Here is a 72089-nt window from a genome sequence, read left to right on the forward strand (position 1 = left end):
GGGACTTTTTACTATTTTACTCAATGTCACTGGGAGGGAACCCCACAGAGATGAAAGGATTTGTATGTTAATGTATTTATCCACAGCACCTTAAAGGGGTGTGGGGTAAAAGTAGCGTCAGTTTAGCTCAGGTGGGTAGCCCACTAATACAATTTGATATCTGGGTAACATCTAGCTCCCATCTTCGTGTGTTTCTAAGTATCACTATTCTTATTCTTGGTGGTTTTCTATTCCATTTGAATTTGGACAGAAGTTTTTAAATCGCTCTCAACTCTAAATAAGGCACCCACACTGCCAATATTTGAATATAATAGAGGAGTTTGTGCGATCATGCAATGATCTGCCTAGCCACAAGATTATCATCCACATTAATTTCTGAATTTAGCCCAGAAAATGTTCTCAATATAGCATGAGGATGTAGTGAAAACTGACAATTATTTAATTTGTTTTGCTTGCCATTTAAAATGAAGTTGAGTTGTAAGGTCTTAAATGTCCCCGGGAGTCACATTTAACAGCATGTCTGCTGATTTAGAGAAATGTTTTTTATATACTGCTATATAAATTCATCATTATATATAGATTTGGAAGGGATATTACAGGTTGCAGAGCGTCAACAAGACATCATCTGCAAAATGAGTTATTTTACTTTCCAGATTGTCACACCCTGAATATCCTAGGAAGTGTATTGTCAGGGAGACCGGACTATGCCAGCTCCCTGATGTGGTAACTCATCCTTCAGTCACACAATATATCACCTCTATTTTGTCAGGAAAACTCTCCTACCTTTAACTGTCACAAACCGTACTCTGTGCCCTCGTGAATGGAAATCTACTGTAAGGGGACACACAGGATTCCAGTCTCAATCTTGCTCTCATCTATCTCTTAAGCTACATATTTAACTATTCCCTTCCCCAAAACAGGCACACACTTCCACACCTCTACCCAACTGCCACCATCTACGTATAAGGCACGTAGAATGCCAATGACTTAATTATCCAATTGTTCACACTCTGCGCTCCGATAACTGAAAGAGTTAACACTTCCCACACTGGTATTTAAAGGGTTAACGCAGCCAAGCAATGAACCTCTTCTAAACGGGCAGTAAAATTGTTTAGAGCAATGAAGACAGCACTTATTAAATGTTTAATTTAATATACAAAATGTACAATGTATACAGATTATGGAACTAATTAATAAAGATGTCAAAATATACAGCAAAACAGATTAAAATAAAAATAACAAAATTTCAGAGTGTAAACTTACATACGAATTGTATAATCTGCTCCAAGGGAAATTGATTTGGAAGATGGACAGTTTATCAATATTGATTGACAAAGGGCTGACAATATCTTATTTGTGGTCTTCTCTTTTAAAGACTCCTTTTCTACCTTGCCACAATTTCCATCTTTACAGTCTAATACCCATGCTAAAATGTAACATATCTTTTTTGGGGAGTGTTACACTACCCAATTTTAGCATTAATAAATCCAATACAAATTTACAAATCTACAGATACCAAACAGAGGTAGGTCAAGTGTATTAGCTGAGCTGATACTCATCTCCTCTCATTCCCTTTGTGAAAGACAACTTTATTTGATGTATGGGCTGTACTTCATCCTTTTATGCATATCTGTTTGATCACTAACTATATTGATTGCAAGTGAATTTTGGAAATAGAATTATATTTGCCTATATAAAATATAGCAAGCTATCATGTTGTCATATAACCCATGTCTCTTTGTGTAAGACCTCCTGCTAGGAACTGCTTACTAATGTCTCTTTTAGTGTTAAAAACCACTCCTATACCAGTACATAGCTTACCCCATGAGGTATTTGAAGCTGTTCAGTTTCCCCTAAAGGTGACAATGTTATTTTGTATTTCTGGTCTCACATTTTACACCTGGAGCTGGGTCATTAACCCTATGAGAGCGGGCTGTGCTTTAAAGTCATTTGCATTACCATCTAGCATACTAAATTGATTCATTTATATACAGTATTTGCAATGTGCAGTCCCTTATGATTATGCTTTATTGACCACAGTTATGTTATTGGTTAATCTTTATAACTGATTCCTCCCTTTTCACTACACTTATAGTTCTGCTAAAGGCTCTATTACAACCCTTTCGAGTTCAATTTCTAATAAATGGATCCAGTGGAGTGTCATTGACAATTACTTTAACTGCTGGCTGTGAATGTAAGGCTTGGATACCAGTAAGGGAATCTCCCTTCATGCCAAATAATATAAATGTTTAGAGCATAACAATGTAGGATCAAAATGTCTGCACATAGTTTATAATAAGCTCCTGAAATGACATCTAGTCCTCTGGCTTTGCCCAACTATTCCCCCTTGATGACATGAGCAATCTTTTTTTTTTGTAACGTAATCACAAAGTTGTTCAGATAACTTCCAGGATAATTTTTGAAGATTACGGTCCAAGAAACTTGGTCAAAGTTGCTATGTCCCCTTTCTGAATACAAAAAATACATGTATTCTATCAGATATGCACATAGAAAAAAAATAGAAAGAAACAATTTATGGTCAGACTGTGAAACCAGGTCCCCATACTGACATACTGTAAGCACTCCACAAATCTGTGCCTGAAAAAGGGTCACTTTGGAAGCCATGGATAATAGCTGTACCAATCATTGTGGCTGGATCACTTATTCTATAAATTTATTTTAATTAGTGGTGCAGTGCGCCAATGTATAGCATTGCAAATGTACTGATTTTTGTATTAGTAATATATTGATTTCTGATGTATTATGACAGATTAGAGGAAAATTGTTTTGCTGAAGGCAGGAAATGCTAATCCCTTGCTAATTAAGTATTTTCATTTGTGAGTGACCAAGATCTCTTTTAGCCTGAATGCACAGGAGGGGCTCATTAGGCTTTCATTATGTGCCTTAGAGAGATAGGAAACTTAACAGCAAGTAATTTAGGAATCCATAGATTGATGGATTTAAATGCAATTTAAACTAAAATTTACAAGTTTTCTTTCTCAGACTTTGTTGTGCCAGATAGGAAAGGGGGCTGGTTTACCCCTGCCAACATGTGGGTCAATAACTGTATTAAAAAAGAGCACTGTTAGAATAATACAATACATGGTCAATCTGTAATTTCTGGATGATCAACGAACTGTCCTTTATAAAGACTTCTTGAGCCAATAAACATCACTGTTTAGGATCCTGCTTTTGACGCCTACTTACCTACTGTAATTCCTGTAACCTACAGATTAGACCAATCTAATCCGTCATCTGGCTGTTCGGAGGTTGGGACCCAGTGTCTCGTACCAACACTCTGCCCACTACCCTGCAGCTCTGGCCAGGGGGAACCAACCACAGCAACCCTAATCTGAAGGAAGAGGTCAGAGGTACCAGGCAAGGTGCCTAGCAAGGGGGTACACTAGCAGTGAGTTACCCAGAAGGAAGCGGTTCTAGGTGCCAGTGAATGAGCCAAGTGGTGGCAGCAGCAAGCCCCTCTTACTGCGTTTAGAGAGGCACAATTGGGATAAAGAAAAGACTGCGGCAAGGCAAGCCCAGTCGGTCCATAGCAACATGACATGGTGGCATAGGAGGTCCATCCTGTCACAGCCATGTTGGAAGATTCTTTGGTAATTTATATTGTCCATTCTAATGTTTAAGATATGCAAATTCTTAAACAGGCAATCTTTTTCTGTGATGTTGGCTTTTTAATCATAGTATTGATTTATTCTATAGCATTCCTAGTCTGTGTCCCTGTAATAGGAAAGGTAAAAGGTTACTATAAATCATACTTATCGTGAACAATATTATGACTGTACCTGAAACTCCATGAAACCTTACTATTAATGTTTTTCATGCTGAGTAATTTACATGTATAATGAAAGAGTTTAAATTTTAATCTTGCACTATTGCCTTGATCTAGCAAAGGCTAAAAACCATGCTAAGCATAGGGTTATTTATTTACATACTACTGTAGCAACCAATCTCAATTAGTTGTTAGCCTAGTGCAAGTTAGTCAATGAAGGTAAATGTCTGAGCGATTCTTATGGTTTTAGAGCAGATCTGCACATTTGCACAATGTTAGTTATAAAGCTTCAGTGTTCATCTGCTCCTTGTGCTTTCTGACCGATTGTTAGTTGAGTGTAATTAGTAGTAAAAATAAGCGCACAATGCAGCGGTTAGAAAATAGTACAAATTTGTTTCCATGTGGTTGGTCAGAGCATGCACCCATATATCAGATGAAGATCGGCCCAAAATAAGTTTGATTCACTGAATCTTCACTATGGTCACTGACTGTGCTACTGGGCCAGAGGAATAACAGTGAATACATTTAGGAGTCAGCAAACAAAGTAAATAGAAAATGCATCATTTGGAAAAGTGAAGTGGTTGCATTTATATTATTAACATAGTACATTTTGATTTTTTAGTTTAAGCCCTATTTGAAAACTTAATTTTTAACATGGAAGTGTACAAATGTCAGATCATGTTTTAGGCCAAATTAATTCAAGTATACAGTTAGTTCAAAAGGGTTCACAACTTGCTTTATCCACTTTAGAACCTGTAAAAATGCAATTAAAACATTACAGGGACAGCTAATAAACCTTTGTATCCTATAATTATATTCACACATGCTAAGATGCATTTTGAGGTATACACCATGGTTCCATGTAAACTTTATAATTGGGTGCAACATTTCTCATTTGGTCTGCATAATGGGTTGCTGCAATGATGGCCATGGTCTATCGAATGATCTCTAGCTACATAATCATTGCGACGTGTAACACTATAACAGTGGTTTTGCCTCTAGAGGGCAGTGTTCGGCAAAGTTTTTTCATGGATCATCCAGAATTTTTAGACACCACTGACCTTTAACACCGGGTGTTAAAAAATATATTGTTACACTGAAATTAAATAAAACACGACAATGACCTTTCACTGAACATGTCTTTTATTACATGATCATGAGATACAATAAAAAATTAAATAATTGCACTTGTTCGGCAGAATTCAAGCTTGTATTTGAGATTATTTTCAATTACAATAGTATCCAATGTTCACAATGTAAAATAAAAAAACGTGTTTTCTTTCACATATCTGTATAAAGAACTGCACAACGGAGACATAAAAATAAATTATTAAAAAGAGAAAAAACATGATAATGACCGTCTATCCTGCATAAGGTGCAGCCTGTGTGTATAGCGCCAACTCTGAATGTAAAATGAACAACCTTAAAAGAAAGCGGAATACTGCTGAATTATTTAGCTGTTTGATATGGAGGGATTAGTCATATTATATATTTATAGAATGTTTATTTTTTTCCCCTGGCAGGTATGTGAGGTGATACCAGATATATTGTAGGGTTAGAGATAAGATTAATGGTTTGATTAAGTTTATGGTGAGGTTTGGTATAGGGTTTGTACTACTATGGCCAATGTTAGTTCTCAGGTTAAGACCTCATACAATTTTTTTCACGAAAAAGAGATAGCTCTTGTTTTTCCTAAATTTCCTTTGATTGGAGGATGACAGACTCTTTCTAGCCACCTCTCATAAAAGGAAACATTTTATATGGCTGTACAAAGAGCAGTCAATGTGCAAAGTGACTTATTTCTGAATTGGTGACCTGCGAACAGTGCTAAAATGTCTCAAGGGCTTCAAAATAGATTTTGCAAGAATTGTCACAAAAGTAGTCATGCCATTAATATGATGTATGATTTAAAAGAAGCACTGAAAGTCTCATAGCAACAAAAACATTTTAAAGCAGGTGGTATTCGCAAACCAGATATAATTGCGAAGCATATTTAGCACACTTGCGCAGCTTCTAAACTTATTGTTGCTAAATTTCGCTAGCTTTTTCGCTGCCTTATATAAGCCTGCATATGTCTTCATTGCTACTATGTCGAATGATGGGCCTCCTATCTGTGCCAGTCTGGGCAAATATTTTCTTTGCCCATTTATGAAAATTGCTCTGTCACATAATATTCAAAATGTCCCCAAGACATTTTTAATATGAGTTATTCAGCTTACTATGAAGACAGACACTTATGTTGTAATAAGCATTGGCCTTGGCTGTACTTTCGAAATTGTGGGATAGGCAGACTAAATTCAAGGTGGATAAAACAACAGGAAACTGCATTGGTATAATCTATGTTTCCTGTTCCTGAAATAAAACATTATGTTCTGATGCCCTGTTAATGCAGAGCCGAAACATCTTCATAGAAAAGCCAGAAAAATCACTATACATTTATTTTGTTCTCTGTAAATAATCAATTGAATCATATTACCCTGCAAAAAGTTCTAACAATATTTTTTTATTAAAAAAAAAACCCCAAAAAAACCCGTCTTTAACTTATCGGTGTACTTGCCGGTTTGTAGATCAAATAAATTAGGCCTGGATAACCGTTCAAATGTTTCGGAGCAAATTAAGTTATACATTTGCAGGCTAGAGAAGCCAGGGCATCTTCAGACATTAGTGGACATATGAGAGAGTTTATTGTAGTGGGCCCCATGCCCCTTGTAGAGCCATGGGTTCATTTGCAAATATATACCACAGTTATCATGTTTTCCAAGAAAACATTTGCTTTTTTTTCTAGAATTTAGGAAAGTTAGATCAGAGGTTTGTCTTGTACCTATTAAGCTTGACTTACGATTATGACTTGGGCTTGAATTATGGTTTAGAAAATTAATAGGACTAGGTGTAAACCTTGGTGTAGGTTCACATAGGCTAATGTACTAATAATGTCTAATGATGTGTTAGAATCAAGACCAGCAGGTTAAGCTTGGTAATTACTACTTGCCATACTTTTATAAAAAAAATTTAACTTGATCCATAAGATGGCTTTGGTCAAGCAACTCACTTGAAACAAGGGGTTTCATATCTTTCAAGGGCACCATGTGGCTGAGATAGTAGCATTTGATAGGCCCTCATTCTTGCAATTTCCCCTTTTGCCAGTGTATGATAACTGCCCTCAGAGAACCCTGCTCAGATGAACAGCAACTGAAGTTCAGCATGTTTGCATCAACAAGACTCAATGTAAAGGACATTTCACAGTACAGTAAAGACCCATAAATGAAATTTAAGGCATGTTGTGGAGTGCCTACTGCTCGCAGATGAATCTCATGCTAAACTTCTGAGTTTTCCACAAGGGTCATACAACTCACGATGAATGAAAAAAGTGTTTTTTGCTTTTTTTCTTATTTCAACTTTGTAACTTTTTTGATCCAAGGAGTGAACCTGTTTACCTTGGTATACACTCCAGGATAGCCTTTTCGCCCACACCCATAACCCCAAGAAGTTATCCCTACAATAACCCATTGACCACTTGAGTTTTGGCACATGAGAGGGCCTCCACTGTCTCCCTGGCAGCTGTCCACACGATTGTCTTCAGACAGATTCCCAGCACAAATCATGCGGCTTGTAAATTTCCCTTTGTAGCGCAGAACACAGGTCTCCTTAGGAAGAATTGGAACTGTACCCTGAAGAAGTGTCTTGGAATAGGAAGTTCCTATGACAACAAAATTATATTACGGTTACATTTTACTCATTTGACACTCATTTGTTCATTTCTTAATATCTTTACATTTTAGTCTTAAAGCACACAAGTAAACATAAATGAACATTTTCTGGATGTAAAACGATATTACCTTGTTCAGAAGCAGCTACATTTTAGTTATTTTATTCTTTTTTTTTACTCTTTGTCTCCCCTTTTTTGTTCGAACATTTAATTGCCGGGCTGCACAATTTAAAATATTTACCATTGGAAAAATGCTATATTTAAATAATAAAACATTTTTTTCAATTCATAATCTTCTGCTATGCTGAAATGGCGATAGTGAAAGGAGGATTGCAGCGGCCCATGTAACGTCACAGTCCTAGTTATAGGCTTTCCCATGCTTTGCATGGGGATGTTTTCACTGGAGACATACAGTAAATCTCTTCATTGGTGGCGACTACTGTTGATACATAGTGAGGAGCCCAAAAACATTTTCGCTGGAGAGGGCTTTATTCCCGTTGATAAAGAGTTGCCTGTGTGTCCTGTCTGTTTACCATGGGTCTCTCTCCTCTGTAGTTCCCTACTTGTACCCTATGTGTCTCTCCTATATCTCCTAGTTTGTGCGTGTTGGGTGTCTTTCTGCTTGTCCATCCTGTCTAATAAGCATAATACAGTATATGTGCTATCAGATTTTGCTAAACAATGGATTCCACTTTAACCTTTATCCTTTTATCTATTTGTCATAGTTAACTGTTAAGAAAATGACCTTTTTTAAGTAATGTTATATTATGCATCTATATTTTTTAGATAGTGTTAAAATATTTTAATATGCTACATCAGTCTTACATTGGGTGTTAAGCTGACTGCGTTGAAAAAATTTGCAGAAAATATCGCACATGCAGGCTGACAGGAGACCTACCGCATTTTCCAGCACGTCCAATAATAATTCAATAGCTTTAGACTGAACTGTTATTGGGTATTATGCTTGTTTTAGGGCCACACATGGTGTTATATTGGACCAACTGCCCAATATCACTGGCGATATTACGCTGTCTGTGGCCAGCATTAAAGTAGAGGTCTGAATCCTTTTTATGTGTTTTACTTTAAAAGGTGGCTCTGAAGGAGGTTATGAGTAAGATAGTGCAGACATGGCCCATATCTGGGTCCCACCCCGGGCATAGAGGTGGACATATACGAAGACGAGTATCACCGTCAAAATAAAGTCCAACGCCATTTCAATAAAATTCACATTTCAGTTTTTCTCCCTTCATCAACTCGTGCACCTTGGCAGAAATCAGCAAACATTTGTGCTTCGTAAATTACCTGCTTTGTGTGCACTGAGCCATTTATTCAGAGGGGGGAGGGGGGGGGGGGTCGCATATAACTTCATCCGAAGACACAAAGTTACATAGTGTTTGTAGACTGTAATTTCCAATGAGCGACAGAAGAATGTTTTTTTGCACCTGGTTAAGGAAGTTGATCAATATATGAGCATAGCCCACAATGAAAATAATTCTGCATTGATTTGTCTGCACTGTTCACGGATGTCAATCCCCACTTAAAAGGAACTTTCCCAAATTACTGTTGCTTAACTGCTCAAATGATTTTAATATTGTGACTAAACAACTTAGAGGAGTGATGGGAAAAGGGGGTTGTGCGAATCATACATCTGCCTATTTTTGTGCCCCTCGAGCCAGGATCTGGCCTAAAAACCCAACCTGATTGTGTTCAGACAAAGCTCTGCAATTCCTCACAACCACAGAGCCTTTTCCCAGTTGACTCTCTTGTTTACTTTGTGAATTCAGGTTTACAAAGTGCTCATTTTTGTTGTGACTTTGCTCTGCATCAGGAGCATATATTGCCCCTAACCGTTAATGATTATGGCCCATCTCAAGCTATCTAGTCTCCAGTTTAGTGTGGCCCACAAAGCCACCAATTTTTTTGCAAACAACTGGGTGCAATAGCTTACAGGTACCATGACATGACCAACACACTTTGGTCCTACCCTGCAAGTGTACATTGTAAATGGCCACCACAATTGTGACCATCGCATAAGATTTTACAACACCTTCACCGTGTTTGGCATTCTAGTATATTCAAGGGATTGACCAATCTGAGGCATCATGTATATATTAGACAGCAATCATACATGGCAAAAATATGATTAGAAATACCTGTGTCTCCCCATCCAGAAATAAAGCATGGTTTCTGGTACACCGACTTCTCCCTTCTCTCTGGGAGACAAATGGGCAGGACATGGTTAGTGAATGCCAAGCAATGGTCATCCTTTCCTTGCACTCTGACTAGTGCAATGTCATTGTCGTTGCTGCTAGAGTAGTACTTCTTGTGTACAACAATCTTCTGCACTGGAAGCTCACGCTCAAAATCATCCTCTACACCAGTGTGGTAATCGCCTACTCGGAGAGAATATCTGTGTGCTTTCTCTCCAAACCTGAGGGGTTAAAGATATTGCTGAATCATTACCTGAAAATTAATGTATGCCTTGGGTGATATATTTAGGATCACCGATGAAGCTATTGAAGTCTTGCAGTATCAGCTCTGTCACAACCTGATGATAATACCAAAGTTTCACCATGATTTTCAGTAGCTATGTGTGGAGCAGGTGTAATTACAGGTAATTTAAAGTCTCTCATCATGTATCTAATCCACTAGCCTGAAGTAATGTGCAGAAAGAGCATTTCCCTCCTCCATCCACTAACTTACCTAGTAAGTATAGGTAATTACAGTGCATTTAAATATTACAGTATAAACAGATTTTAAAACATTAAGACCAAAACCTCCAGTCAAGTCCTAGGTGATGGTTTATGTGGCCAAATGTATTTTCAGAGTTTACTTTAATTGTAATATACAAAGTTCTGGGATGTTTAACATCACATTAAATCTTAAAAAGGTACTGTAGACAAAAATTCTGTCTACACGATTTCACAGTTCAGTCCAAGAAATCTTTAAAGAAAGGAGAGTATTCATTGCCATAAGGCTGGCATCTGATTGGCTGGGGGGCTCATAACCAACCTCCTCTCATCTCCTACCAAAGGACTCTCAGCTAAAATATGTAAAATTAGAGGTCACTTAATGTTGCTTATATCTACAGTTTCTCTACACCCAATTTTGAATAGACAAAAAAAAAAAAAACAATTGTGAATCATGCCTTAGCCCTCTTAAAATCATTACTTCAATACTTGCAAGGTGTTGTAGACAAGAAAACTGAAAACTGTTGAAATCCACAAGTCATGAGCAACTGGCCACAAACCTCTGCTCATTTAGACTTAGCAAATCCAGGTAAAGAGTACATACACATTTGTACTTAGATTTGCATCAAAACATGTTTTGTCCCTTTTTTTTAGTCAGGGAAAATAGTGGCTGCTTTTACATGTAGCACACAAAATAAATAGCTTTTTACACTAACTTACATTTGAGCTAGAATGTGCTCTCCTCTCAACTCCTAATGGGTATATTTACTAAACTGCAGGTTTTAAAAGTGGAGATATTGTCTATAGCAACCAATCAGATTCTAGTTATTATTTTAGTACATTCTACAAAATGACAGCTACAATCTGATTGGCTGCTATAGGCAACAGCTCCCCTTTTTCAAACCCACAATTTAGTAAATATACCCCTAAATATTTTTGCACATTTTAATTTACCCCTCCCCCACAGCACAAGATGGTTTTTGCCAAGATGCAAAACTGCACCTTCAAGCTGGATTTATTCCTAACTGTAAATAAGGCTCTATTGTTATGATCAGTGGCAGAAGCCACTGCGCTCATGGCCGTTGTATACGAATGATTGTCACCATCTTTCAGCCAGTAAAGAGACAGCAACCAGCATCACTGACACAGATGTTTATGATCCTCTACTAGTCTCTTAACAACAGGCCATAGTCTATTCACAGGTGCTGCTGATTCTTAGGTTAAGAGGCACATTCCTTAGGTGGGTCATGTGATCAGGAGGCTTGTCTTCCAGACCTCACCTCATTGGCTCTCCAGGCATTTAGTAGGCTTCCTCTTCGATACACCTGTGCTGGTGATAGTCTGTTCTGTACGGAAATTGTGCTTAGTGCACGCGGCTCTGCTGTGATCCGAACTGTGAATTGGCCCTTGCTTCTCTCTTAGGCCCCTGACCCCGGATTGTTAACTGAACTTCTGTATGTTGTCTGCCCCTGCCATCACTTCTTAAAAATACCATTTCATCAGGTATCTGCTCTGGTTTTCCTATTGTCTTAAACCATGTTCTATCCAACTTTAAACCGCTCAATAACCCAGGATAATAACTACTACGAGTGACGTACTGTAGGCAACAGAGTATTCACAAGCATATCACGCTCAACACCTGCTATAAGTGAAAACCTCAAAGCATTTCTAGCTATCTGTCAGGTATTATTCTAACATGTATTATTATCATCATATAAATGTACGGGTATAAGTTTATCATGTCTGTGTACACCACCATTAAAATTCAGCAGCAATTTTCTCTCCCATATGTCTGTACATTTGTGTATGTGTGTTTGTATATATTAATTGTTAAACATTTATTCAATGAAAGCTGTTAACCTGTGTGAATGTCTGTCACATCTGACTAACCTCTTAAAACAGTGAGCTGCTGTTAGAGCCCAGCAGCTGCTAATCAATGTTGCTCCACATAGTAGGCGCGTTTCTTTGTTAAGTCCCTTTAGCCTCAGAGAGGCCTGCCATGGCCAGCCACCCCTACGGGAAGAAATCACAGCATGTAAAACACATTGTCCTTCACCTCTGTTCTATTTATCCCATAATAAAGTTAAATGAGAGCAGATTGGTCCAGTGCTCTATCAGGACTTAAAACTCAAGGTTATATATAAGGCCAATACAAAAATCTTCATTATTTATAGCGACAGATGCATGGATGTAGTCCCTTGTATTTAGACTACTACAGAACATTGGAAGAATACATTCTTATGCATAACTCCATATTACTGCTGCAGCTCCCATAGGAAACAGAGCAACAGCAAGAGTCTGGACACAGAGTTTTGGCACATTGCTTTTTTTTTTTTTTTGAAAAACAGCATATAATGCTCGAAGAAAAATACTGAACAATTATGTCACCACTGTCGCTGTTTAATTTCCTGTTAAAGTGGTGCTTTACAAAATGTGCTATTTAATATTTTGTAAGCCTAACATAAATAAATAAAAAAGCCTGCCAAGTAATTAGGAAAAGTATCCTTAAACCACAACATGGCCCAGCTATTCAGTATGTCTTATTTTACCATGTTTGGTGTGAATCCAAAGCTATTTATTTCACAAGCACAAATGTATAAATATTACATAAACATGTACAGTTGTTTTAAATTAGTGAAAAGGGCAAGAGGAGCAAAACATAAATATAAAGAATTCTTATAAGAAAGCACCTACTCAACAAAGTAGTTGCATTTAATACCTTACTGATTTGGTCCCACCAACAATTCTCTTCTTTCGCCGAAGCATTAGACTAACACCACACTTAGCAGATGCCCCACCTAACAAAGAGAAATATCATTAATTAGCCGATACATAAATCTCATTGTCCCATTATAGATGCCTTTGACTAGGCTCAGAGCACCTATTATATTAATTCTTCAATGGAGATTAAGTGGGTGGGGCTAGAACCACCTATAACCAATAATATTATGGTATGTTAACAGCAGCACAGAATATTGTAGCTCAGCCAACACCTGTCCATGTAAAAGCTTGTTTGAAGGAGAGACTGTGCCAACATGTAGCCTTGCTGAGAACCTAAACAATAAAAACAGCACAGAGTAGCAATGCAAGGCTTCTGTCACACTGTTGCAGGAAGATTATAGTGCCAAATACACCAGGGCTGGCACATTTAAGATTCAACTGCTAGTTAGTCTGGATTTTCTGGTATACCCTCCTTTCATCACCAAATGACACAACAGTGTTTAATCTGGGATATCCAGAACATATGGCCTGTTGGTACAGCTGTAGCACGGTTCCCCCAGTACTTATCATCCATTATTAAATCCTTTCTGACATAATATATTAATAATTAGTATGTTGTCTGTTATGATAGAATGTGGGTTGTCCAAATATTGTCACTTCCCGACAATTGCTCAGGGACTCACAAATCGAGTGGAAGTTCCTTCTCTAAGCAGGTGGAATTGGATGGGATCTGGGAACAGACAATAGCTGACCTCAGATCTCAGTCACTTTGTTGCTGCAGATGTTGTCATAGTTACACAGTTGTCAAAAGGAAAATCCACCCTAGTCTCATCTTATCCATTCCTATTTCCACCCCGACTAGCAGAATGGTGGGCGTCACAGCAAAGGGTCATCACTGCCTGGGCAATTCAATGTTTACACACGTTGCATCTTAGGAATGGTTGGGACCCTAGAATAGCATCCCCCCCCTTTCTAGTAGTTAGGGGCTGGGAAGTATGGGAGGGAGGGTTAGAGGAAGCAGTTATATAAAATATACAGGCTATCTAGCAGTTTAGAAAATTTTCTTAAAACTGTTGAAAAATTGTGTAAAACTTGAGAGATATGGTGAAAAAACACAAACATATAGCGGTTAATCACTTTCTAGATTTTGGAGTATTTTACTTTTTTTTCCTCCAATATATAGAATTTCATAAATTATTCTAAACTGCTATCTGGTTTCAATAGACTATACACAATACTGGACATATGGTTATGTAAAGCTGGAAACAATGTGTTCCAAAGTCAAGTCTGCTTACATTTGTTGCACTAGGGTTAAAATGGATGTAATTAAACACCAGAGAGTATGAGACCTTAAGCATGGACACTGCTGCTTTTAAAGATACTCTATTGATATGCATTAGACATAAGTTTACGTAAATATATGTAATCAACCTACATGCATTTAAGTGTTTAAACGCTCTTGCTGCAAGACATGAGAGCACAACCAGTATCTCTATGAACAGATCTTCAAGAGGGTTGTTCATGCAGCTTTCCCAAGGAGCTCTCCTAAACAGACCACACTTTTTAGTGGCTCTCCTGTCTGCCCATGGTGTCCAGAACACAAATCACACTTTGCATCTCTTCTACTTCTAATATAATTTTATCTATTTTACAAATACAGCCAATTGTACAAAGAGCTTGGTTATTACGGATTTTGAATATCAATTTATTTTAGTATTAGGTTCCCCAGCAGACCCTAAGAACCTTTGGGTGACAATATCTCTATTCTGATAGCCACTCCTCTCCTCAGACGCTGTCTGTTCCTTGCCGTCTATGGTGTGGGGAAGTAAGAACAGTGTGGTTCAGCTCTGCGACGTCAACTAAATGCTTTACTGGTGTCCACATTAAAACATTAAAAGAGAATGCCTATAAGATCTACTACTCTTGGTGGATGTTTAGTCCCCTCTAGCTTACACTGCTTTTATCCCTCTACTTTCAGTCTGTGCTGGAGGCACTGGGGCCACGAAAGCCCATTTAAAAATATATGATGAGACTGTCCTAAGATACTGGTTAAATGGCAAGGGACAGATTTTTACTATAACAGGCATTCACATACCTGACTACGCTGATATTTCGTTTTTTCTCCCAATCCTCAAATTACCAAAATATGTAAAAAAAATTAAGACATATGTTTAGCGGCCTGTTGCTTGATTGTGTCCAAATGAAAGGGCCCTGTTCCCCACGCCAAGCTTACTGTGGTACTCAGTGGGGTGTGGCTAACATTCAATGGAATATATATTTATTATTATTTGCAACACCAACAAATCCTTTACTTGAATTTGCCTCCTTTTCATTAGCCCTGTCTAACTTTAATTTTGATTGCATCTTACTTTGCGGATGCCCGCGGCCTTGAGCCATTCCACCCCCTCACCTATCCCAATCTCCCCTTATTTCACCCTATTAACAATACTATGCCACCATGCATGTTTTCAAGTGTATCCACAAACCCAGTCACAGATGGTAGTTTTACGGACCAGGAAGTGTGTGTGTACTGTGAAGAGCACTTGGCAGACAAGCAAGTGCACTTGTGCAAATAAAGCAGTGTGGGTCTAATAAGATCTAAATATAGCAATATCTAGCAAGCAACAGATAAATATAAACAAAGGCAAGTTGTTTATCTGTACAAGTATTAAATGCTAAATGTATAAATCAATAAAATCTGACATTTGACACATAATCCATAAGAACTATGCAGGTGTGCATTAAATGCTCTGTACCTTTCAATCCTCTGACTTTCTTCTCTACATAGTCGCATATAACACCAGCGTCTTCACTGTGCCAGCAGTTGTGTATTCCACTGTCCTGTTTCTTGCATTCCGCCAGGGTATTTTCTGTGCCGTTACATTCTACATTATCCAAGTGAATCGGCCCTTGCCCTTCACCGAAATAAGCCATTGTTCTTGCTTTTGCAGGACCCCTAAATAAGAAGAAATAAAAAATGTTAAAAGTAATGAATGCACCCATTATAATCATGCCAAACAATGCACCTAAAAACAAAATGCTATATGGGGCATTCAAAAGCCAAACATTACAACTTAGGCTCTATTTAGAATTTTAAGCTAGGAAACCCATCAGTGGCAGATTACAGGAGTGCAAAAGTTTTTGCCATGTATAATTTTCCAATGGTACAGTCAATGACTTGATATGTCAATATGTTAGAAGTGGTTAAGCGTATAAACATGTGAAAACATTTTCAGGACAGAAGGTTCATAAACAGACCAAATTCAAAATATGTTCCTGCTTAAATTACTTAAGATGAACAAATAAAGTGATGAAGGTGATTGAGTTACCTCACGTGAATAATTTTGAAGGTAAGAAACTTTGCATGTTGTTTATGAAAACTATGCATCTTCTTCCAAAGTATTGTAACAAGCCAGAAGACATAGGGGTCTACTTAATAAGCGGTGAAGAGCCAAAAGACTGGCATAAACGCGGGCAGAAGGTTACATCACCATTTTTTGTTATTTAACTTAATTACTGGAGCTTACCACTGTCTCCATAGGCATCTTTGCTGGATCCTTCATTGGAGAAGGCACTAAGCACATGCAAGAGAAAAAAAAAGGCTTCCTGGAGGAGGTTGACTACACCAGGGCTTCCAGACCAGTCCCAGCATGGTGAATTGCAGCAGTATTTCACAATATATTGCTGTGATTGTTACCGCACTATGGTAATAAATAGACCCCATAGTGGTTTATTGGAATTACAGAACCACTCTAATGGGTCACTTGAATTGGTTCAACAAGATCATATTAACCTGTGCCCAAGTTGCCTGCAAACAACAACAGCATCATTGTCTGTCCAGCCATCATCACACACGCTGCCCCAGTCTCCATTCAGTAATATCTCCACTCTGCCTTCCTTGGTGTTTTCTCCTTCCATCAGCCGAATAGGAGGCCCTGAAATCAGTAATAAGCATATGGAATATTTCAGTGAAAAAAAAAAATATTATATTTTTTCTGTGTATTCCTCTCACAATAGGTTTATAAATCATTCTGTCTTTCATTCCGATATCTTTCAAATGTGACATATGTGACTACTTTGTGCAGTGGTCTATGGAGATCACGTAGTGTTGGATGTATGTCTGCTTAATTTGTGTAAAATACGTATTTCCCTACGGCACATGTACACTAAATGTGCCCCAACTACACCCACTTCATGCTGGCTAGCCACCTTACTATACCAGAGAAATATACCCAGTACCTCTTAGGGGTTTATCAATCACAGAGTAAAGCAAAGTACAATGATAATTTTACTATTTTACAATATACTAGAATAAAAATACACTTAAAAAAATGGCAGGCAGGTTTAACACACAATTTGTCCCTTACCCTTCACTAGCAACGAGGACTGCAGTCACCTTTTCTCCTGGTTCCTTTGTCCAATTTTCTTCCCCTCTACCAGTGAGGTAAGGATCTGATACTAAGTCCCCCTTGGTTCCCAAGCAACCTCCCAAGCATATGATCACACTCACTGGATGATGTGCTAAAGAAGAGTGAGCGAGCACTATTCCAAAACGCCACAACTCAAGAACCTGCGTGGTGCAGCCAACACAGCAACCTATGCATTCTGTTCTTTTCTCTCCAAAACCCCAGAACCCAAAATGTCCCCAGGCAGGGCCTGATCAACCACTAGGCTGACCAGGCTGCAGCCTGGGGCGCTGGGTCCCGGGGGGCGCTGCCCTGTGGGTATTTTTTTTTTTGTTTTAATTTTTTTTTTTTTTTTTTTTTCTTCATTCATTTTTTTTTTTTCGGGGTGGGGGAGGGGGGGGGTCGCCGCGGGGGGGTGGAGGGCTCGACAATCAAAAGCAATGGTGGTCAGTGGTTAGCAACACACAGCCAATCGCCAGGCTGCCTGTTGCTGTGCAGCAGACAGGAAGCAGGACGTCTTCACTTCCTATCTGCTGATCTGAGGAGAGGAGCGACGCTGGCACAACTACAGGTAATTGAAGGGGGAACTGCCCTGCATATCTATAGGGAGGGGGGGGGGGGGAACTGCCCTGCATATCTATAGGGAGGGGGGGGGGGGGGGAACTGCCCTGCATATCTATAGGGAGGGGGGGGGGGGAACTGCCCTGCATATCTATAGGGAGGGGGGGGGGGGGAACTGCCCTGCATATCTATAGGGAGGGGGGGGGGGGGGGAACTGCCCTGCATATCTATAGGGAGGGGGGGGGGGAACTGCCCTGCATATCTATAGGGAGGGGGGGGGGGGGGAACTGCCCTGCATATCTATAGGGAGGGGGGGGGGGGGAACTGCCCTGCATATCTATAGGGAGGGGGGGGGGGGAACTGCCCTGCATATCTATAGGGAGGGGGGGGGGGGAACTGCCCTGCATATCTATAGGGAGGGGGGGGGGAACTGCCCTGCATATCTATAGGGAGGGGGGGGGAACTGCCCTGCATATCTATAGGGAGGGGGGGGGGAACTGCCCTGCATATCTATAGGGAGGGGGGGGGGGGAACTGCCCTGCATATCTATAGGGAGGGGGGGGGGGGGAACTGCCCTGCATATCTATAGGGAGGGGGGGGGGGGGAACTGCCCTGCATATCTATAGGGAGGGGGGGGGGAGGGAACTGCCCTGCATATCTATAGGGAGGGGGGGGGGAACTGCCCTGCATATCTATAGGGAGGGGGGGGGGGGAACTGCCCTGCATATCTATAGGGAGGGGGGGGGAACTGCCCTGCATATCTATAGGGAGGAGGGGGGGGGGGACTGCCCTGCATATCTATAGGGAGGGGAGGGGGGGGAACTGCCCTGCATATCTATAGGGAGGGGAGGGGGGGGAACTGCCCTGCATATCTATAGGGAGGGGGGGGGGGAACTGCCCTGCATATCTATAGGGAGGGGGGGGGGAACTGCCCTGCATATCTATAGGGAGGGGGGGGGGAACTGCCCTGCATATCTATAGGGAGGGGGGGGGGAACTGCCCTGCATATCTATAGGGAGGGGGGGGGGGAACTGCCCTGCATATCTATAGGGAGGGGGGGGGGAACTGCCCTGCATATCTATAGGGAGGGGGGGGGGGGAACTGCCCTGCATATCTATAGGGAGGGGGGGGGGGAACTGCCCTGCATATCTATAGGGAGGGGGGGGGGAACTGCCCTGCATATCTATAGGGAGGGGGGGGGGAACTGCCCTGCATATCTATAGGGAGGGGGGGGGGGGAACTGCCCTGCATATCTATAGGGAGGGGGGGGGGGAACTGCCCTGCATATCTATAGGGAGGGGGGGGGGAACTGCCCTGCATATCTATAGGGAGGGGGGGGGAACTGCCCTGCATATCTATAGGGAGGGGGGGGGAACTGCCCTGCATATCTATAGGGAGGGGGGGGGGAACTGCCCTGCATATCTATAGGGAGGGGGGGGGGAACTGCCCTGCATATCTATAGGGAGGGGGGGGGGAACTGCCCTGCATATCTATAGGGAGGGGGGGGGGGGGAACTGCCCTGCATATCTATAGGGAGGGGGGGGGAACTACCCTGCATATCTATAGGGAGGGGGGGGGAACTACCCTGCATATCTATAGGGAGGGAGAGGGGGAACTACCCTGCATATCTATAGGGAGGGAGAGGGGGGACTGTCATGCATATGTATAGGGAGGGAGAGGGGGACTGTCATACAAATCTATAGGGTGGGAGGGGGGGGCTGCCATGAAAATCTATAGGGAGGGAGAGAGGTTGATATGTATGAAGGAGGGCAGAGGAGGGGGGCTGATATATGTGACTGGGGGAGTTTTGATGTGACGGGGGGGGGGATAGCTAGCTAGCAGAGTGGAGGTAAGGAAAATAGCTGTAAGGGGGATGGATGCAGGATGGGAGGTAAAGAAAATGGCTGCAGCAGGGGTTAAGGAAAATGGCTGCAGGGGGTATTTAAAAAATAGAGCAGCTTTGGGGGCAGAATCTCATGATTGTGTGGTGGTCACATGGGTGGTCTCAGCAATCACTAGAATACTAAATATTAGTGAGATGGGGCTGGTAGAGGTTTGTATTTGATTGACAACAAATATTCAGATATTGCTTATATATGCCTGTCCAATGGGGTACTTTTAGCTGGCCATAATGGAGTGTTTTGTTTTAACTAAAGGGCCTAATCATTCAGGGTTTGCATTATAATACATTTTTGCATTTTCAAAACAGGATGCCAACTTTCCAAAAGCCAGCGAGAGGATAACAAAGTTGCAAGAGAGAAGAGCAAGAACAGGTAAGAGACAATGGCACAATCTGTCTAAATTTGAATGCTGGAGAATACACCTGAACATTCATATTCAGGAGTGTTCCTATACACCTATTTATTCGGAGGAGGGGGGGGGGGGGGGGGGGCGCTGCGGCCGTATTAGCCTAGGACGGCCAGAACCCTTAATCAGGCCCTGTCCCCAGGGCTGTGTTCCTCCTTTTAACCACAGTTCTATTACCCACACTCCTGGAACTAGTCCATGGGGTGTTCTTATATCACCCCTCAGAGATTTGGTGGCTTTCATAACGGCAGGGCCGACGACTGAACGTGGTAAGAAAGGTAAGGGGGGGGGGGGGGGCAATGCTTCCCCTGCCCATCCGCTGGCACATAATAAAACAAAGAAACAAAAAAAAAATGGCAGTGCCCAGTGTTATTCACCCCCTGCCCTCTGCTCCCTTCTCACTGACAGTGTCGAACATGATGTCATCCTGACACGGTCAGTGAGGAGCGGCGCAGAGAGGGGCCGCACACCGAGCCAAGAAGAGAAGAAGAAAGAGGGGAAGAGAAGGAATAAAGGTTATAGAACGGTAAGTAAATAACAGAGGGGACAGCAACGTTGAAAAAGGAGGGGGAAAGCAATGTGGATGAGACGGTGGCAGCAGTGGGATACGGAGAGGGCACAGTGTGATAAAGGTGCAGAGTGTAATGATGAAGGGACACAGTGGGATCAAAAGTTGACCGTTTGATGATGGAGGAGGCACAAACACTAATTTGCCAAAAATTTACTCTACATAAGCCCCTATATGTTTAAAAAAAAAAAAAAAGAAATTTTGAGCTTATGTTATACCCCTTTCTCTGAATCCAATGGGGGACACTGGAGATTGTGGTATATATACTGTGGTTGCTGGAGCTTTACCAGTCTCTGTAGCGAAAGGATATTGTCACCTGCCAGAGGACAAGAAGACCCTGGAAGATCATCCTATGATGACCATCCCAGACTGGAACATGAGCATAGGCATCCTTGATGTCCATGGACACCATGAACACTTTCTGCTCCATGCTGTTGATGACTGACCATAAGGACCATCTTAAACCTGTCCACCCTCAACTGAACATTTAGGGATTTCAGGTTCAAAATAGGTCAAAATCCGGCTTCTAGACCAGGCAGAGGTGTGAGTAAAATCCCAGACCACTTTTCTTTTTCTGGCAAGGGAATAATCATCCCTTCTGAAATGAGGGACTGAATGTCTTCTCATTGAGCCAGTCATTTCACGCTCCTTTCTGGAAGACACATGATGAAGTAGCGCCTGGGAGGGGATGCCTGGAGATCTAACATGTACCCCCAGCTGATTATGATTCCTAGCAAGGCATCTACGGTGGAACAGAACTACTGGTCCCTGAAGAGAAGGAGATTGGCTCTCACCACAGAAGTCGCTGGGTGGGCAACCTTCCAGTCATGCCACTTGTGTATCAGAGGGCTTAGACACTGGGGACCCGATTCATGCTGAGCGCAACCCGCATTTACTATTATACGCACATATTTAGGCTTTATATACTCCCGAATTCATCAAGACACGAATCTCAAGATGTGTTTTGAAATTGGGGGCGGGTCTGCTGTGCTCTACTACACAACACGCTGCAGGATACATCCAATACCTATGTGGAATATTGTTATATAATACTGAATTAATATCACCTGTTAATATAGGCATTAAATGATAGAGTAAAAAAATAAAATTAATTAAAAAGTGTTTTTCTTTTTTTTTCCATGAAATACATTTATTAGGACGTTGTTAATGTCTACTGAACATAAAATACATTTTAACAGTTGCTCCTGATTGCAAACACATGTTACAGCATGCATCCGAGACGGTCATCACAACTACTCAGGACTTAGACTAGCCCTTTAGCTGGAGCAAGAGATAAGGCAGAAAAACAAGTAACTTTGAGATGGCAAGAGCTGGATTTCGAACGTGGCTGCACGCACTTGAGAGTGGCACTCCCCTACTGTAAAGTGACCACTGGAAAAAAATGTCTCTTCCCCGCCTCGTTCGCTCAGAAAGTGTCCTTATCGTTTCAGCGTTTCGTGCAGTGGACAGGACTGCATTCATGGATGTATCTTCCGGTTCTGGGTAGAGATGTTCATTGACCCCAGTGTTTTGTATTTGGATCTGGATGGCTTCTGTCCAAAGGACAGCCCTCGTGGGCAGCCAGTGCCTAGTGTGAAAATGCTATGTAAACCAGCCCCCCACCTGAACCCCCCAGAACACCATAACTAAGGACCGGAGGTACTTGATCTTGTTGAAACCATGACTGCTAACTTGGTCTGCAGTATCCCCCACAGAAGTAACAGAAAAACAGAAAAAAAAAATTGATTCCTCTTAAACTACCCCAATCCTGTGCAGTCTAAATGATTCACTCTGCCTGCCACATACACCTACATTATAAAATCAGTTCACTACTTTTCTTGCTCATTTTTGCAGCATGGAAAAACCAAATGCTCCCCAACTCACAGACACAAATTGCAAGACACTTGCAAGTCTGCATTAGTAGCATATTACACCAGACATACATTATATATACTTACGCCCATGTTTATAACTATTTGCTTTGCAAAATATGTATTTCGATATTAGGCATCAATAAAACCTAATACTTGAGAAACAACTCTCCATGTCATGTACATGGGAAAAAATGGCTTAAACACGCACACAAAAGATTATTACATGCATGTGCAAGGAAGCACCTATCGTTGTCACATCGCAAATTGTGCTCAGGCAGCAAAATCTGAATTAGCTACATCCGAGTCCTGGGCTGCATCCATTTGCAAATGTGCAGACTGTGCATTTGGCCCACTGTGAACCATCCAGACAGTTTTCAGAAAGATCTACTACACTTCTGTGGATAAATAGAGTCCTCCAGAGCCACAAGTCACTGCAAGAGAAGGCTCTCCATTCTAGTATCGGGGAAGTCCCGGCAGGGGGCACTATTTGTTATATGTGGAGGACAGGGTTGATTAAAAAGGGGTTTCAAACTAGATATATTAAAGCAAAAGTAGGTCACCCCACTGCAACCTCTTCCTGTCTGGCCTCCCTCTCAACTATCTCTCTAACTTCAATCCATTCTCAAGACTCAACACTGTAGCAAGACTGATTTTCTTATCCTGACACTCTGCTTCTGCCTCCTAATTGCTTTCATTCACCTACAAAGCTCTCATCCACTCCTCCCACATCACAGACATCATTTCACTCTACAATACCCTCTCTGCTCTGCCAATGACCAGCGCCTCAACTCCCCACACCACTGGAATACACTCTCACATTCAGAGAGACTCTCCAGCAGTGTCCAATGTTTCAAACACTTCTTAAAAACCTACGCCTACCAATCGTCCTCTTAACTCCACCCTCACTGGTCCGGTTTCCTTATTCCCATGCTCACACTCCGTGTCACACTTCTCGTCTCAGCCTCGCCCCTCTCCACTAGATTGTAAGCTCTCAAGCTCTTCGAGCACCTTATCCACCAGTGCATCTTTGTATTTTGCCCCCTGCTTATTCTTTAAGATACCTGTTATATACCTTGCTATTATGTCTTATTTACTCTGTGCTTCTGGGATGTCGAGTACTCTGCCTATTGGTCCTCTTTCTCTTGGTAATATCACCTAATTCCCCACTTTATGTTGTGGCAGATTTGGGTGGCCCCTTATAATTAACAATAAATAGTTAAATAACAGAAAAGAAGGTGACCTATAAAACAATTCAAAAGTGAGCATCTCTATATCATGAAATACGGATAACTAGATAAAAGCTACTGTAAATTTTAGGAGCATACAAGTAGAATTCTGTTTGCATACATGTTGCCTAATAGTGTCTTCACTGCCATGCAGTCTTCCTATAAAGGGTTATTTTGGGTATGGTGTAACAATTAACGTGTGTCACAATTTGGTCTCCTTAGCTGTAATGGTGTGGGATCTTACCTGTAATTCAGTGATATTTAGCACAGATTCATGTGTAACACTCACAAGATATGAAGATCATTGGTGTTTGGCTGTGATCTTGCATATTGTGGCCAAAATAATTGCTAATACTGAAGATTTAAACAGGTGGGGACAGGTACTAGTTCATTTACGGATACGGCATTTAGTTGCAAAATTTGCACTGAATCAAAGCAACCAATCAGCAATTACCTTGTATCTGTCTATTGCAAGTTAGACAATTAAATCATAGGTCTAATTGATTGCTTGGTTTAGTGCATATTTGCACTGAAATGCAATGATAGTAAATGAGCACCACTAACAAATTTGATTGCCAATTCTATTGCAATGAATAATTCTAAATATCGAAAATGAATCTAGGCTATTACCAGGGGGTATTTCAATGATGTCATTGCTGTCATTTGAACAATGGACTCCAACATCTTCAGAATGAGAGCAGTCATGTTGACCCCAGTTACTATGTGAACAGTCCACAAGAGAGTGCTCCATTCCTTTACAAGTCACATCATCCAGAAAAATCAATCCATCTCCAGGCCCGAACTCAGTCTTTGATGCCAAGCTTGAAGGGCCACTGCAAACAGCAATAAATCACTTGTTAGCACATCAGTCTTCTGCAGAAAAAGAATAAGTAGCATAAAGACTGTAACTGAGCGAAGCCAGTTGACAACAATTAGACATGAGTACACAATGACTACAGACTTCTCAGAATTGAGTACCACGTAAAATACTTTAAAATTGACTTTGCTTCAGAAGCAAAGCAATTTTGATTTGCAACAGAGTAAATGTAAGTCATACCCCAAAAATCCATGGTTAGCCCACTTTGAACAATATAATTGAACATATGACATGTTTGACAAAGAGCTTGACCATGGTAGTTTTGACATCCTGCAATAGACTTGAGGAGGTTAAATTATATCATTTTCATAGACAATTTTATTAGACTCTAGGGGGTATATTTACTAAACTGCGAGATTGAAAAAGTGGAGATGTTTTCTATAGCAACCAATCAGATTATAGCTGTTATTTTGTAGAATGTACTAAATAAATGATAACTAAAATCTGGTTCCTATAGGTAACATCTCCACTTTCTCATACCGGCAGTTTAGTAAATATACCCCTAAACTGTATGAATGTGTCATTTTCATAAAAAAAAAAAAAAAAGTACTTTTGATCCAACCTCACAGAATTCTGCAATTGATACCTTTATTATATTGATTAAGCAGGATACCATACTACATGTTAGAAAACAGAAAATGTCTTTTAGTAACATTACACCCTGTGAAAATTATGCTTTAAAGTCACTTCAAAACAATTCTCGCATTGTCTTTCATCCAGCTGGCAAAGGGGGAGGAATTGTCCTCCTTAATCTTGAGGATTATTTAAAAGAGATTAGTAGAAAACTTTCTTATACCAGCCGTTATGAATATCCTATAGACGTGCATCTGAAAATCGACACTAGTTTGGTTAATCGACCTGCCCGTAATCTGTTATGTCAACCTTTGTCTCAATACTTTAGACTTTTTTTTTCTTGTAGTCTGTTGTTCAACATACATATCATTTGTACGTGACACTACAGATTTTGTCAGTTGTTTGTCTTAACTTTCATCTGTACCTGGAACATGGCTTTTAGTCATACCGGATGCATCTAGTCTGTACACTAGCATTCCTTATGTAGGGCCCGATTCATCAAGGCAGGTATCTGCCGATCTTGTGCGTATCGTACTTAAAAGCACTCTGCGCGTGCCCAGAACAGACAATTACGTACGTGAAAAAAAAAGAGACACATTGGTGTACGCAAGTACGTGCGAAGCGAGCGCAAGTGGCACTTACGACAGCCTACATGGTCGGGAATCGAACTCATGACCCCAGTGCTGTGAGGCAGAAGTGCTAGCCACTAGACCACTGTGCTGCTCGCAATACCAAAGTCAATACCAAAACGTTCCAATTTTCTCTATGACTATCTGTAGAAAACATTCGATTAAGAATACATTATTTATGGCCGATTGTTTTCATCCATAGGGGTAGATTTATCGAACCTTCTAAAAAGGAAAAATGGAGGTGTTGCCCATAGCAACCAATCGGATTCTAGCTATCAATACCTCCACTTTCCCTTTTTAGATGGTCTGGTAAATTGACCCTTTAAAATAGATCTTTTTTTACTTATTGTGTATGGAATAAATTTAAATGGAGTACATGATACTTTTGCTGAAATGAGGAATACATTTTTGGATAAGGGTTATGCCAAAGTTGAAATTGGAAATGCAATTCAGAGATGACTCAGATTCCAGTACTTCCAGAATTATCAGAGAATGTACTATGAAACACTGTTATATTATTAGAACTGACACTATTCTTCAGAGACAACTGAGAGAACCACCATTGGATTTAAGCTGGGTACACACTACAGGTTTTTCACCCAATTATCGTGTTAGTCAGATGATAAACGTCTGCTAAGGTTAGATATTGCATTAGTGTGTACGTTCCCACCATCATGCTTTATAGTACAAAAATACATTGTATATTTTGGTTTGATTTTAGAAAACAGACTAAAAATCACTATCAACAATGGAAAGATGTCGGGCAAAGTCTGAAGTGTGTATACACTCACGATCAGCAATGTAGGCAGATCTCTATACTGTTTAGAGAGTCATCTATCTTGTCAACAGATGGTTATGACAGATGAAGAGCACAGATCTGAAGCCAAATCGTGTAAAATCTTGTTAATGTGTACACATATATCAGCATGCTGATCAGGACTTTCAGTCGTTGGTAAAATCATTATCGCATCGAAAGAAAGTTTCTGTAGTGTGTACCTAGCTTTACTGTTTAAATACAATCTCACCTTGGCTGTGTTAATGATGATTTCAGTTTTCAGGTTTTTTACAACTTTTTTTATGATTGCCCATGTTTTTCGAAATGGGATGACATTTCTTAAATTACTGTTTTGTTTTGTTTTTTAAGTATATCTTATGTATTCATTTATTTCTTTATGTGTATGCAGGGTGTCTCTGAGGTTACTGTATTCCAACATTGTATTATTTTGACTCTCCATTTTTATGACTGCCAATTTGTTTACCATTGGTGCGGTCCAGATTTTTAGATATTGGTTTATTTTAGGTATACCTGCGATACACAAGTGTAAGTAATTGTAAGTGTCGTTGGCCAACTGGCAACAATAATCACGTTTTTGTACATGTTAATCTTTATTGGTATGGACTCTGAATTCCCCGACTATACGGCAACCGACCAAACAGTCCTGTTATCAGCAATTTTTTGTCGACGGTGGGCATTTAGGTCTATCCTACGATGCCAGTCTGGGATACCTTTTGTGGTAATCTTGATAAAGTTGACGGAAGATCACTAAAAACTATGATCAGACATTTTGATTGGTCCGATTCCTTCTATAATGGAATAAACATTTTCTGATCTGCATCATACTTAAGTGCTTGCTTTATTCATTTAAATTTGAATTTTGGATTATGTGATCTAACGGGATGGTGCTTGCTAATTTCAGTGCCAAAAAAAAAATAAAAAATTGATAACAGTCAGGACAAGACATTAGATTGAACCACAGTAGTTTTAAATAATTACATTAAACTAACAGAAGTGTTGATATGACTAATGAATTATTTTTATTATTTGATTGGAAAAACACTGCATATAAAACAGTTTCCAAAAACATCACATGTAAATTACGTAGCCTGAGCCACGAAGAACCATCCAAGTTAAAATGTAAAATATAGAAGATAAATTAAGCTAATTTGTGAAATAGAAGCACCCATATTAAATTTGACTTTATGATCTCTTTTCAATGAAGATATTTTACTTCCAATTAACATCCATGAAAACCAACATGAAATTGATAGGGAAATTAAATCCTTTAAATACCTGAAGCCCAGCTGTCTGCAGACCACCTGGGCATTCATTTCTGTCCAGCCATCGTCACACACAGTTCCCCAATCTCCATTGTAATAGACTTCTACTCGTCCTTCACCTGCATTGTGACCTCCGGACAATCTTACTGCGCCATCTGTGGAAGGCATAAAATGTAAATGCTTTAAATACTGTCAAATTAGCATTGAATAAAAGCACATGTCAATTAATTTTCTTTATTAACAGGAATAATTCCTCTTTAAATATGACTAACCTACCTATAAAGGGATTGCAGGAAACGCCAGCATCTTCAATGTGGTCGCAGTTATGATGTTTCCATTCGTTCTTCTGGCAGAGGTCTAATGACATCTCATTTCCTAAACACTCTACTTCATCAAGCAAGATAGGACCGATGCCTTGTCCATAGTGTGCCCACACCCAGGCCTTAGGCTTGCCACTGAAATATACATTAAATTACACTCTAATTGCTGCAACAATTTTGCCATTGTGATATAGAGCGCAAGATGTACAAGTTGCATAGTCCTTAAAATCATCACACTACTGTGGTATGTACGTATACATGGAGATGTCCTAGGTTAAGCATAAATAAATATTTTTCATAGATTTATAACACAAAAAATATCAGTCTCATCTTTCGTTAGTAAGGCTAGCTCTATTTAATGAAAAATAAACTAATTTCGACTATCCTGCTCATTGTACTTCCCTCGTTTCTGACCTGGGCCGGTTTTTGAATGCTCCTTTATTGTTTAGCTAGCAGCACGAAAAATAAGGTAAATTGCCTGGAAAATTGAAGTGAACAAGTGGCAATTCAATTTGGTTGATGTTTTTTATTTTATCTCCCTTGTCCAGGTTTGTAAACAAACCAAAAGCTTTATATAAACACATGACCCAGAGGGCCAAATTAAGTGGGTAGAACTTAAATTGCTATTATGTTGTATTCAGTCTGGCCATCTATGTTGCCAACCACATTAATTAAAGTCCCATGTGATCTAGTTGCTCAGCCTGAATGCTTACAGCCTGGATCATGAGGCTAAGTTGGAGTGATCAGGTAACGGTAGCACTCAATGGCAAACTGCAAGTATGGGCTGGCTGGTTTCTCTGCAGTAACTATCAAATAAGATGCTAATCTGGAGTTGCTAGATATTTTGGACAATTTTGGGGCAGTTTGGTCTAAAATGACCAAAGTATCTGTTCAAATTTAAGTAATGCTACATAATATGTGAGATTAACATAAATCTTTACGTATTTATTGATTTTATTGCAGACCGAATTTACATTTTAATTGCTTTATGTGTAACTTGATGTAGTGCTATTTAAAACATTTTTAAATTAAATTCTAAATTAAACCACCACAATCAGGATTTACAAATCAACTGCTAAGATCAGTATCAATAAACACATTATAGTAAGATCTGTATCAATAAACACATTATAATATGTTTTAGCCCTTGAAGGTACTTGTAGCTGGGTAAATACCACTGGCAGAAAGTAATGCAAATACCAATTTTCTGTCAGTGCTGCGTATTTCACTGCTGTTAATGTGGACGGCATACGGATTAACAGATCCCTTACCAGCAGCATGTATGTGGTGGGATAACCTTGCTACGCTTGGAATGCAGCACGATTATTCCATTAATGTGCCTGATGCATAAGCTATGTCTCACAGACCCGTGAAGTCCATCTACTGACCCTCTATACAACACTATATCACCAGATAGGTACATGCAAGTTAAAAGAATTAAAAATAAATAAAAATAATAATAATTCTAGAAATTATAATAATTCTATAATTAAATTATAGAATGATTATTAAGAGGAGATATTAGCTGAATACATGAGTCTTGAGGGTTCCCTTTTCTTTCATTTCTTTCTTGATAACTCCAAGCAAATATTCTTCAATTTTCTCTGATAATTTGGCAATTTGGGCACTGATCCATTGCATTATTATTTATAAATAAGGTGCATAGATTGTAAGCTTGCGAGCAGGGCCTTCTTACCTGTCTATTACCCAGTATTGTTTGATTACGGCGTCTATTTCCAATTGTAAAGCGCTATGGAATTTGCTGGCGCTATATAAATAAATGTTGACGATATTGATGAAACAAGCAACAAGTCATAGCAATCAGGTAATATTAATGTAAAACCTGCAGTAGATCGAATAATGCTAATTGCCGATTGGTTTGCTTTGGATTGCGGCACATTTTGACTTTGTAAGTATAAAGTAAGCAATAAGGCAATACCTTCCCCACAGTCTATGGTATCGGAGTAGGGTACATTATTCACAGGAAGCCCACACACGCAACAATTTTATGAACTCTAATCAGAAGTCTTCCCTGAATGATTTGTACATACAGACAACTAGCTGAATCTCAAAAACCTGTATAAATAAATTATATTTATACAGTCTGCTCCGATAAGAGAGCGTTTATTTATGACCATGTAATCAGTGTGCGCACACACACACACTTGTTCTCAAGTACTGGGCACCCAAAATCACATTTTTCATAATTTAAGATCTTATGCGCCACACTTGTAGTGCCTATTGTAATAAGTGTGTGTGTGTGTGTGTGTGTGTGTGTGTGGGGGGAGGGGGGGGGGAAGACAGTGTCCGATATGATGGTCATATACAATAATTAGTAGAAAACATACATTGTGACAAGTCAACTCACCTAAATCCTAGCTGCCTGCAGATAACTTCAGCATCTTTATCGTCCCAATGATCATCACAAATTGTTCCCCACTGGCCGTTGAAAAACACCTCAATGCGCCCCTCAAATCGCTCCTTTCCTCCCACTAGCCGGAGGGGAGTCTTTAAACCTGCTCTTCAGAGAAGGAAAAATAAGAGCTTATGAGTAGTGGCATTTTGTGTAGGAAATTCTTTAACAAAAGGGTCACAAGCCATTCAAAACTTCAATCTGAAGAATCCCTTTTTTTTTTTCTTTAAATGTGATGGATAATTTCAGTAAACATACACAAGCCTTAAAGATTTACCTTCAGGAGGAGAGCAGATTACTGCAGCTACCAGTCTGTGGCTGCACCCTTTGCCATGGCTGTAGTTGCAATGTAGTAAGGCCTTCTCATCCCCTCGGCAATTGGCAGATTTCAGGTGTACAGGGCTCACCCATGAACCATAATCAGAGATCTTTCTGGCTGTGCCAATTTCACTGTAATAATCAATGAGATAAATACTGTATTTACATTTAAAAATAAAGGAGAGAACACATTTGAATGTACTGGCAATGAGGAGATTATAGAATTTATTGGATCCTATGAAGAATTCACTGGCAGTACACAGAACAGATGAACATGGATGCAGCCTATTGTGTTGAGTCCATGACCCATCCAATGTTCACATTGAATGCTTTTGTGTGGTTTGTGCTTTGTTCTAGGTGTTATGAACACAATCTGTTGTGCCGGTTAAGATGCATTCACCAAACAGGGAATGCAGCTCAGGGAGGCAGTACATTTCAATACGTATCAATAGCATTAAACAGTACAAATCCCAACATCTTAAGGAATTACAAATCATTTGTGCTGCAGCTTAGGTAGCAACCTCTAGATATTACTGTGACGGATTAAGCGGGGGCCTCAAGGAAACTGTCGGAACCAAAGTTTTGGAGACATATGGATTCCATTCAAACCATTTGATGTGGGGAGAGGAGGCAGAAGAGGTGTATGGTACTCCCATAGTTTCCATGTCACAACTTGACTGAACCTTAGAAATTATCTTGACTATCGAGGGTAACGTAGCAGATTTCCACGCTTGGGCTATCACCGCACGGGTGGCTATAAAAATGTGACCTATAACATACTGTTCCCATAAAAACTTGTGGAGGAAAAAAGTGTAGAGGTGCAACTTACGGAGTATTAGGAATCGGAGTTTGAATAACCTTAGATATTAAGGCATACACCTCTGCCCAGAGAAATCTGACCACGGGGCAACTCCAAAAAACATGGCAGATGTCCATTATCTCCCCACATCCGCGCCAACAGGCCCTAGACTGGGCTGGCCATATCTTATGCAACCTATCAGGGGTCGAGAAAGGGCTTTTCTTGATGTACTCTGCAAAAGGACTATTTTGCAGCAGGCCTGAACTGAACTGTTTCATCCTATTCTATACAAAGCATTTTGCACTTTCCAGTTGCATTTAAAGAGAGAAGAAAATTTCTAGGTGCACATTGCCCAATATAAATAAAAATTTAAACCACACAAAATTTTAATTTAGTTAAAAGAAGTTTATAAAAGGGGTAGGAAGCTAGACTTTGATGTGACATTTACACTTTTTGTACCGTGTACCGGTCCAGACTTCTGCCTCTGGAAACATAGGCGGAGAGTAGGCATACACCTTGAAATGTGCTGGAAGGAAGATCTAGGAGGTAAAACCCAAGGCATTTGCCTTGCCTATCCAGTGCACTTCATAAGTTAGGTCCGTCCATATCACATTAATTTATTAGCAATTTGTTTTATTTCTCCAGTACTGCCATGCACAAGTCAGCGGTGCCTCATTCTAACCTGATTCCAAGCTGTCTGCAGACAACACTTGCATCCCAGTCAGTCCAGTGGTCCCCACATATGGTTCCCCAAACACCATTTAAATAGAGCTCTACAGCACCACTGTGAGAAGAACGTTCATCCAGCACACGAACAGTACCTTTGAAGAACAGTTTGTCATTATATACTGTATTATGTATTGTATTTCTAACCATGATATACATAAAAAATATTATTTCTCCTTCAGGTTAGTAGTACAGAGACAGACACCACTGACAGAGGCAAGCTCCAAACACAGTAGGCGGGTCACTTAAATAGTTCCACCTCCTGATATCTAAGCTTAACCCCTGCATCCCATACTGAGGCTTTTTTTTAATGAAAGACAATAATTAGAACACTACTTTGTGCCATGTCAGCAGTGCCTAGTAAATTTTATAGTCTGTATTATCATGCATAATGGAACAAAATGGTTGCCTCCACTGTGTGTGTCATACCTTCCAACAGTGGCGGAATGGTCATCACTACAGGGGATGCAACTACCGTGGGGCCCAGATCACCCCATTCATCACAGCCAACCCCTCAGCCCACTCAGGCCCCCGTATTAGAGCAATGGCCTTGTCTAATACAGGGGTCTGGCACATTTGTAGGGAAGCTCCATTCTGATCTATTAAGAGCCAGCATTGCCTGGCCTCAAATTTTGCTATGGGGCCTAGGGATGTACGATTCTACTCCTACCGCTCAACATTACTTAGCCTGCTTGGGAATTGAAACAATGGGTGTATAGCAACACAATGTGGAGGTGTGATACTCCTTCCAAGGCGTGGTTAGCATTTTAGAAGCACTAGTCCACCCCCAACACCACTCCCCTCCCCTAACATAACTGTTGAATTGTCTTTGGGGCACGTGGCACCCGCTGACCATGACTACATACTCATTTACCAAACCTATAAAAAAGGTCTGCCTATCGCTACAGTGTATGGTGTGTGACAGGTGCATTTTAACGTCTGTGTACAAACAAGTTGCCTACTTCCCAATGTACATTACATGCAATACTCCCCAGACACATTCATTTCAGATGGTCAGTACCCTGGCTGCAGTCGCAGTGAGCCCAGCTAATCACTCCAGAGTGTTGCCGATAAAAGCACCAAGGAGTCATTCCTAAATCAGGAGTCCTGCAGTAGTTGTGGTATCCAAGTCCTCGTCCAGGATACTGTTGCATATAATCAGGAAACTCAGCCCAGTTCAGACAATCAGAGCCAGATTCAGTCATTGAAATGGAACCATTGTAGTATCCCACAGAATCTACACCATCAGAGCAGAGGCTGTAACCTACAAATAAAATGAACAGCTGCAATAAACATATAAAATATAGAAAGGTATAGAACAGTGAGCTTAAAGGCGTTCATGTCTGAACTGTACTACTGTATATAAACTCCACAGGACTCTAAGGGCACCGTGGGCAACATGGTGGCTTAGTGGTTAGCACTTCTTCCTCACATCATGAGTTCAAATCTCCCCGTGCTTGCGTGGGTTTCCTCCGGGTGCCCCGGTTTCCTCCCATATTCCAATAACATACTGGTAGGTTAATTGGCTGCTATCAAATTGACCATAGATCTGTGTATGTGCATGCTAGGGAATATAGATTGTAAGCTCCAATTTGACAGGGACTGATGTGAGCAAGTTCTGTGTAAACTTCCGCAACACTGCGGAATTAGTAGAGCTCTATAAATAGCTGATGATGATGACACAGCTAGATTAGTTTTTTTTCTTAACGTGCGTATAACTTCCTAGTTTACACTCATTTTCAAACAAGGCAGACATGAGACAGTGCCGTTTCCCCGGAGGACAAGTAGGAGATAGATAAACAGTTTTACTAATGAACACACAGGATGTAGTGAAGGACTTGAAGACAGACTTCGTTTCTGGTCAGCAAATGCAGTTTATAGGGCGACCTTTCCTTTATTTTTAGCAACACCTGCATCACCTTCCACTCCTTTCTTTTCCACCACCACTCCCCCCCCTTCATCCCTCTCTGTACTTGACTTTGCCACCCACTTTTCCACAAAAATAAATTCCATTTGTTATGCATATCCTCCCTTCAGGCTCCTCTACCCCCACTGCCACATTGTTCCTTGCCACCTTCTCCTTCAACCCCATCATCTCTCACCTTCTCTGTTTCTTCTCTCCTGTTGCCTACTCCCAGATCAACCGCCTCCTCAACCTATCCCGCTACTCTGGTACCTTCTCCTCCTCTTTCAAACACACCTTGGTTTCTCACATACTTTTAAAACCCCCTCTTGACTGTTTCTGTATCTCTAACTACCATCTCACCTGCTTCTGCCCTGTCGCCTACAAGATTCCTGAGGGGGTTGACTATAATTGCCTTACCTCCTTCCTTGCCTCCCCTCCCTCCTACATCCACTTCAATCTGGCTTGCAATCCCTCCATTACACCAAAACTGCCCACTTCACTAATGACCCTCCTCACTGTCAAATCTACATGTCATTTTTCCATTTTCATCCTTTTCTGCAGCATGCAAACACTCAACTCCATCGGATCACATGGTTCACCTCCTTCCTCACCAACCACTCCTTCTCTGTTTCTATCTCTACTCCACCTTCCCTCCACTCCTACCTATCTACATTCCTCAAGGGTCAGTTCTTGGCCTCCTGCTCTTCTTCCTCTACACTTCTTCCATTGGTGATCTCATTAGTTCTATTGGCCTCCAATATCATCTCTATGCCGATGACACCCAAATTTACATCTCCACTCCAATCTGTCCAAGCTGTCTATCAGCCATCTTCTCTTTGATGTCACAACTCTTTCTTAAAAATATATAACCTCATTTCTATAGAAACTCCCTCCCCAGCTTGTGATTTCACTGCTGTCTGATTTCAAGTGCTGTGTGTTTAAAGTGTGGAGTTAGATCCAGTAAGGAGTTGAATCCAGGAAGGGGTTTAATATGGTAAGTGGCTAGTAAAGGTTAGTATTCTCAAGTTCACTGTAGGCTATAAGAAGTTAAGTTAGCCATAATAAGATGAGTAGTAGCAGGCTTGATGATCTCACTCAATGCATATCTTGTCATATGTGTGCACACTTGGAGCAAGTGTTCCAAGGTTTATACCTCTGTGAGAAATGTGAGCAACTGGTCTCTTTGGAAGCCCAGGTAACTGATCTAAAGCAGACCATTGCAACATTGAGAGACATTGCCAACCTGGAGCAGAGTTTACAGCTCACCGTGGATGCGTTAGCTGAGCAGGGTGGAGCAGAGACAGAGGAGGATGCACAGGTAGGTAGCTGGGTAACAGTTACTAGGGGTAGCAGAGGAAGGAAGAGGCAGGCCAGCTCTGAGCTAAGCAATCCCAGCAGATTTGCCAGATTGGATGAAGATACTGTGGAAGGCAGTTCAGAATTGCTGGAGTTGGATGAGACTGCTTCCTCTAGCAACCAGGGGAATGGTCTCTCCAGCATAGAGGGGACCAAAGTTACTCAGGGACCCAGGCAGATTGTGGTGGTAGGGGATTCAATTATTAGGAAGGTAGATAGGGCAATCTGTTACCGGGACCGTGCATGCCGAACAGTGTGTTGTCTCCCGGGTGCTCGGGCTCTGCATATTGCGGATCGGGTCGACAGATTGTTGGGAGGGGCTGGGAATGACCCAGCGGTTTTGGTGCATGTTGGCACCAATGACCGAGTTAGAGGAAGAAGGGGTGTCCTAAAGAATGATTTCAGAGACATAGGTCTCAAACTTAAGGCAAGGACATCCAAGGTAGTATTCTCAGAAATACTACCTGTGCCACGCGCTAATCCAGGGAGGCAGCGGGAGATTAGGGAGGTTAATGCGTGGCTAAAAGATTGGTGTAGGAAGGAGAAGGGGTGTCCTAAAGAATGATTTCAGAGACATAGGTCTCAAACTTAAGGCAAGGACATCCAAGGTAGTATTCTCAGAAATACTACCTGTGCCACGCGCTAGTCCAGGGAGGCAGCGGGAGATTAGGGAGGTTAATGCGTGGCTAAAAGATTGGTGTAGGAAGGAGGGTTTTGGATTCTTAGAGCACTGGGCTGATTTCTCGGTCAGTTGCCAACTTTATTGTCGTGATGGATTGCACCTGAATGAGGAGGGGTCTGCAGTGCTAGGGGAGAGGATGGTTAGAAGGTTGGAGGAGATTTTAAACTAGGCTCCGGGGGGGGGGGGGGGAGGGGCAAGCAAGTATTTATGGGATAGACATTGTGAGTAGTAAGGAGGAATTTAACAAGAGTCAAGGGGGTGGAGAGGGGGGAAAGGGAAGCATAGCCGATAAGTAGAGGCCCTTTTTAAAGCAAAAAGAAATACCTAAGGGAGGCAATAGACTTAAGTGTATGCTTGCAAATGCAAGAAGCCTGACAGGTAAAATGGGGGAGTTAGAGCTAGTAGCAATGAATGAGCAGTATGATATTATAGGTATTACGGACACCTGGTGGGATGATACACATGACTGTCAACTTGGAAGGCTATTCTCTCTTCAGGAGGGATAGGGTAAATAAAAGTGGAGGAGGAGTATGTCTTTATATTAAGCCAGAATTAAAACCAAGTATTCAGGAAGTTATATATGAGAATATTGGTGATAATATAGAGGCATTGTGGGTGGAAATATCTAGCGGAGGAAAAAGTTCAGAGAAGTTGCTGATAGGGATATGCTATAAACCGCCAGATATTAGTACGATTGAGGAAGCCCAACTTCTACAGCAAATTGAAAAGGCTACACAACTAGGTCAAATTTTAATTATGGGGGATTTTAATTATCAGGACATTGATTGGAGTACTGAGACCTGCGGTACAGCTAGGGGAAATAGGTTTCTGAGCACGCTAAAAGACCATTACATGTCCCAATTAGTAGAGGAACCAACAAGGAACCGGACTATACTGGACCTAGTAATAACAAACAATGTAGACATAATATCAAATATTCAAGTAAGGGAGCACTTGGGAAACAGTGATCATAATATGGTCTCTTTTGAAATTAGTTTCCAGAAGCAACGGTATAAGGGATCAACTAGGACTTTAAACTTTAGAAAGGCAAATTTTAATATGCTAAAGGAGTCTATAAAGAGCATAGACTGGGACAAAGCCTTTGAAGGAAAAAATACGGAAGAAAAGTGGGCTGTCTTTAAAATGTACACGTATAAAGTTCATTCCTATGGGAAATAAATTTAAAAGAATCAAGTCTAAACCAATGTGGCTAAATAAAAAGGTAAGGGAAGAAATGCAAAGGAAGAAGCGTGCATTTAAATTGTTTAAGTCTGAAGCGTCAGAGGAGTCCTTCCGTAAGGTACAAGGAATGTAATAAAACATGCAAAAAGGAAATTAGATTGGCTAAATTAGAAAATGAAAGGCACGTTGCAAAAGAAAGTAAGACAAACCCCAAAAAGTTTTTTAAGTATATAAATGGCAAAAGGATTAAAAAAAATAATATAGGACCCCTAAGAAGTGAGATGGGTGAATTGATAATTGATACTAAGGAGAAAGCAGAGGTATTAAACACTTTCTTTTCTTCAGTATTTACTAGAGAGGAACAAATGGTAGAAGTAATACATAAAAATGGAAATGAAACCATGCCATTAATTAATACTTGGTTGTCAGAGGAAGAAGTCCAAAGGCAACTGAAAAATATTAAGATAAATAAAGCTCCAGGTCCAGATGGCATACACCCAAGGGTCCTTATGGAGTTAAATTCAGAAATAGCTAGACCGCTATTCTTAATTTTCAGAGATTCAATCTCATCAGGCTCAGTACCAAGGGATTGGCGAATAGCAGATGTGGTGCCGTTGTTTAAAAAGGGGACGAGATCACAACCAGGGAATTATAGACCTGTAAGCCTGACATCAATAGTGGGGAAACTACTGGAAGGTATTTTAAGGGATAGTATTCAGGATTACTTGGTACGCCATAAAATTATTAGTGGGAATCAACATGGATTTGTGAGGGATAGGTCATGTCAAACTAATCTAATTAGTTTCTATGAGGAAGTTAGTGGAAACTTAGACCAGGGTAGCACAGTAGATGTGGTCTACTTAGATTTTGCAAAGGCCTTTGATACAGTGCCACACAAGAGGTTGGTTTACAAAATTAGGGAACCGGGTCTAGGAATCAACATTTGTACTTGGATCGAAAACTGGTTAGAGAATAGGGAACAGAGAGTTGTGATAAATGGAACATTTTCTTATTGGTCAAAAGTCTTAAGTGGAGTACCTCAAGGTTCCGTGCTGGGGCCACTCCTTTTTAATATATTCATTAATGACCTTGGTGATGGTTTAGAGAGTAAAGTTTCTATTTTTGCAGATGACACTAAACTCTGTAAGGTAATAAAATCAGAGCAAGATGTAGCTTCTCTACAGAGGGACTTAAATAAACTGGAGGATTGGGCGGCCAAATGGAATATGAGGTTTAACACAGATAAATGTAAGGTTATGCATTCAGGGATCAAAAACAAGAACGCAATCTATAAATTAAATGGAATTAATTTAGGAGAATCTATAATGGAAAAGGATTTGGGAGTGCTCGTAGACAGTAGACTTAGCAATAGTGCTCAATGTCATGCAGCAGCTGCAAGGGCAAATAAAGTATTGGCATGCATAAAAAGGGGCATAGATGCAAGGGAAGACAGTGTAATTTTGCCACTGTATAAATCGTTGGTAAGACCTCATCTTGAATATGCAGTACAGTTCTGGGCACCACTCTATAAAAAAGATAATTTGGAACTAGAAAGGGTTCAGAGAAGGGCAACAAAATTGATAAAGGGTATGGAGTCATTAAGTTATGAGGAAAGGTTAGCCAGTTTAGGCATGTTTACTTTAGAAAAGAGGCGTCTAAGGGGAGATATGATTACTATGTACAAATACATTAGGGGTCAATACAGAGAACTTTTATGGGAACTTTTTACCCCAAGGACTATACAAAGGACACGTGGTCACCCTCTAAGGTTAGAGGAGAGGAAATTTCACAACCAGCAAAGGAAGGGGTTCTTTACAGTAAGGGCAGTCAAGATATGGAATTCATTGCCAGGGAAGGTTGTGATGGCAGATTCAATAGATATGTTTAAGAAAGGGTTAGACAAATTTTTAGCGGAAAGGTGTATCCAGGGATACGACCGTTAATTAAAATGTAGGACAGTAGTGGATATATGGTAAAAATAGGACTGCAATATTGAGTCTGGGGGGATTTTCACAATTGAAACAGATTGGCGGTTGCTTACTCTGGATCAATTTCAAATATAAGTGCAGGATCGCAGGAGATCCAAAATAGGTTGAACTTGATGGACTGGTGTCTTTTTTCAACCTCATCAACTATGTTACTATGTAACTCTGCCAATAACAGCCACCTCATCTCCTGTTAGGAATCTGATCTTAATTTGTATCTGGCCTGCAGTACCTCTATGCTATCAGAGGTGCTGATGTTTTGACATGGGACATTTCTACCTGCAGTGTTAACCACCTTCCCTGATCATCACCTCCTCGTGTTCCACTGCCTTAGATACCCGTCCCAAACATTGCTCCTTGCAGTCCATCAATTGTTTGCTACTTTTGGTCCCTGTAAGTGCTTCTGTGAATTGTGTGTTGTTCTTCTGATTATCTGACTTTTGCCTGTTCCACCGTTTTGCACCTTTGTCTGTGACCCAGACTTTGGCTTTGTTTGCCTTTGCTCCTGTCTACACTCCCTTGTATTGTTTGTGGACCTCCCGACTTCTGAACCTGGCTTGCCTGACTCTCCTTTTGCCTGATTAGGTGATGCCTCCAGACATCCAATATCTGAAGTCCACTATCTAACTTGGAAAATCAGAGTCTTCAGCTTCCCATCTCAGACCTAGACTTCCTTGTACCTGCACTACATCTACTATATCTGGACACCAGTATCTTCTGCTCCAGTGACTAATCATGTAATCTATTCTCCTTGTACATGTAATGGGGATTGGCCAAGGGATGGGGCAAGTCTGGGGGATTTTAAAGGGTGTTAAAAGGGAACCCTGGAGGGACAATATGGTTGTTGCTGTGGGATTTCCTTGGAGAAGGACTTGGACTGGTGTTGAGTAGCCCATACTCTATAAAGTGCCGGAGAAGATCATTTGAAACAGGAACCTGCTCAGTCAGATCGAGTGCTGTATCTCTGGGACTGATTTGTCGTCACTCCATCGGGAGATACTTGTAGGGACTTTGAGCTTTGAGGTAACCTTCTGGGGACTTTGTTGGAGTTTTTGCTGAGACTGGTGAAGTTACTGACACTTTGTTATATTTGGTGGGGGAATATGTTTCTCCTTGGCGAGCAGTGTTGCATCTACTTTGTGTGTACACATTTGATAACCTCTTTATTTATTATCTCTTTCTTGCCGCCTTACCTGTGTGATCTGTGAACCTAGAGGGCCAGGTACCTAGAGAACTACGGTTCCATCACTGGTGTCCTCACATTTTGGTGGCAGCAACTGGATCACAGAGTTCCAAAACTTGGGTAGAGCACAGGTACCAGATACGGTCAGCCTCTGTAAGGAAGTGAGGCAACAGACTGTCAGCACCAGTGGTAGTAGAAAACTTAACGGAGAATTTAGCAAACATGACCACAGAAGCGAGAGACATAGAAAAGTTCAATCTGAAGTCCAGAAAGCAACATTTGTAGGGGTTCTGCAGAACCACTGGAGTTGACTCTGGGGACACAGATCTGTGGGAGATTCTGGCGTCAAAGTTAATGGAATGGGAAAACACCTACCCTGAGGAGATGGAAGAGTCAGGGGAAGAGGATGAGGCCATGGACACACCCTAGAGACCACCAGCTAGCACCCCATTCATAGCTGCAAAAATGGCTAGCAGTGTTGGGGGAAGGAGTGCTCAAGGCAGTGTTGGGGATAACAATTGAGGTACCTAGCAGACCATGAAAGGAAGGTTGGGAAAAGCCAGGCGGAGAGACCAAAGTTGGGGTACAGTGGAGTCCTGAATTTTAAGGAATCCGAGACTGAGGTTCATACCCACTTACAGATCTTTCAAAAACTTCATGGGGGGGGGGGGGGGGGGGGGGTCGAGGAGAAGGAGTGGTCCAATTATTTGGGACACAGCTTGATGGGGAGAGCACTGGAGGCTTACCAGGCTCTAAGCCAGGGGTGGGCAAACCAGTCCTCAAGGGCCATATAACAGTTCATGTTTTTAGGATTTCTGTCTGTAGAAACAGCTGGGATAATTACTGACCCAGCCAAATAGATTAACTCAGCTGTGCATGATTAAAGAAATCCTAAAAACATGAACTGTTATATGGCCCTTGAGGACTGGTTTGCCCACCCCTGCTCTAAGCCCTCAAGAATGTGGGAACTATGGACTGGTAAAAAGGCCCTGATGGTCAAATTCCAAGTCAAAGCAGAGTCAGTACCTTAAACAAGGCTGGATCTCACCAAGAGATTGCCAGCCAGCTACAAACAGCTGTGTAAAGGGGGAGCCGTCCAATTCCAGCAGTACCAGTGCAAGCAGGGGCCCCTTTATTAAAGAGAACACAAAATCCACAAGAGGAGCCAACCGGATCCAGACGCTGGGACCTAAACCCCAAGAGGTGTTATCAGTGCAATCATATGGGGCACCTTCAAAAGGGAATGTCCCCAGGCCAGAGGCCAGTTCCTGGGAGCCAGAACTGTACAATATGATCGAGAAGATCTGGAAATCGGCACAGAGGTCGAGGCCTCCTGTCCTGATGTTATAGAGACAAGGGACAAGATGTACGAGGTAAACCTGGTTTTGGGGGAGGGAAGGCAGAGCCCTAAGAATATGCAGGGCCATCTGTAGTATGTGTGGCTGGAGGGCTACAAAGTCCAGGTGTTGAGGGACTCCGGAGCATCCCTGACCCTAGTAGAACCAGACATGATCAAGAGGTCACAACTTATGTAGGGACAGCAGGTCCGAATCTCCACCGTTGGGGGGCTATCCTACAGACATCCAGGCCACTGGACTGGAGCAAGGGGTTGGCATGGTGCAGGTGGGCATTTTGGATGTGTTACCAGCCAAGATGATCTTGGGAAACAATTTGAGCTAGGGTGTGGTCACCCACTTTTTGCAGGCCGTGACCCAAAGTCAGAGCTAGGCCCAAGCCAGAGCCACATCACGGATCGCACCAACCCAAAGGGGCCTACAAAGGACCACCCCGACAACCAGAGTCAGTGAGCCGGAGGTAGCACCATTGGTGAGTAACCCGGGGTATCGGATATTGTGCCAGAAGTTGGTTTGGGGGAGGTTGACCAAAGGGAATTTAGAAAGGCTCAACAGACTGACAAATCCTTAGCAAAATTGAGAAGTGCAGCCGACGCTGGGGGAAGGGAAATGGCAGGCAGCAAGGTAGTGTGGGACAAGGGACAATTATACAGGGCAGTCACTCCCACACTTGACCAGGAACTTGGGACAGAGATGAAGGAGCTGGTGGTACCATGTGCTTACTGGGCACAATTGTTAGCATTGACCCATGACATCCCCACAGCAGGGCACTTTGGGACCAGAAAAACGTTGGCCTGTGTGTTGCAAACCTTTTTCTGGCCCCAAGTCACCCAGGATGTGAAGCAGCATAAATCCTCCAGTGACATCTGCCAGAGGATAGGGAAAGGCCCTAGGAAAGGCCCACTGCAGCCCCTGCCCAAAATTGAGGAGTGCTTTGCCCGGGTGACCATAGACATTATAGGCACACTAGCCATCCCCAGTTACACTGGGGAAAAGTTCGTCCTAACCCTGGTGGACTTTGCCATTAGATACTCAGAAGCAGTAGCCCTTTTGTCCATAGAAGCTGAGCATGTGGCCAGGCCCTGGTGGACATCTTCAGCCAGGTGGGATATCCCAGAGAAGTGGTCTCTGACCAGTGGACCAAAATTCCAAGGGGAAGTAGTCCAGACCCTGTGGGAGAAATGGGGCATTAAGCCCCTGCGAACCACCCCTAACCACCGCCAAACTAATGCAAATGTTTTAAAGGAATGTTGTAACACCACCTGAAGGTGTATGTACATTCCGAAGGGAGAGATTGGAAAAGGGCCCTGCAGCAGCTCCTGTTTGCATACAGAGAGGTGCCCCAGGAGTCCACCAGATACTCACCATTTGAACTGTTATACGACCAGAGGGTCCATGAGCTCCTAAATCTGGTCAAAGAGAGTTGGGAAAAGACATTCCAGGCCAATGAACAGCCCATACTCAATATGTGGAGGAAATGAGGGCCAGAATGAAAAGATTAGCACAGTAAGCACAAGGGTATTTAAAGGGAGCACAGACCAGGCAGCGGGAGTGGAAAGATGCCCATGCCCAGGATAGAAGACTAACCCCAGAGATGATGGTGCTCATCCCAGTGAGGCGGGATAAACTTCAAGCCACCTGGGATGGCCCATACAAAATAGTGATAATTTAGTGGCCCTACTTTTATGAGGTGGCGCAAGATGATGAGAAATCGCTGAAAACCATCCACATTAACTGGTTGAAGGCTTATGTGGAACGGCAGACGGTGGTCATGGTGGTATGTTGTCCATCGATGGATCCAACAGAGGTAGACCTCTTGCTGCAGCGGATAGGGGAAGTGAAAAGAGATAAAAGGATGCAGGCTGTAATGGTGGGAATAGCTAGAGGAGGGACAGAGGAAGGAAATGAGGGATGTACTATAGAAGGAGCAGGCCCACTTGGCCACCCACCATGTAGATACGGGAGAGGCGAAACCCATAAGGCAGGTGGTGTACCATGTGACCCCCGCAGTACTTACCCAAGTACAATCTGATATAGAAGAGATGCTGACCACAGGGGTGGTGTTGGCCCCGAAAAAGGACAGGACCACCCGCTTCTGCATGGACAATCATAAGTTAAACAAAGTCACAACCACTGATGCTTGCCTCATGGCTTGGATAGATGAGCTGCTGGATAGGCTTGGGGGAGCCCTAAGTAAGGGCTCCTGGCAAATTCCACTCACCCCTGAGGTCCAGGAGCGTTCAGCTTATTATTTTTTGATTTTTTGGGGGCGGGCGGGATAAACATTTTTATTGACTTTTACAAAGGCAAATACAGCATAACAAATTATAAAATGAATGACTGAGTCAGGTATACATGAAAAAGGCAACACTTGGAGGAGCAGGCAGCAGAAAACATACGCACGTGTTTAGCATCAGCAAAATCAAACAACGTTATGCACGATCAATACTGCAATTGAAGGAAAGTAAATGAGGGAGTAAATATAAGACAGAGAAAGGGAGAAAAGACGAGGAAGTAAAGGGGGGAGGGTCACTGTTATACGGTACGTTGGTGGAGATGAGATGAGAGTTATGAGCAGAGTATCTATGTAGAGGGTCAAAAGATCAATACACCAAGAGTGGGGGAGAACCATAGCGTTCAGCTTTTATAATTCCGTTGGGATCGTTTGAATGCATTAGAATGTCCTTTGGGATGAAGAATGATCCGGCCACATTCCAACGGATGCTTGGCGACCTGTTGGAAGGGTGTTAGGAGTTTGCCCAGACTTACTTAAATGACGTAGTCATTTTCAGCCAGACATGGATGAATCACCTAGTGCAAGTGGCAGAGGTCTTGAGGAGGGTCAGGCAGACCGGGCTGACCATCCGCCTGGACAAGCGTTTCATGGGAATGGTAGAAGTAAAATATTTAGGGCACCGAGTTTGTAGGGGAATTATTTGTCCTTAACCGACCAAAGTAGAGGCCATCGACCCACCAACCAGGAGACATGAACAAGCGTTCCTAGGGATCTACAGAAAATGTGTACACCAGTATAGTACTGTTTCCAAACTCCTAAATGACTTGACCAAGAAAAAGTAGTCTAGGCAGATAGAGTGGACCTAGGATTGTGAGTGGGCCTTTGGTGCCCTAAAGACAGCAAGAAATTTCTGGTACAAACGAATGCTTCCGAGTGTGGGAGGATGGACAAGAACACCTTCGGGAGATAGTCATAGACTCTGGGGAACTGGGATCAGCAAGTACAAAGACCCACCAACTGGATCGGAACTCCTGCCCCCCCTCCCCACCTTGATTGTTGATATGGGGACTTTGTTGCCAGGAGTTTTGTGAACTTTGGGACTTTGAGCTTTGAGGTAACCTGCTGGGGACTTTTTTTAGGGTTTTTGCTGACACTGGTGAAGTTACTGACATTTTGTTATATTTGGTGGGTGAATACGTTTCTCCATTTACTTTGTTGCATGTTGCATTTGCTTTATGTGTGCACATAATAACACACCTCTTATTTTAATAAATAAAGTGGTTATTATCTCTTTCTTGCCTCCTTACCTGTGTGATTTGTGAACCTAGAGGGTCGGGTACCTAGAGAACTACAGATCCAACCCCGTTGTGTCCTCACACATGGATACCTGCATTACCAAATCTTTAGTTCCTGTTTGATCCAGTGTGCGTTTGTATAATGATCTGATTCTGCCAAATATCTTCTGCTTCCTCATTACCTGCAACTGTGAGCTGTTCACTCAATCCGACAAGTGCCAGACTATTCTGTATTTACCACTGCCTGTCTGAATCTGCAATGCATCTTACCAGCATTACCGATTGTGCCTATGGACTTGTGATGCCTGTATTAACATTGATCACATTTTATTGTTACCTTTGTGACCAGTGTTCAAAATAAAGACACTCCGTTTGCAGTAACTACCAATACTTTCCTTTGTATTCATACTAGGAGCCTTAACATCTCCTCACTAATTACCTCATCCTACTCTGCCTTCAGGATTTCTCCTGCACTGCACCCATCTTCTGGAACCCAATTAGCTTAGAGACTATACACGTCTCTAAGCCTTCAAACATGACATTAAAATTCATCTTTTCATTGAAGCCTACCAATCTCCTGGTAGGCTTCCCAACTCTCCCAACTCTGCATCCCCTACCTCCTCTCTCTTAGGGCTAGATTTACTAAGCTGCTAGCTGTCATTTTGTAGAAGGTACTAAATAATTGAAAGCTAGAATCTGATTGGTTGCTATAGGCAACATCCCCACTTTTTCAAACCCGCAGTTTAGTAAATCTAGCCCTTAGTGTTTTCCTATAGTAATTATGTAATTTTTAGGGTTTTAATGTTATTATGTAAATTTGTTATTTGCATTTATTTAATTTTGCCACTTTTGTACGCAAGTTATTTTGTTGTACGTTCTAAACCCTATGTACAGCACTACAGAATTCTTGCGGTGCATTATAAATAAAAGATAATAATCATTACAAAAAGGTATAGAATTTGTCGTAAGATCAGATTAGGGGGTGCAGTTTCCTGGGCTAGATGGCTGCCCTCCCCATGCATCAGACGAACAATATTACACCAGACCGTTTTATTTAGCAGCTCAGAAAAATAAACAAAATGTAAACAAAAATCCTAGCTTATCTGGCTCTAACTAATAGAGTAAAGAATACACTCTCTAAAGTGGAGGGACCTAGTGTTCACCCCACACACAAAATAACAGAACTTACTGGTAACAAACTGCAATGTCTCTCAGCAGGCATCTAACCTGTACCCCAGGTAGTGAGAGACTGAAGAAAAAGAGTCACAGCTTTTTAACAGCACATTTCAGGTGCAATTCCTGATTAGCCAACAACTGGCTAGTAGGTTAGAAGACCCAAAATGGGCCTTTTCAATGGAGGTCACCCTTCTCGCTCTCCATTCAAACCGCCAGGGACCCTTACACCGACTGACTAAAACCAGACCACTGTTTGGAAAATTAATTTACAAATTATACACACTCTCTCTGGGGTTTTAAAACACAATCCTTGCAATCCACACATGCAAAGAAAGCAAACCATAGATGACCATAAATTAAGTTTTCTGTAATAATGTGAAACGACACAGGGAAAAAGTACTTTAAAAGCTTCCTGAAATTCATTTAATACTTTGTACAAAAGCCTTTGTTGGAAATGACAGCTTCAAGACGCCTCCTGTATGCAGAAACTAGTCGCATGCATTGCTCAAGTGTGATTTTGCCCCATTTTTCAACGAAAATGGTCTTCAAATCTTGAACATTCTGTGTGCTTCTTCTATGAACTCTGATCTTTAGTTCTTTCCATAGATTTTCAATTGGATTCAAGTCAGGTGATTGGCTGGGCCATTCTGGCAGCTTTACTGTCTTTCTCTGTGTTACGAGCCGCGGCTCCCCTACGGGCCGCCGCGGCTCCCTTCCGGTTTCCTCAGGCGTCCCGGCCGTCTCCATGACGACCGGGACGTCACTTCCGCCCTCGGTGTCCCGGTTGCCTGGGCAACAACCGGGACGCTCTGCCTCGTCTGCCGCAGCGCCCGACCAGCGGTCCTACAGCCGGGCGCAATGCACGCAGAGGTAATTAGACTCCTTTGTTGTTATTCTTCTATATTGTCTGCATCTGCAGCAACCCACACTGGCTAAACAACTTAGCACTGGCTAATATTCTAACAGGCTGTAAGTGATATTGGAATTTAGGGAGGCGTCTCGCTGGCACTCTGCTCCTATTGGTGTTCCTCACTATTTAAGGCAGTGAGGACAGAGCCTCACTGCCAGTTATAGCTCCCAGCGTAGCTAGGCTCCCTGTTCCTGTTTCTGCTCCTTGATTGTTTTGCTTAGACCGGACCTCCCGTGTATAACCCCTGGCTTGTTTCTGGACCCTGTTGTATTGCCTGTGACCCCTGACCTCGGATTGTGCTTGGAATTTCTTTGTCTGCCGCTGGCCCTCGACTCCTGCCCGGATTTCATTCTGCCGTTGCTTCTACCCACCATAGCTGGGTTCTCCGCAGTCAGCGCTCATCTCTCGACCCTCTGTTGTCTGCGGCCAAGACTGTCCCCACCACTAGGAGCTCCAGTGAACACCAGACTTCAGAGCAGACTTTGGGTTTTGACGTGCTGACTGGAAGGGTTCCTAACACTCTGTAACCAATTGAGAGTGTCCTTGGCTTTGTGTTTGGGATCACCGTCTTGCTGAAATGTCCACCCTCGTTTCATCTTCAGCATTCTGGTAAATGGCAGCAGATTTTTATCAAGAATGTCTCTGTACATTTTTTCCATTCATCCTTCCTTCAATTATATGCAGCATGCCAGTAAAACAGTCCCACACCATGATGTTCCCACCTCCAAACTTCACTGTTGGTATGGTGTTTTTGGGGTGATGTGCAGTGCCATTTCTCCTCCAAACATGGTGTGTATTATGGCATCCAAAGAGGTCGATTTTGCTCTCATCTGACCATACTATATTTTCCCAGTATTTCACAGGCTTGTCCAAATGTTGTGCAGCAAACTTTAAACAAGCTTCAACATGTTTTTTCTTTCACAAAAGGACTCTTTCGTGGTGAGTGTGCATACAGGCCATGGCGGTTGAGTGCATTACTTAATGTTTTCTTTGAAACAATTGTACCTGCTAATTGCAGGTCTTTCTGATGCACTTCACAAGTGGTCCTTGGTTCTTGGACAACTTGGATAATTCTTGGATCATTTTTTTCACTCCTCTGCCAGAAATCTTGGGAGGTCCACCTGGTCGTGGCCGGTTTATGGTGAAATGATGTTCTTTCCACTTCCGGATTATGGCCCCAACAGTGGTCACTGGAACATTCAGCAGTTTAGAGATCCTTCTGTAACCAATGCCATCAGTATGTTTTGCAACAATAAGGTAGCGAAAGTCTTGAGAGCTCTTTGCTTTTACCCATCATGAGAGGTTTCTTGTGTGACACCTTCGGAATGAGACACCTTTTTATAGGCAATCAGTTGTGGCTGAACCAGCTGGCAGGATTGCTTTCGAATTACTGATAGATTTCAGCTGGTGTCTTAGCTTTCCATGCCTTTATGCGCCTCCCTTTCTTCATGTGTTCAATACTTTTTCCGTGTGTCAATTCACATTATTACACAAAACTTAATTTATGGACTATGGTTTGATTTCTTTGCATGTATGGATTGCAAGGGTTGTTGCTGACATTTGGTGTAAATTTCATTACAATAGCCACATTAAATATATATTTACTGAGAAAAATATTGATGTGTTTAATACTTATTTCACCCGCTGTATATGGTGGTATGATCATACAGTCACTTCTCCTACTGCCTCTATTGTAAAATTTCAATCCCTTATATCTTCCATACCTCCACTTCGACCACTGGCTCAGAACCAGGTAGTCAAGATGTGACTCTTTTGTAGATACTTTTAGAAACAAATACACCACAGTAACCTTTCTATTTGGAGTCCAATCTCCTCTCTCTGCATATGAAATTTCATGTTCAGGACAACACATCTACTACTGGACTGCTTGTCTTATATATTTAGTCAATCTATGCATATCTGTCACAATAAAAGTATTACTTGTCCATATGAGTATAAGCTATACTGTAAGCTGCTTTGGAAGTGCATATTTGTGCATACCGCCAAACTGTCCCGATTTAGGCAGATCAGTCATGATTTAAGGGAACTGTCCTTGTAGGAAGATTTATGGGGTATGTTCCTGCACTTCATGGTGCGCATGGACATTACCACGGTGAGAAAGTGCTGTGCATCCCTGGTATCTGTGGAAATTCAACTTTTGGGTTTTTGTTTTTTCTTAGGGGAGAGAGTTGGGGGCAGCCTAACGATTCTCAAGGGCAAGGAACCCCCAAAAGGCTATGGCATGTCCCAACGAGATGCAACCATGCCTCCACGGATGTGAACCTGCCTCCTTGTGTCGATACCAATGTATGAGGTATACTTTTGGACAGCTGTATTTTTATCGGAGTTACAGTGTATGAACTAGTCAATTTGAATGCCAAATAATTCTAGTTTGCTTTTTATCCTTTGCAATATCTATTGGTGTTTATAACATAAATATATTTTGAACAGTGACACCCCACCAATAATTATTGTGGAAGACACTACATATCAATAATATTTGTTTGCGATTTCTTTCTCTTTTGTATACAGTTGAACTGTACACTGGTTCATATATCAGTGACAATATTATTTACACAAAAATATGTAAGCAAAAACATTTTTTTTGACTAAGAGTTACACCATATTTATTAAAACTTGTGTAATTATTGCTATTAGGTAAAATATTTCATAATTTTAATTGTACTAAAATAACGTTAAAATGACTTGCATACAAAAAAAAAAATGCTGAAAATTATTTCTTATGTTAAAGTAAATATTAAAAGTGTTTTCCTGCTATAAAAAATATGAAGAAAATGGGTTTGGTTTTACCCCAGTGAGGATTGGATGGAGAGACAGAACATTAGTACTTACAAAATAATAAAATAAAATGGGAAAAAACCCTGAAATTTTGTACCTCTACTACAAAATCAACAAATTTAACAAATTTTTTTTAAACTTAAACTGAATGTCAATAATATAAAAATAAGTGTTTTAGATGTTAATCTATCCTATGCCCATTTTACTTTATTGTTATTATTATGTTATTTATAAGATTCCACAAGGGTTCCATAGCACTAGCATACATTCTAGTCATTAAAATGACTTGGCAATGATTTAACATTCTAAAAAATATAAGTCAATCAGTCAAAAGGGAGAAAGCACCTAAACTGTGAGATCATACATAACCTCAGCAGTGACTCAGGGCTGATTCATGTCCTTACCTGTAGTCGGCAGGTGTTTCTGTGCTTGCAGGGAATTTACGATATCCTAGGAATTAGCAAAAACAGAAAATATATCCCAGTAAGTGTAATGTAATATTTCAAAACATCTTAACTAGGAAATAACCGGAATTCAGACAGTGGTCGGCAGGGCATGCTTAGCCGATATAAAATTGATATGTACAATAATAAATATACTGTATATGTAGCGGAGTGTAGAAAGCCAATATTTTTCAGGAAAACATTACATCTTTTTGCTGAAGAAAACAACAGTACTGTCATTTCAGTGAAAGCTTTATTTTAATGTAATTCAGGATCAGTGTCAATTGTAAACTTTTTCTTTAGAGGTAAGGGTGCGATTTATCCACCCCTGGGTATTAGGGGAGTGCAATAATAGCTTGCAGAGAGGGGAAGTAGGTGGGTACCATTCCACATTTACACTCCATTCTGTGAGCTGGTTAGCGGAGCAGTACATTGAATATACTCCACAGTTCAGCCAAGTGTTATGGGAGCACACATACTACTGCATAACGTGCGCATCTAGACAGCAAAACCCAGGAATGTTCAAGCTACATAAGCTGGGCCACACACGTGAACTATGCAATAGTAGGTAAATCTGTTGTGGAATTGAACTCATGACCCCCGTGCTGTGAGGCAACAATGCTGACCACTGTGTCTCTGTGCTCCACGGTCTGCACCCTGGAATGAGAGACAGATTTGCAGCAAATCTTATTTGCTGACAGCAACTCATAAAATCAACTCATAAGTCAATAAGTCACCTCTACACCCCCCCCCCCCAAGAGAAGAATAAAAACAAAAAAAATCACTTGTAGAAAAAACAGACAAACAGTAAAATACATCAGACAGCCTCCAGAGCAGGCCGGACCCTGCTACTTTATACCCCTCCTCCCCCCACCTCGGTGCCCTGACAGTGTAACTCAGTGTTGGCTAACCTGCGACACTCCAGGTGTTGTGAAACTACAAGTCCACACATACCCTTCCAGCAACAAGCTGCTATATATTGGCAAAGCATGCTGGGACTTGTAGTTTCACAACACCTGGAGTGTCACAGGTTAGCCAACACTGGTGTTACTAGTACAAGAACGAACTCAGACTGGAATGGTCTTTAATACTGGTAATACAATCTATCCGGACCAGAGGCTCTATCATTTTGAATTTTTTTTTAATCACCCCATGAACTACTCTAGGTATAGTTGTGAAGCTGAAATGGCATCATATTGCCCATTACTGCCTCGCTGGTGGAATGTACTTGCTTGAAATAGTAAACAGGGACCTATCTATCAATATGCAGCGATAAAGCGGTTTTTGTAGTCGCCGTTTATCATGGCAATAAAAGATCACTTATCACAATTGATCACTGATCACCACAACTGAAAGAGTTAAAAGCTTAATCTAATGTGACTTCAAACCTGAATAGTGGGACTGAGATTTTGAGGTCTTGTACAATCCGGCACAATGGACTTTTACTACAAAATTCACACTATCATTTACAGAGTTCTGGGTCTTCCTGTTTATTCAGACATCAAAATCTATCACAAGAACAGGGTTATTTTAGTACAGTTCTCTCTATGTAACATGAAGTCCACTAACAGAACGTCTGCATGTGTTATCACGTAGTTTTGTCTTCTGTGTGACGTACACTATAGTTATGTCTACAAACACTGTGTATAGTAACCTTGAGCTGGAGACAGCGCAGAATAGAATTCCGGGAAGAACGTACTACAGTCAAGGTATGATCTTACATGTTTTCATTACAGTGTATGCTATAAATACAAATCCCATAAAAACACAAGCCCAACATGTTTTAAATAACTGTCATACATGTAGCCTATTCTGTTCATTTGATCCCTGGAGAAGGGGTTAAAGTACTTAGTACATAGCCATAAAACTTTAGCTTTCCTTCCGGAGAAGTAAAAATATTCCTTATTTCAAAGTCTGTTTATTGTGTTGGAATATAAATGCATTTACCTACATTCCTAAGGCGAGCTCTGGGAGGACAGAAACCTCCCATGGAGCAGAAGGGCTATGATGACAACAAGTTTACTTATTGCATGAAAAGTGTAAACATAAATGATCTTCAACAGCACTAACAGTGCCACTACACCATTCATGAAATGCAGTACAAAGGAAAATTGTTCTCTACAAAACACACAGTAGGAAAAAAATAACACAAATAGGCAACAGACTTTAAAAAAAAAGAAAGTAGAAAACAATATTTACAAATGTTACACCATTATTTCTAATAAGAAGAGTATATGAATCAGCATGGGTGGCCTTTTAGTGCATTTAGGAGCAAAGATTTTAGCACTGTTGTCACCACTTGCTACAAGCAAAGGAAGCAACTAAGCCACAATATCACCAGAGGCATTTTGTCTTGTCCAACAGCTATTCAGCTGGGTGCTTCAAAAGATAGATGGATAGATAGAGGGGTGCAATGAATCAGAACAACAGGACTGGGGAATTTACAGATGCAGATTCCATAGATAACTCAAACCTAACCCTTGTTCATCCCAATCACTGATATGTGCCCTTGTAATGATACCCTTAAGCAAAATAAATAATAATGAGAAAATGAAGAATGAACCAAGAAAAGGATATTTATATATATAATATACACACACACTGAAGCCTTCATTCATTTATTTTTACCATCCACACACTGTTCACTGCAGAGGTTTCCCCTGCAAGGTCTCAATGGAGATCTTTTTGGGCATGGGAGTTAGCATATTCCAAAGGACTCTTATAGATAATGACTGTCATACTTTCTGCATCGACTGCAGTGCTGCTACCTTAAATACAATAGATGGGGAGAGCAAGAACATATTGCAGCAAGATCGTGTCATTGAAAAAATATATATAGCATCTGCTCTATATGGTTGCTCTGCATTAGGAAAATGAATAGTTATTAGTACAAAGCAGTACAGATTACATGGTCATTAGTAGGGCAAAGTCTGACACACTGATAACACTGAAGGCTTGTGACTTATTAAAAGGAGATGAGGTTGTGTCATAAATTCTTACCTGGAAGTCTCCAAATTTGAAGCAGATGCACATGAGAATGACTAGCACTCCATGTATGCCCACAGGTTTCATTGTGGTTCAGCAGTGGGATGCAGCTGCTTTCTCCTCTGACTGTTCCCTTTATCTGGGTCAGCTGTCTGCTCCTCATTGAAGTCCTGGATGCAAAGCTGCAGCACTTCCAGCTCTTTTGCTTGGGTAGAATTAAGGGTTACTGTAATACTGCAGCATTCTGTTATTGCTGATCATCAACCAGGGAAGTAGCAGGCAAGTGCATGCTAGTAGAGTCAGTGTGATTGTACCAGGATTTCAGTTCACATCTCCACCCACTCAGCAACTGTTTAAGTCTCAGTCAACCACCTCCTCTTTTCCCCTGTCCCACCCTTACTCTGCACTCCAACCCATCTACCCCACCCTCTTTATTTTTTTTTTTTTTACAAGAGCCCCTAAATCTGGATTAGCATTTGACTACAATATGCATTTTTTAAGGCTATTTTAAATAAAGTATTTTAAAATAAAATAGGTTAATAATGTAAGCATCCTGCTGATTCCTTAAAGGACAAATATTTAGCATTGCAATTACCTACATATTTCTGTGTCACCCATCCTAGCAGATGCACCCCATCTGACAATCTTAATAATCTTTGGAGTGGGAAGAACAACATTCCACAGTGACTAGTCTAATACTGCAAATTAATTTATGTACAATTATATTTTTTGTCCTGGGTTTTAAATCGGGGTAATAATGTTATATGATAAGTACAGGTAAATAATAAATAGGTGAAAATAAACCTGCAAATTTCAAAGACAAGAACCAAAGAATAACACAGTTTAACCATCTTGGCCTGTTCAATAATCCTTTGCATGTTGTGGCTTCCATGCATCTGCAGTCTTGCATAGGTTGATATTGTGGTATAGATGTCCTACAATCCAATTGTATCTTAGTATGTGATTTAAAATTGTAATCAAATGTTGCTCTGTCAGGGTGCAAAGGTCTCTACACCACTCTGAAAAAAAAACAAACTACATGCTGAAATAAGTGAACAGAAAAGTAACTAGGCGTGACAATGTTTTTCTTTTCCAATACTACAAGAATTCATTCCTTAAGTTAATGTGCAATTTCTACTTTTCTTTGTTTAGTACACTATATGGACAAAAGTATTTGGCCACACCTGTTAATTATTGAATTGAGGTGTTTCAATCAGACCCGTTGCCAGAGGTGTATAAAATCAAGCACCTAGCCATGCAGTCTCCATTTGCAAACATTTGTGATACAAAATGGATCGTTCTGAAGAGCTTAGTGACTTAAAGCGTGGTACTGTGATAGGATGCCACCTTTGCAATAAAACGGTTTGATGAAATTTCATCCCTGCTGGATATTCCACGTTTAACTGTTAGTGATATTATTAGAATGTGGAAGCGATTAGGAACAACAGCAACTCAGCCACGAAGCGGAAGACCACGCAAAATCACAGAGCGGGGTTAACAACTGCAAAGGCGTGTGGTGCGTAAATGTCGCCAATGCTCTGCTGATTCCATAGCTTAAGAGTTCTGCACTTCCACTGGCATTAATGTAAGCACAAAAACTGTGCGGCGGGAGCTTAATGGAATGGGTTTACATGGTCGAGCAGCTGCATGTAAGCCTCACATCACCAATACCAATGCCAAGCATTGGATGGAGTGGTGTAAAGCACACTGACACTGGACTGTGGAGCAGTGGAAACATGGTCTGTGGAGTGACAAATCACGCTTCTCTGTTTGGCAGTCAGATGGGTGAGTCTGGGTTTGGCGAATGCCTGGAGAACGTTAACTGTCTGGCTGCATTATGGTTTGGTGGAGAAGGGATAATGGTATGGGGCTGTTTTTCAAGGTTGGAGATAGGTCCCTTTTCTCCAGTGAAGGTCAATCTTAATGCGTCAGCATACCAAGTGATTTTGGACAATGCTATGCTTCCAACTTTGTGGCAACAGTTTGGGGAAGGCCCTTTTCTATTCCAACATGACTGTGCCCCATTGCACAAAGCAAGGACTACAAAGACATGGTTTGATCAGTTTGGTGTTGAAGAAATTGACTGGCCTGCACAGAGCCCTGACCTCAACCACATCAAACACCATTTGGATGAACTGGAACGGAGATTGCAAGCCAGGCCTTCTCGTCCAACATCAGTGTCTGACCTCATAAATGCTCTGTCACGGGCACTAGGAGTCTTTACCCAGGGATCACCAGGTGATGGACTTACCAGAGCAGTATAGATGGTAATATGGTACTCTGGTAGCGGGGTGATCACGGAACAGGAGACAGCAGATGGTAGAGAATGCTCGTGGAAAGTCTATGACTAGCAGCACTGGTAATATACAGGTAGTAGTACACGAGGAACTGAATGGACAAAGGAAACGTGAGGGTAGTCAGGGGTCTGCGGTAGCAAGTTGTACCACTGCTATAGTGAGGAGGAATGTCCAGCAGCAACGAGGAGGTGATGAGAGTCAGCGGTCTGCATTTAGCAAGTTGTACCGCTGTCTACGTGAAGGAATGGAATCCAGGTGGAGGTATCCGGGAAGTCAGTGGTCTGCGTTAGCAAGTTGTACCACTGCTATGTGAAAGGATACTGGAAATAGGTGACTCGGGAACAGGGATCAGTGGTCTGCCTCTAGCAAGTTGTACCACTGAATATATATGTGAGGAGGAGCACGGGGAGAGAAATGCTATACAGAGTATACACGGGCACACTGAACTTGATCCCACGATGATATGCACAATATAGTAATGACTGAACAGCACTGCACAATAATACAAAGTCACAGGAACTATCCGGGCAAAAGGTAACACAGTCAAATGATGGCACTAGTCTCAGCGGATAGTAAACTCCAGAGGAGAACAACTCAGTCCAGCAAGATATGCAATACACCAGCACAGTCAATGAGAAGTATGCATACCGTGGTTCAGGAGCAGGCTGTCAGACAGGAGTGCAGAGATACCTGAACGGCTGGAGGCCGGCAGGATGCGAAGTCCCAGGAGGGTAGAAGCGGTAATCAAGTAGGTGCAGCGCACCGGTAGGTAGACCAGCAGAGATAGGAACAAATACTCAGGAAGCAGTAGTATATAGAACTGGACACCTGGAGAACACTGAAGTGTAGAGATGGTCTAGATGAGATGAAAGCAGCGAGGCGTTGATCCGATGCAGACAGGCGAGTTGACACAGGCAGGAACACTGTAGAAGCACGGAGAGCGGATCAGCTGGCTGCAGACACGAATAGAACTGAAGGGTAGCGCCAAGCAGGACACTGCAGGTACACGGAGGTAGCGGATAGGAATCAGCAGGTGCAGTCTCGATGAAACACGGGAGAGTTGAGATGAGCTGGAACTGTTGAGCACGGAGGCAGCGGATAGGAATCAGCTGGTGCAGACTCGATGAAACACAGGAGAGTTGAAGTGAGTTGATAACTGTAATGCACGGAGGCAGCGGATAGGAATCAGCTAATACAGTCACGATAAAACACAGGAGAGTTGAAGTGAGTTGATAACTGTAGTGCACGGAGGCAGCGGATAGGAATCAACTAATACAGTCACGATGAAACACAGGAGAGACGAAGTGGTCTGGAAACCACAGGAGAGTTGAAGTGGTCTGGAAACCACAGGAATCAGCAGAGCTGAATACACGAGGAAACACAGGAGCACCTTCTGAGGCTCATGGGAATGAGACTCCAAGATCAGGCAACGAGGTATGGAACTCAGGTGCTTTAAATAGGGAGTGTTGCCTGATCAGCCAATTAACTAAAAGGAACATGAACAGAAGGTTTGAAAGGGCTGCACATGCGCAGACCTTCAGGATGGTGGACGGCCACGGTTCCTAAACACACGGGAAGAAGCACTCACAGTCTGGTGAGTGACATGCTCTATAGAATGAATGGGCACAGATTCCCACAGAAACACTCCAACATATTGTGGGAAGTCTTCCAAGAAGAGTGGAAGCTGTTATCACTGCAAAAGGAGGACCAACTCCATATTAAAGTATATGTACTTGAATACAATTGCATTACAGTCCCTGTTGGTGTAATAGTCAAGCATCCAAATCCTTTTTGTCCATATAGTCTATGTCTTGTTTCAGTCTTGTTATGATCATTAAAAGGAAAATATGAATATAAAAAATGAATTTTTATTGCTTAAGAATTTTTACCCATATGCATTAAACATGGTAAAATGTGTGACAGAGTGGGATTCAGCCACATGTGAAGAAGGGGTTAATTTTTTCAGAAGCATTGGATGGCTCTGTCTTTCTCAGATTGGATGGAGTAATGCTCTTTATAAAGCCCAGCGATCCTAGTATGAGATTGACTACTAAGAAGAATGAGTATAGTATATTGCCTCACTCTGTGCCACTGCCTGCCAATGTAAATACTGTTTATATCATATATAGCACCTTCACTGCCTCATTCTTGTTGCTGTGTTTGATGTTCCTGCAACTGAGTCTAAGCTGTTGTTAAACTGTACACCTGTCTCAGGAGACCTGACTCAACCCCTGTCCATTTCTGAACATTAAGGCTATAGATCAAAAAAGACCTTGTCTAACATCTTATTCGCTCCAGAAAGAGTTACAAGATCAGAGTTTTCAAGAACAGCATAAACTACAGCAGACGCAGATGGAGTTTGTCACCAAATAAACCTTGGATTTCCTCATATTCTTCCAGCAGCAGAGGGTTGCTCATCAGCAGGAGAGTGGAAGTTTAAAGCTGAGGCCGTTCTGGGACTCTGTCTTCCCTGATGCTGGTGGCAGCATTTGAAGATGAAGAAGGAAAATGATCAAGGTCTTCATGGTCATATATGAGTGTGTGGCCTTGGTAGAGGAATGGCCAGAGAGTTCCTGGGCAACCCCAGTATTTGGAGGAAGCACAGTATAGAAGATGCTGGAGGCTATCAAAAGTTTAAGACAGCTATTTTTGGCCATCGGGTGCATGGTGGCTAAGTGGTTAGCACTTCTGCCTTACAGCACTGGGGTCATGAGTTCAAATCCCGACCATGGCATTATCTGTGAACAGTTTGTATGTTCTCCCCATGTTTGCGTGGGTTTCCTCCGGGTGCTCCGGTTTTCTCCCACACTAAAAAAACATACTGGGGGTTAATTGGCTGCTAACAAATTGACCCTAGTCTGTCTGTGTGTGTGTGTTAGGGAATTGAGACTGTAAGCCCCAATGGGGCAGGGACTGATGTGAGTGAGGTCTCTGTTCAGCGCTGCGGAATTAGTGGCGCTATATAAATAAATGATGATGATGATCTCTCTAGCACCCTAGATAGCTATTCGTGACAATTCAGAACTGATCTGTTTTTGTTCTGTTGAAATTAAATAATTGGATGAAGTAAACCATATTGATTAATATTGTTTTACAGTGCGATTGCGATCAGTACGTCACGTGTTATGACGCAATTGCACGATAAATAACACACACATACACTTACACCTACACATTCACTTGTAAATAGTTCACCTTAAAATAGTTCCAACACACAGTCGTTTATAACCAAATGTAATGGAATTTATAGTTAAATATAATAATGTTAAAAGCACTAATGTTCAGGATACAGGAAACATGTCATGTGTAATATCATTCTAATACCCTATTTATCCTTAGACATCCGTTTCTATCGGCTAAGAGATCGCACCTTGCGTATGCGAGTTATGGATGATAGGGAATTAATGATCAGAATGGTATTGTGTGTGTGTGTGATGCAAATAGACAAGTTTAAACCAGGTTTTCGGTGGGAAGATTAGTATGCAGCTGCTTTAGAGCTGACCCCCACCCTTGGAAGGCATCGTTTGAACTGACCTATGAACTGCATTATACCGGACTGTCCTGAATTCTGAACCAATGGAAACATGCCATGACATCATCAGTAGTTTTTTTTCTATACTGAAACTGGATACTATGAAGCTGCTTTACTGGCTAACACTCACTCTCTGATCCTGACTACATATCTTTGTGCTTTGGAACCACAACAATTGCATTGGACAATGTTTTATTAGTAAGCGATAAAATGACTTTAATAGTTGACTGACAGGCCCCAGAGGGGGTTAGTTGGATTAGTGGGCAAAATGCATTTGCACCAGGGCCTGTACAAATTGTACTGTCTTGGGCCGCTCCACACAATTCATGGCCGCGTATTTTAGAAAGGCTGTTCTGAGTGTAATTTATTATAAACACAAGCGAAAAACCTGAGCATCCTATGCTCGTCTTTCTGCCAGGCACAGCCATGAACTGTGAGCCGCACACATCCAAACATGGCTTCAAGCATGCTTATTCAATCAGCTGGGAACTGTCTACTAAGTATGATGGCCTCCTAGCACAACTAAAGTTTATCTGCAGCACGTCTGGAGACAGCTCATGACCCCTGGAGGAGTAATTTATTTGTACACTGGGGTCTACATTTTGTAATACACAGGGGGTATCTGCATTCTAAAAGCACTAGAAATTTGCGATGTGAGTTTGCATTATAACGCCATTATAGATCTACGGTCTGTATAGTAAAGTTACCAGAGACCTAGAGTGGTCTGCAATATAAAGCCACCAGAGATTGTGGGGGGTCTCAATTTTAAATCCACTCACGATCTAGAGTCTGTATAGAAAAGCCACCAGAAATTTGGGGTAATCTGCATTATAAAGCAACCAGAGATTTAGAGTGGTCTGTGTTATAATGTCAACAAAGATTTTTTGGGGGGCTGGCTGGGGGGTCTATAGTGGCTACATTATAAAGCCACTGTAGATCTAAGAGTAAATGTGTAAAGCTGTGATATTTTTTGCCATTTTCAAATTGCTCTAGATCACGGGCGATTTTATGTGCAAAGTCGATATATATATTAACCTGCAATTTTGACATTCCAAAATCCAATCTCCGAAGATGTGTCGATTGTAAACACCTATCCCGCTGGCGGTTTAGTCAAACTGGCCGGAGATTCAACAGGAACTCGCCTGAGATTTAATAGGGGAAAAAAGGAATGCTGTTATAGAGATCTGGCAATTCTTAACATAGGAGGAGACAATAAACGTTTTAATTATGAGAATAATCATGATTGCTTGTTTGAAGTTCAAGATATGCTGAGGCTGTAGGTTATTGAAGATTCCATGAATGAATGAAGTAGTCTCATAGTGCTGGTTCCAAAGGTGGAAGTATCCGCTTTTGCGTGGATTTGCACATAGTGAATAGTGTTTTCATTTTGGACACTTACCCTATTTCATAGCTAGATGAGCTCCTGAACCATATTGGATTTGCAAGTTATACTTCCATCCTGGATCTCACAAAAGGATATTGGCAGATAAATATGTTCACGGAGGCAAAGCACAAAAATGCCTTTGTCACTCACATGGGACCATACCAATTTCTGACAATGCACTTATGACTTTGAAAATCCTGGTGCCCCTGCCATTTCAGGCATTCTGTTCTCATCAAAATTATACCTAGATGCATAGTTCCTGTATAGCGTTCATTGACAGGCCAATCAGCAAATTAGAGGTTTTGAATGAGGCACAGTGCCCCAAATGAAAATGGAAGTTCACTTGTTCTTGGATTTGGCTAGATATTATAGGAGGTGTGTACCTAATTTTTTCCTCTTTTGCAGCTCCACTAACAACTTTAGTAACATTTTTTGTTCCTAACTGCATTCAGTGGTTCAAAGGTATCAGGCTGTGATTTGAGATCCAACAGATACACTGTGTGGGCAGTTCTTTCCCCAAACAGATGCTTCTGATGTTTAGCTTGGTGTTGTCCTGTGTTAGGACTTTGAGGGGGGAGGAGCATTGAGTGTTGTATATAGACTGGAAGCTCTATACCAGGTAGACCAACCTAGGGGCCACGATCTGCGAGCCGGAGTCTCGCAGGTCGCAGTCCCTAGGTTGGTCCCCTGAAGTGGTAGAGAAATGACGAATGGTAGAGGCAACAGAACCAAATCAGAACAAGGAAGTACAGGAACCAGGAATGTGGTCAGAAGGTATGCCGGTCTGAAACACTTGAAGTAACAAGATACACAAGAGAATCAGTAGCCGTAGTCTGTATGGGAGAGCTGGGACTGGTACACAGAAGTGGTGCGGTACACAGGGAGATCCAAAGTCATAGTCTAAATGGAAAGCCTGGTCTGGTACACAGGAGAAGCGCAGCACAGAGGGGAAGTCTAGAAATCTTAGTCAGAACAGTAAGCCAGATCAGGTACACAGGGGTCTAGAAGCACAAGTAATACCTAAAAGCAGAGTCAGACAAAGCCAAGGTCATACACAGGGGGGCAGAAATGCATGCAGTAGCAGGACACATGGGAGCCAGACGCTGAGGCTGAAAACTGCTGCTCTGACACAGGCAGTGTATCAGAGCGCTACTGATATAGGAGAGGAGAATTCAAATTCCCTGCCCCACTGTCACATGTCTGCAGCCACCGGCTGCCCGCCCAAATGTCGACAGGGCGGGTAGCTGTGATGGGGAGCCAGAGCGAGGATCAGGTAAGTCTCTTATAGAAATAGATGGTCTAGACCAGTGATGGGCAAACTTTTTCAGGAGCGGGCCAAATAAAAAAGAAAAACTTTAGGCGGGCCAATATAATTCATTAAAAAAATAAAATATTTTAATATATAATACAAATTTTTTGAATGGGAAGGGAGGGTGTTATATAGCAGTGTTACCTCTATAAGTGCAGTGATCGTATAGACACAGCACTTATTTCAGCAGGTTGTTGCAGATCCGTCTTTCTGGTGAGCCACTAACTGACAACACAGCAGCCAATCGAAATCCGCCTTAGTATATGACCCAGCCAATCTCTTCTCACATGACTTTCAGACATTAGTGGGTGGGCAGGTGTTTGAGTGATTGACATACAAAGTGTCCTTTTAGGAAGGAGGATGAAGTGTAATGGAGGAAATAGCTGGGAAGGCATAAAAATGAAGGTTCTGACACAGAGGGTCGGCCCTAATAATTTTATGCATATTTTAATGAAATTTTTTAAAATATTGGCGGGCCGGATAGAACCTCTAAGTGGGCTGGATCTGGCCCGCGGGCCGTAGTTTGCCCATCACTGGTCTAGACCCTCCCATTACTACTTCTGAGGTTTCATTTTTTGTCATCACCTACCATGCCCACTGAAGTGGTTGCACTTCATGCGAGTTGTTAATCCTTGCTTGATGAGGTAGCACCATACTGACTAGCCCTTCTCTTTTGAGGTTCAATATCATCTCTGATGCTTACAAGGCTTAAGTGGTGGGCTTCCACTTCAGCTGGAACGAGACCACTCTAACAAGGAAGCTATGCGTCAGGATGGAAGTCACATGTATGGAAGGGACTAACATCTTCAGAAGCTCCACCCCTTCCTTACACTGAAATATATACAAAATTGTCTGTATTGTATATAGCCTCTTCACTCCCATCCTTCTTCCTCCTCACTTCTATGTATGTATTGCTATGTTTGGGGCTCCTACACTTGAGACTAATAAATTTGCTGCTGAACTCTATGCTTTTCTACAGAGTCCTGACTTGACCCTGTCCTCCACACTGGGCAAACAGCACATTAATGTTCTATTGAAACTTATCACCATAGCCATTACACTTATACACTATAACAAGCATTTCCTAATGTCAAACAAACTGACTCATTTTTTTCTATATAAAGTAATTGCTACCAGCATATTTAAGTAATGTGTCATGAAAATGTATTTCACTTTATTTCATTATTAAAAATAGGCTATGAAAAACTAAATAAACCAGCCATCTGTCTAAAATGTCTGGTTCTTTGCAAGCAGGAAACAATGGACTCCAGTTCTGATTTTTAATGCATTGCATAAAATGTTAAGTAAAAAGTTTCAGATTTTCTTTCTTAGGGAGACGGATGAGCATGACTCACACTTAAACTGTTGACCTCTAACTTTTGTAGAAGGGCAAATTTGATACAATTTCTTGAAAGCAGAATAACACTAATGGTGAACTAATTTGGTCTCTAGTACCACCTCTTTGCTGAACTCACCCAAAGTGTATCTTTCCTCTTGTGACCACTTGTACTCTCTGCTGCTTCCAAATAAAAATATTCCAACACTACACAAGCCTTAACATGTTCATAACAGAATTTATAATCCTCCCCTCAAATCTCCCTGCCCATCAATTACACCACAATTTCCTCATTCTACCATGACCGCTGCCATCGTGTTGCCCTGTGCTTTCCTCCTATCATTTAATCTCTCTCCCAGTCCTGTCAACTCCAATCCAAGGTGCAACCAAGACTCTTATCCATTCTCTCCTCATGTCCTGCCTCAACTACTGCAACTTCTGACAATCTGACATTCCCCTCACCAAATATTCTGGGTTTCAATACATCCTAAATGTGGTGACAGGACTGATACTGCACCACTCTGCAGATACCTACGCTAACACTCCATATCCTCCAGAATCCAATTGAAATTACTCACCCTCACCAACAAAGCCCTCAGCAACACTACCCCTTATACATCTCAAATCTCATATCCAAATTTCTCCCTTACATCCTCTTCTATCTACCTCGCACCTAGCTTACTGTCTGATTACCACCTATACCTAGTGTCTACAAGGCTTTTCCCATTCTGCTCTCCACCTGTGGCATTCCCTAACCTGTTTTGTGAATCATTCACCCAGCATTCAATCTCTGAAAACCCTACCTCATTACTAGAGCCTGTATTACTTATACAGGTACACAATTGCCACTGCTGCAATCTCCAATATGAGCAACACCCACTCCACTTGACTCAGCTCTAGCTTTTTCCTACTAGATTGTAAGCTCTCTTGTGAGTAGGGCTCTCCCTATCCTTTGTCATCACATCTGCATTTAATACCTGTATATGATTGTTTTTATAGCTGTGCTGATTTTTTTCACTGTCTGGCGCTTGCAGAGCATTGTGGAGCCTTCTAAATCAACGACAATATAATTATATATCTGTTCATTATATAGACAATGTGGGTCATTAAGATACACATAAAATTGTGGCTGTACAGTGCTACAGTAGTTAGTTCTTGCTCTGTAATGTCATATCTTACTTGCATCAGTGTGGTTTTACAGTTGTGTGCATATTAGTGTGACATTTTGGTGTCATTTGTGGCATATGCAAATATAGTGGGAGACTATAATAAGGATTCTCAATAGATCATCAACTCTATAAAGCAGAGTCTCAGCATGAAAAGAGGGCAGTGGTTATCAGAAAGGGGTGGAGCTTACCTCCAAGAACAGTAGTGCAACATTTACTTAAAGTAGTACTTGCTCTTTGAACACTTGTTCTACATTAGACCTCGCTTAGAACACAAGCAGGGTGTCCGTTGTATAGAATTTCTAAAAACTTTCAGAACAGTTTTTTTTACAAGTGCAGGTCATCCTTGCCCATTAATTTTCTTCTACTGTGTTCTTTACAACATAGAGTATGCACAAAAAAAAGTTATTTAATTTCACCGGCCAAGATATTCTAATTACTTGCAGGCATTTTCACACATTTGGAGGCCAGGATTTTACATCACTTCAGATGTGGTGCCAGGGGTGGATCTAGAATTGTGTGGTGGGGAGAATTTTGCATGGCCACGACCCTTCTTCTCTCGGATTGGTTGGTCCTGGCTGGCTTCGTCCCCTTTCTTCCAGGAAATGCAGGAGAGCAACAATTTATGTTCAATGCACCAAAATAGGCAAAGTTTTGCAAAAAAAAGTGCTATTCTAATACAATTTGGTATTACTGTGAATGGCAACAAATGTCTTCATTTATTTCAATATCAAGAACAATAAAAAAACAAACAAACATAGGGGTGTGGCCTGGTAGCCATATTGGGTAGACGTGTCCTTGTGTAGCTCCGCGAGTTCGGGGTTATTATATTACAATGTTCGGGACTGTCCCCTCTGACACACCCTTCAGTCCTGTCATCCCCGGAATTGGTAGCATCGGCGGCACCTGTTGAGCCCACCAGGGCTGTGAAGCACCACTCCAGCCCTGTGGCCTACTTGACTCTGCAGGCTGGGACCTGGAGCTGTTCTTGCTGCCCTGCCGGCGCATAGGGAGAAGAGCGCCCTTGGTGAGTGCTGACCCCCCCCCCCGCGCTCCCCCTCCCTGGGCAAGCTTATCCCCAAGAGCAGGACCCAGGGCCGTAACTAGGGCTGTGCAACAGGGGCAATCGCCCAGGGTGCAATGCTGAAGGCGGGCGCAATTTAGGAATATTTTAGGTTCATTTGATTAAAATTGAGGGCTAGGGGGGGCGGCATTTGTCTTTCTCGCCCTAGGCGCTAGAATTCTAAGTTACGGTTCTGGCAAGACCCGTCCTGTGGCTTCTACTGTGCCCCACACTTGCCCTGACACTGTCCCACGGGCTTCCTGGCACTGGCCCTTGAAAATTTCCTGCTGGCAGGGAGCAGACTGGAGGCGCCTGACCTTACCTGGCAGAGGCTCCATCAATTGGCGGCATCCTCCTGCAGGCTTCCCCCTTTGATCAGCGGCAGGGACTTCGGATCTTCTCTGTAGTGTGCTGCTATGATCGCTCCCCTGTGCACTGCACCTGCTTCACAATCTCTGTGCAATTCTATCGTACAGAGTCGGTCACAGGCTGTGCTCAATAAGACTCTACTGCCCTCCAGTGGCCGAAAAATCTGCAGCCTCCACTATCACAGACTTCTATCTACACACAGTGGTCCTAAGCTTGCAGGGGTTAATAGGAGCCATAATATCAGCACATCCCTATTTTCCTACACACTCCACGGAGATCTTCTACAAAAAAGTGGACTTACTACTTTTTCATATCATCACTGAGTAGTACATTGTCGCTGTTCGCTACCTACAGCCTAGTCCACTCTGAGAGGGCCCGAGTATTCTGCTGAATTTGGACCTATTGCATCGCCTATCTATCATCTTCTCCACAAAAGGGTGCTTATTTCCAGGACAGTGCTCTTCTCCCGTCTCTGGGTATTTATTTCATTCTAGCACACAAGGCGCAGCATTCCCCGGACACCTTTCCTCATACTCTCAGACGTCTCGCATGGCTTTTGGGCCAGGGTTCTCACTTGGAATGTCGTGAGGCTGTCTTTTTTTTTCTAACCTAAACACAGAAATCTCCACAACAGCCCATGCTGTTTGATCTATTTGTGGCCTCTTCCTGGAATATACCATGCCAAAAGGAGGGAGGAAGGCGGGTGGATCGGATCTTCCTCAGAGCCTTAAGAAATTTGCATTTAAGGAGGCAAAGACCCCAAGTACCTCCTCTTCACACCACGAAGCTCATTTCGATTCTGATGATTCAGACTCCTCGCCACTGACTCGCAAAGATTTTCAATCCCTATTCCGGGAGGTCAAAGAGACAAGGAAATCAGTGCAGGCGGTTCAAACAGAAGTGCAAAAAGCGATTGGCTCACTCAGGGCTGAACTGCAAGATCTCGGGAATAGGATGGACCATCTTGAAATTAAAATGGACGAAGTTGTCTCCTCTCACCGGGAAACGGTGACTGATATCCAACGATTACAAAAAGATAGGCTTCAACTGGAGGAACAACAAGAAGACCAAGAGAACAGGGCCCGGCGTAATAACATGCGCATCAGAGGTATCCCTGAGGAGGTGAATCAATCCCTTCTAGATCAATACCTGAAAAGACTTTTTGCCCACCTAGCACCTGCTACTCCAGAGGATCAGCTTATTTTGGACAGGGCCAAAAGAGCCCTTCGTTCTTGCCCTCAAGAATCCTCCCAACCTCAGGATGTCATCCTTCGTTGTCACTATTATACTACCAAGGAAGCAATCCTGCGGGAATCTCACAAGACTGACTCAATTTAGTTTGAGGATGCCTCTTTGCAAATTTTCCAGGACATTTCCCCGCTTACTCTCCTCAAGAGGCGTGAATTGAAACCGGAGACATCTATCCCCGGGGACAACAGTATTCGTTATTGATGGGGCTTTCCGTTCCGTCTTCTAGTCTGGCATCATAACAAGCTTCATTCTGCTCGATCAATGGCGGAAGCAGTCCAACTCCTTGAGACTCTGAGTCTCCCGGTCCCGACCTCCCTCACCCACCCTCTGGCAGCGGGATCAGGGCCCGGCTCTGGGATACCAACCTCCGCCTCCCAGAAGCTCCCAACTACCGAGTGGACGACCGTGTCAAGACCCGCTAAGCCATCTGTTACTGTTCCACCACATTGATACATGCTTATTGTGTTTCTTTTTCTCAGTAGCCACCCTGCTTCATGTACCTTCTCTCTACATGACTGACCACTGGTTTTCGGTCCTTCTCATGTAGATTTGGAGGAATTGGGTTCCATAGGCACAAGTTGTTGGGTTAATTTGTTTCTTACTAACTTTCTGTGTTTACACTTCATTGCTTTTTTATTGTTTCAGAATGGTACTCACCTACTGCCCCCATTTCTTTTTCTCTCTGTTTGACTGGTCCCCTGGTTCCAGGTTGTAGTTGATCCCCATCCCTCACGACATTCCTCTTCCATCTGGCTTCACTTACAGCTTCTCTGACCCTGGCCGGGAGGTAATGTTGGTGTCCATATTCTACGGCTGGTACTCCCAGGCCTTTTCTCTGTCTGTATCCCTGGCCACGTCCCATAATGGGTATATTGCCCTTGCCCGGCCATTCCCTTCCACTGGCACTACCCCCTACCTATCCTAGCCGGCTTCATGGGCCAGATGTGCCCTCGCATGCTGGTCATGTCCAGTCCCCTGCTCCCCTTTTTTCCTTCCCCTCTCCTTTCTATCTTTCCATACCTCAGGCACTTCTTCATATCCATTGTCTTTATTACAACAGTATTGACATTGTATTGTTCTTTTCTTTTTTAGCAGCACGACTGGCCCTCGCTGGGGGACCTAAGGTGGCCCTGTCTTCACCTCCTGATGGTTCTTAGGATCTTCTCCTTGAACGTTAAAGGTTTGTACAGCCCACAAAAGTGTACAACACTTTATCTTACACTTAAACAACATAGGGCAGGTATAGTTTTTTGTGAAGGTGGAACCACGGGAATTCAAGGTCTCCCTCTTTGCTGAGGATATACTCATCTCCCTGACGAATCCCCAGGTGTCTCTACCCGCCTTATACAAACTTATGGATGAGTATGGCCTTCTCTCAGGTTATAAAATTAATTTTATTAAATCAGAGACCATGCTCCTCCATGCCTCCCCTTGCCTTAGGACTAGTTTACAGACCAATGTTGCCCTACGCTGGCAGGCGAATAAGATCAAGTATCTTGGAGTCTATATCACTTCAACCTATGATAGGTTATACCGGGAAAATTTCCCTCCCCTCCTGACTAAAATCAAACAGGACCTTGAGACGTGGAAGAGCTATAACATATCGTGGCTGGGGAGGATCATCGCTATTAAGATGAACTTGATCCCTAAACTTCCTTTCCAAACTCTTCCGGTGAAGGTACCTGACTGTTTTGGGATTTTTATTCTTGCTTCCTAAAGTTTGTATGGCATGCCAAGCCCCCTAGAGTCTCTGTAGCAGTGCTCAAGAAGCCCAGGGCCCAGGGAGGTAGAGGCTTTCCAGACATTAAACTGTAAAGCGCTATGGAATATGTTGGCGCTATATAAATAAATGATGATCATTTGTCATCCAATTTGACTCAGGTAGCGATTACTTATGTCCCCTACCAGTCCATAGCGTGGGTGGACTTGGAGACCCACTTTGTTGGGGTTCCTTCCATGGCATCACTTTGGGGCCTTTCTAAAATAGACAGACCACCAGCGGCCTCCTCTCTTCAATCTTTCAAATTTTGTTTATCCCTGTGGGACTCATGCAGGGTCAAATGTAAATTGTCCTCCCTCATTTCACCTTTGACTCCTCTCTGGGGCAATCCACACTTTCCTCCTGGTAACTCGACACAGCAATTTAAACACTGGATAATTGCGGGAATATGGGTGGTCTCGGACCTGGCAGTCGATCGAACTTGGGCCTCTATGTCGGAGCTGTACCACAGGTTTAAACCTTTTCGCCCACTCTTTGAATACTTCGATGTCCGACACTTGGCTATATCTTTGCCCTCCCCTGATGCTCTCCGGAACGTTACCTTTTTTGAGCATATGTGTCTACATTCCCCACTCACCAAAGGGAGGATCTCTGGGATCTATAATTGCTTTATAGAATATACTTTTGACAGGCCAGGCTGACATGAGCGGGAATGGGAAAATGACCTCGGACCTCCTCCTTATGACTCTTGCTGGGATGAGATCAGGGAGGGGATTGCCAAGAGCTCAATCGTTACATTAATTAAGGAAATGGCCTACAAATTGTACTATAGGTAGAACTATACCCCTGACAAGCTGTCCAGAATCCCACGGCCACCTTGAGCTGCTGGCGGGAATGTGGCCAGAGAGGTATGAATCTACATATATGGTGGACCTGCCCTCGTATATTTCCTTTCTGGAGCATGGTCCTTACACTTATAAACTCTGTTAAATAAAGAAGTGGAAGGTCCTCAATCAATTTATAGGCTAAAGCAGGTGCTTGAAAGGGTGGGGTTATCCTGAAAGGAACAAACACACAGAGAGATCCCCAGCACACTGCTATAGCAGGCAACAGATCTGCCATTTCTGGTGTAGATAAAAATGCAAAAGTCTTAGTTGCACACATTTGCAAATGTATATTAAAGCCAACCGCCACTCCACGGCACTTTTGCTAATAGGGTGGTCCTAACTCTAAACAATGAGAGTCCCATATATTTGGGCCATACATATGTGTTTTTAAATTGAGAGCTAACTTACCAAAGAGGTACCCCAGAAGCCTCCAAATAGCAATCCAATGTCAGCACTCCCCCTCAGCTACTGACACCAACATGTCTCTCAGAAAAATAAAGAAGTGGAAGTTGCTCAATCAATTTATAGGCTATAGCAGGTGCTTGAAAGGGTGAGGTTATCCTGAAAGGAACAAACACTCAGAGAGATCCCCCAGCACACTGCTATAGCCAGCAACTATAGTTAGCTCTCAATTTAAAAACACATATATAGGACTCTCATTGTTTGGAGCTAGGACCACCCTGTTAGCAAAAGCACAGTGGAGTGGCGGGTGGTTTTAACATACATTTGCAAATGTGTGCAACTAAGACTTTTGCATTTTTATCTACAGTAGAAATGGCAGATCTGTTGCTGGCTATAGCAGTGTGCTAGGGGATATCTCTGTGTGTTTGTTACTTATAAACTCTGTGTCAGAACAACAGATAAATAAAGACCCCTGGTCATTCCTTCTCTCCCATCCTATACCTGATGAGAGTGTGCCTTCTAACAAGCTTATCTCCCATATTTTGGCAGCTGCTAAATCCCTAATAGCAAAGCATTGGAAAGACCCCAATGCTCCCTCTATGCAGGAACTACGGTCTTACATTTGGCATGTTGCAAGCATGGAGAGTATAACGTACTATCGTCACGATAAATCACATAATTTCGACAAGGTGTGGGCCCAGTGGTATTCACTAGAAAGCCGAAGCTGCCTATCCAGTACGGCTCCCCCTCCTGCAGTCGGAATATAGTTCTTGGGCCGCCTCCGGATCCTCCGGGCTGGGTATGGCGAGCTGTTGGTGAGTAATACCTGTCTGTTATTTAATCGCTTATTTAACTGTTTGGTTAGTTCTTCCTAGCCATGCTCCTTGTATACTTATTAGCAATATCGTTAATAGTATTTGTGCCTTTCTACCTCCCCTTCTCCCTCATTCCCCCTCCCTCTTCCCCCTTACCCCATTGATATAATGTATAAAACATGGAGGAGGCACCTTGTATATTAATACTCTTATGTGCAATATGTTGATTGTATTTTTCCAGTTGTTCCCTCTTTAAATAAAGAGTTTAAAAAAAACAAAAAAAAACAAACATAATCTATAAGGACCTGTTCAAAAATGCATGCCTGAAAGCAGGGGTATAGTGTGGGCGTAGCAACTGGAGCTAGTGTTGAGCGCTCAAACTTCACCAATTCATTTGCTGCTCAGCTGTGAAACAGACTCAGCGCCACTTTGCTGGTGACTGGCTGGTTCCTCCTGAGGACCTGGAATGCTGGGTAGCTGGCAGAGCATTGAATAAAGAACTTTGG

General features: G+C 42.0%; 1 protein-coding gene across 2 annotated transcripts; it reads right to left on the reverse strand.

Moving 5' to 3' along the window:
* Positions 1-4912: 4912 nt before the first annotated feature.
* On the reverse strand, positions 4913-54383 carry LOC142161239 (neurotrypsin-like). 2 transcript variants are annotated; one of them, XM_075216686.1, is made up of 15 exons: positions 54068-54383; positions 51029-51074; positions 33581-33823; positions 32516-32654; positions 30994-31166; positions 30672-30819; positions 28260-28438; positions 27997-28138; positions 24477-24679; positions 16698-16839; positions 15661-15860; positions 12903-12981; positions 12074-12196; positions 9647-9924; positions 4913-7484 (listed from the first exon to the last, which is right to left on the reverse strand). In XM_075216686.1, the coding sequence occupies exons 1-15, from the start codon at positions 54137-54139 to the stop codon at positions 7174-7176; spliced, it is 2478 nt and encodes an 825-aa protein (XP_075072787.1). In that variant the 5' UTR covers positions 54140-54383; the 3' UTR covers positions 4913-7173. The 2 variants fall into 2 exon arrangements, with proteins under 2 accessions (XP_075072787.1, XP_075072788.1); XM_075216687.1 differs by lacking the exon at positions 12074-12196.
* Between the last annotated feature and the right edge of the window lie 17706 nt (positions 54384-72089).

Source organism: Mixophyes fleayi, chromosome 6 (assembly GCF_038048845.1).
Source record: "Mixophyes fleayi isolate aMixFle1 chromosome 6, aMixFle1.hap1, whole genome shotgun sequence".
NCBI lineage: Eukaryota > Metazoa > Chordata > Amphibia > Anura > Limnodynastidae > Mixophyes > Mixophyes fleayi.

Coding starts and splice junctions, on each gene's coding strand:
- LOC142161239 (XM_075216686.1), bottom strand. CDS start 54,139: ATGAAACCTGTGGGCATACATGGAGTGCTAGTCATTCTCATGTGCATC. Junction 16,840..24,476: donor CATCATTGAAATACCCCCTG/GTAATAGCCTAG, acceptor TACTGATTTCAG/GGCCTCCTATTCGGCTGATG. Junction 15,861..16,697: donor TGCAGGCAACTTGGGCACAG/GTTAATATGATC, acceptor CTTCTTATTTAG/GGGTCCTGCAAAAGCAAGAA.